At 39.7% G+C, this 72,089-nt stretch overlaps 1 protein-coding gene across 1 annotated transcript; it reads left to right on the forward strand.

Moving 5' to 3' along the window:
• The first annotated feature begins 16,402 nt into the window (after window positions 1-16,402).
• On the forward strand, window positions 16,403-28,646 carry coq7 (coenzyme Q7 homolog, ubiquinone (yeast)). Its single transcript, XM_063057453.1, has 5 exons — window positions 16,403-16,714; window positions 17,771-17,885; window positions 18,308-18,447; window positions 19,934-20,002; window positions 27,638-28,646. Exons 1-5 carry the CDS (start codon window positions 16,466-16,468, stop codon window positions 27,713-27,715), a joined length of 651 nt encoding a protein of 216 aa, XP_062913523.1. The 5' UTR covers window positions 16,403-16,465; the 3' UTR covers window positions 27,716-28,646.
• Window positions 28,647-72,089: the final 43,443 nt, after the last annotated feature.

A 72,089-nucleotide genomic window follows, 5' to 3' on the forward strand; every position in this document is an offset into this window, starting at 1 on the left:
GGAGATGTGTAATGAAGGAACGGGGGAGAGAGAGCTGTCTGGAGCGGCTCCCCCCTTTGAACCCTGAACTGTTTGAAGTGATGGACAGGCGATACCCCAGCAGGGGGATAAAAAGGGACAGGTTCGCTAAGACAGGGACACACGCCACCCGAGGTAACGAGAGCCTGGAAGCGATGCGCCTCTCACGAGTGGGTGAGAAGCACCAGACAACGACAAGGGTGGAAAGGTACGATCAGCGGGAACCCGGTGTGTGTCCGCCCTTGCCTGGGTGCCGGGTTCACTGCAGAGGATCGACCGCATCTGGAGGAGGGGTCACAGTCGGTGACCTCAGGTGACATCACCAAGGACCCGCCCAAAAGCTGTTTGTGAGCCATCTCGCTGGTCTGTGAGCCATCCCGCTGGTCTGTGAGTGAAGCAGTGTTCTGAATGATCAATTGTTCCTATTCTATCTCTCTCTCCCCCCACGTTGTCCCTCGCCATGGCAACGATTACTGCGAACTGAACTGGACTGAACTTTGAGTCATTTTGAAATTTGGTCATTTACCCCTAGACAACGATGGAGCTTGATTGATGCTGTTATCTTAATTCTGTGCACATGTGCGTTTATCATCGCTGAACTGTTGCATTTATTATCCTTTCGATTACTGTGTTGCTCGTTTCTTTAATAAAACTTTCTTAGTTCTAGTACTCCAGACTCCAACTGAGTGATCCATTTCTGCTGGTTTGGCAACCCAGTTACGGGGTACGTAACAGAAGCAATCTATCACTCTGACATATTTTCTGTTGCCACTTGCATTGAGAAAGAAATGAACCATAAATTACATTGTATCATGCATGTTTAGACTTGCTGAGAAAACAATGAAGTTTGTAAGAACAAATTTAAAAAGGTAAAGTTAATGATTTACCTTCCCTAATCAGAACATTTCAAGTCCTACAAAGCTAAATAACGTTACAGCACATTACTAAACTATGCAATCACTTGTTGATCTAATGGTAATATATCTATTTCTGTCTGTATATGGGTCCTGGTGCCACTCTAGTTTTACTTTCCAGAACATTTTGTTGCATGTAATTAAACTGCTTTTCATTTCCGTAGTTATATTTTTGAGACCAAAAGAGTTTAATTCCACAAACATTTAACAAATATTATCACATTATTTGTCATTTTTTTTCTGTTAACTACTCTAAAAATAGATAGAATTCTATGTTTGGCTACTAGTACTGAATGAACATGATAGAATCCATTCTCTATTGAGCACCCATCCCAAAATTTTGTCCATTGACTTCAAGCAGATATATTGGGAGATGTTAATTTTCGCATAGATTCGGAGAGGCAGATCAGGTTAAATAGTCTCAAATGTGGTTGGGACTATTCTATGGAACAATGTGCCAAAACTTTCAGCCAGCCCAAAGCCATGCATTACCTGTGACTGGAATACTGTATGTATTGAGCAGAAACTCCTTCTGGCTCAGCCAGTGTTATACTTTTGCTGTGCAAAAACCATCCTGATCCAACCTTATGATTATATAGTAATAGAAAATGATCAACAGAGAGATGATTCATCTTATTATGCCTATGGTAGCCTAATTCCATCTTCCAGCATATTGTCCATAAACTATCATGTCTTGGCTGATCAATTAAAAATCCAAGTATTTTTTTACATCTAGTGAGGGTTTCTAACTATACCATACTTTCAGGTAGTGAGCTCAAGATTCCTGAAAACATTTTTCCTCATTCCTTCCAATTATTATCAATAATTTTGGTTCATGATTCTCCTGATTTCTGGCCCCATGGCTTTGGAAAAGAGGCCTTTCCTACTTACTCCCTCATGATTTTACAAATCTCATTTGTTTCCCATCAGCCTTCTAGGTTCTAAAGAAAACAATCATAGTGAATTCAATCTTTCCTCATAGCCATTTTGGACTTGAACATTTGCACAAGGATCCCAAAACTGGTAGCACTAATGCTGAGAAACACCATCAACTCCAGAAAGCTTCAGCACAATAGGTTTCGAAACAACAAAACTGGTCATATTTGACACAGTTATGAGGAAGAAGCCAACACCATCGTGGACACCATATGGCCTATCACGTCATAAAGTTCATGCGCTTTCAAACCAGAGTTGGTAGCAGTATGAATGGTAGGTGAGGGAAGGGGGGATATTTAGGAAAAAGTGGGCATAAAATAATTGGATTTGTTGCCAAGTTTGAAAGGGAGAAGGGAATATTACAAACTGAGTTTTAAAGTTGAGATTGATGGGATGAGAAGCAGTTTGATCACAATAAATTAAGTGAAATAGTTAATATTTAAATCAACAAAAAACAATGGAAGGTATTGGAAAATGCAAATGCACACATTGTGTTTTCTATAGTATTACAGTATTTACTCAAATGCACACATTGTATTTTCTACAATATTTACTATGTAACCATTGTCAGCCATTAGAAGGTATTCACTATGTAGCCATGACTTTTGACCTGTTCACTATTAGTTCATGAAGAGAACTAGAATGAAATCAAGTAGCAAGATAACGGTGGCGGGTAAGATGATGAAATATGTGGCAGTATGTCGACGCAAGGCTAATTAAGAAATAACTGTGGTTAGGGATGAGAAGACATATGGTCCAAAATGTAAACTAGGACATAATTAAATTGGGGAGTAAAACAATAGTGGAAAGTCAAGAGCGGATATATTGATGATATGTAATCACAGGCCGATTGGATATGATAATGTAGCTAAGATAGGAGAATTGCTATAAAAAATGCTATGTACAAGGTTTGACGGGCAGTCAGCAACTAGCTTTCCGATTGTCTCAGCTTTGATTTGCAAATTAAAGTTTAAAATTACTTGAAAGATTCTCTGCGTCTCCTTGTCGTTTGTGAGAAACCACGACAAAGGATACAAGCAAATATTTGAAATGAAAGAAAACTATTGTTATGCACCACTACAAGATAAAGCTTCCACTTCTGTTGTTAGGCAACCATGGTCAATTGATGAGGTTAGTGCAGTGTTTAAAAAGAGGCTTAAATAAATAACTGAAGACACAAAGCAGCACTTGTGGGCGTAGAAACAGTATTAATGCTTCAATGTCCTTAACCTATCATTTCATCAAATGTCATCAACCTGAGAAGTTAAATATGTTTTTTCTCTCAACATTATTGTCATAATTTTCAGTTCCTATTACAGATCAGTTTTTGCTTTTTAAAGGTTAAGCAAATGCAAGGTAATATAAAATGCTACTCCACCAAACAAAAGTTAGGACACATTAAAGAGCAAGAAAGGTATAAAGAAGCAGTAAAGTGTAAAAGGAGACATCAAGGATCACTTTAAACTGCCAGCAGCAGAATTTGATGAAAGCCAAAAGACTTTCGCTTTTGGGAATTGTTGCAGGGAACTAGTCAGACAAACTGATAATTGGTAGGGAAGCAGAGGCTTAATATTGATAGGGATAATGATCAGCGATTATGAAAAGGAGAGTGCAAATACTTGCAATCAGAGATTTTAGATTTTCTTGGTGGGAGCAGTTCTCACCTCCCTTTCACTGCCAAGTTTTCTGACCCCTGGGAGAAACAGATGACAATATGCCAGCTGACGCAGTAGTTGTTGTCGTCAATTAGCAATATTTAACTTCTTAATACTTGGTGAATTTCTGCCTATTAAGAGGGGTTATCTTTGTAATGATGTCTGCTGTCAGAGTTCCACGTTTCAGAAACATATAGAAGGGCTGGGAACATTGCTTCCTGGTAGATCATAAATTTAAAGCTAAGGTGTGAATTTTATACACTTTCATTCAATTGACCCTTTTACCCAATCAGCTGTGCAGATGTATTGAAGACAATGATCAATTTCATCATTGCTGCCCAACTTTATTGAGAGATGGCTTCCAAGGTATGGTCCATGTTTTCCAGGGTCCTGCCTTAAACCTTGATTGCTAGAAGATTTTATGGTATAGTGGGTAAGTGGTAGAGAACCATTGTCTTGCTGATATTGAGTCGAGGCCCATGCTCTTCTCTACTTCAGCGAATGAGTTGGAAATAATATGGAATGAGTGGGGGTCGTCACGTGATGACGTGGGATTGAGACGTATGAATCCAGCTCTCCCGTAAAAAAATCAGCAAAGTACCATTTAAACAAAGCAAAATTAATAAATACTTTCCGAAAACTACTTATAAACTTCTCAGGACTATTTTACAATATGCCTCGTAAATCGCAACAAAAGAAGTCTGTTGTTGTGAAGTCGCCGCGAGATGGGAAGAAAAAAAGGCCTACTGCAGCGATGGAACCTCGGACTCAGGTTGGATCTCCTTCGGAGGAGACATGTTTTATCTCTGGCGTAGAAGAACAGGGAGCAATGGCGGCGGTAGCGGTCCCTGGGAAGAAGATGCCTGAATTGCACATGTGCAAAGAAGTTGGCATGCGCAAGTCGATACAACTTAAACTGCAAGAACCGACGGCCACTGCAAGCAAAAGTGACTCAGAGTCAGAATCGGATTCCGCAGAGAACACAGATGAAGAAGAGGAGGAAGAACTGAAAGAGACTAAAAGTAAAGGATATGATGGAGACATAAAAGAGGCTTTATTGCAAGTAATGACTGAATTAAAAGGAGTAAAAATAGAGATTAGAAACATGAAGCTGAGCTATGATAAAGCAATGAGAAGACAGGAGAAAATGGATAAGGAGCATCAAAAAGTTGGAAATAACAATGGAGCATATTAACGACAGAGTGGAAAAAACAGAAAGTGATATGCTTGTTTGGAAAACGGAAAGAAATCGACTGTTGGAAAAAGTGGGCCTGCTGGAAAATTTTAGTAGACGAAATAATATTAAGATTGTTGGTCTTAAAGAAGGTATAGAGGGATACAATCCAATAGAATTTTTTCAAAGATGGATCCCGGAAACTTTGCAAATGAAAGAGGAAGACCAATCAATTGAAATTGAATGGGCACATAGAGCTCTAAGACCAAAACCACAAGATGACCAATATCCACGATCAATTTTAATAAAATATTTAAGATTTCAAGACAAAGAAAGGATGTTACAGGCGGCTGCCCAAGCTGCCAAGAAGAGAAAAGGGCCATTGGTGATAGAAGGGAAGAAAATTTTTTTCTACTCTGACATAAGTTATGAACTTTTGAAGAGAAGGAAGAAATTTAATCCAGTGAAAAAAGTCCTTTGGGATCATGGTTATCAATTTATACTGCGCTATCCTGCAACCTTGAAGATTTTTTTGGTTGCCGGAGAAAAAAGATTTTTTGACGACTACCAGAAAGCGGAGGAGTTTGTGCGAGATTCTTTGAAGATACAAGAACAAACCCAGGGGAGTGAGATGGATTAAAGATGAAGATTTTGTCAAGGAATAGACGTGGTGGATTTTTAAAGGCGAAAGAATATGTAAATATATTATTAATTATACGATAGAGGGGAAGAAAGCTTAAAGTTTGAAGAATATTAGTTGGGAATAGTGACATTAATTTTTCTATATATATACAAATTTTTTGTTACGAGGGAGTTGGAAGAAACGCTGATCAATCGCTACGGAATTCATGTGTGCAAGCGTGGCTATAGCCACGACCCGCAAAATGGAGAGGGGTAGTGTTGTGCTTTTTTTCATTCACAACGTTAGTAGGGGGGTATTTTGTTGTTTTTCTTTTTGTATCTTATCTATCTTTTATTTCTTTCTTTTTGCCTGGATGATTGGGAGGGAAACATAGCAACATGGTGAAGTTTAAAGAGATTCCCCAAGGAACCATGAGAGTTAAGATGTTAAGTAACGTTTTAGATTAGAGTAACTTTGTTAAGAATAATGAGTAATTTATTGAATTTTTTGAGTTTTAATGTTAATGGGCTTAATGGACCGGCGAAAAGAAAAAGAATCTTAACACATATTAAGAAAATGAAGGTAGATTTAGCCTTCTTGCAGGAAACACATCTAACAGAAATTAAAGAGAGATTGGGTGGGTACTGTTGTTGCAGCTTCATTTAATTCAAAAGCGAGGAGAGTAGCAATTTTGATCAATAAAACATTACTAATTAGAATACAAAATGTAATAATCGATTCTGCGGGGAGATATGTGATTATACACTGTCAACTTTTTTCCGAATTATGGACTCTCATGAATATTTATGCACCAAATGAAAATGATGCAAAATTTATATAAGAAGCTTTTTTGAATTTGGCTGATGCACATGAAAAAATATTAATAGGAGGAGATTTTAATTTTTGCCTAGACCCAGTCTTAGATAGATCAACTAAGGCTGTTACAAAATCGAAGGTAGTAAAACTAACTTTATCATTGATGAAAGATTTAAATTTGATTGATATATGGAGAAGAATCAATCCCAAAGAAAGAGATTATTCGTTCTATTCTAACAGACACAAAACTTACTCAAGGATAGATTTTTTCCTATTATCGATCAATACTCAACACAGAGTGAAAAATATGGAATATAAAACAAGAATATTGTCAGATCACTCTCCTTTATTAATGACAATAATAATGATTGATAAGGAAGAAGTGACTTACAGATGGAGATTTAATTCAATATTATTAAAACGTCAAGATTTTTGTGATTTTATGAAAAAACAGATCCAATTTTTTTTGGATACAAACTCTCATTCAGTGGATGATAAATTTATACTTTGGGATGCGATGAAAGCATATTTGAGGGGTCAGATAATAAGTTATACGTCTAAAGTTAAGAAAGAATATATGACAGAACTAGATTAATTGGAAAAAGAAATTACAGAATTAGAAAAAGAATCTCAAAGACATACGACAGAAGAAAAACAAAGACAACCTGTCAATAAGAAGTTACAATATAATACGCTTCAGACATATAGAATGGAAAAAGCAATCATGAGAACTAAGCAAAGGTATTATGAGTTAGGTGAGAGAGCACACAAAATTCTTGTTTGGCAGTTGAAAACGGAACAGGCTTCCAAAACGATAAATGCAATTAGAACAAGTGCAAATAAAATTACTTATAAACCTTTAGAAATTAATGAAACCTTCAAAAGTTTCTATTCTGAATTATATCAATCGGAATCACAAAATGATGTTAATGAGATAGAAAGGTTTTTATCACAAGTAACTCTTCCAAAATTGAATTTGGAAGAACAGAAGGGATTAAATATGCCTTTTACATTAAAAGAGGTTGAAGAAGCTTTAGAATCACTTCAAAGTAATAAATCTCCAGGAGAGGATGGTTTTCCACCTGAATTTTATAAAAAGTTTAAAGACTTATTATTTCCTCCTTTTATGGAGTGAATACGTCAAGTGGAAAAAAACACAAACTCCTAGCATCTTTCTCAACAGCAATGGTAATAGTATTGCCAAAAAAAGATAGAGATCCTTTAAAACCAGCATCATATAGGCCTATTTCTTTGTTGAACACAGATTATAAAATAATAGCAAAAATTTTATCGAATAGATTATCTAAATATTTACCAAAATTAATACATATGGATCAAACAGGATTTATTAAAAATAGACAACTGGCAGATAATGTAACTCGGCTACTCAGTATAATTCATTTGGCACAAAAAAGGGAGGAGAAGAGTATAGTAGTAGCCTTGGATGCAGAAAAAGCATTTGATAGATTGGAATGGGATTTTTTATTTAAAGTATTAGTAAAATATGGGTTAGGAACACCTTTTATAAACTGGATTAAAACGTTAAGTACTAACCCTAATGCTAAAGTAGTGACAAATAGTCAAATTTCAACACCGTTCCAGTTTAAAAGGTCAACTAGAGAAGGTTGTCCATTATCACCTGCTTTATTTGTATTGGCAATAGAACCATTAGCAGAACTAATCAGAATTGATTCAGATATTGAGGGTTTTAGAGTTAATCAGGAGGAATATAAAATTAATCTATTTGCCTATGATGTTTTGATTTATTTAACAAACCCACAGCATTTGTTATGTAAATTATCTTCTAGATTGGATGAATATGGGAAAGTATCAGGGTATAAAATAAATTGGGATAAAAGTGAAATTTTACCTCTTACTAAAGGAGATTATAGCCAATGTCGATTAGTAACCCAATTTAGATGGCCGGTAAATGGTATTAAGTATTTAGGTATAAGACTTGATAATGATGTTAAGGATTTATATAAATTTAATTATTTACCACTATTGAAAAAAAATTCAAGAAGATCTTGACAAATGGATGATATTACCAATAACATTAGTGGGTAGAGTCAATGTTGTAAAAATGAACATATTTCCTAGATTACAGTATTTGTTTCAAACATTACCAATACAAGTGCCACAGAAATTTTTTTAAGAGTTAAATAAATGTGTGAGAAAATTTCTTTGGAAAGGTAAGATGTCAAGAATATCATTGGAAAAATTGACATGGAAAATTGAGTTAGGAGGGTTACAACTTCCAAACTTTAATTATTATAAAGCAAATCAACTTAGATTTATTGACAAACAAAAACCGGCATGGATTAGAATAGAATTAGATAAGAGAGGAGAAAATACACCCGAAGATTTTATATATAAATGGGAATCTAAATGGATACGGGAAAAGAAAGAATCTCCTATATTAAAACATTTGATTGATCTATGGAATAAGATAAACGTTGATAATGAAATAAAGAAATCTTTATTAGCAAGGAGACCTTTGATTCAAAACAGATTTATTCCTTTTACAATGGATAATCAACTTTTATATAATTGGTACTTAAAAGGGATTAGATCTATAGGAGACTATTATAAACGAGGTATATTGATGTCATTTGAACAATTAATGAATAATTATAAAATATCAAATAACACTTTCTTTTGTTACCTTCAATTAAGGGCTTATTTAAAAGACAAACTGGGGTCAAACAATGTTTTTGCCAAAATCCAATGAAATTGAAATTTTAATTCAAAAAGGAAAAATTAAAAAAATTATTTCTTTTATGTATAATTTGATTCAAAAACAGACAATTAAACAGGGAATCCGCAAGTCAAAACAAAAGTGGGAAACAGATCTGAATATTAATATTGATGAAACAAATTGGTCAAGACTGTGTCTTGACAGTATGACAAATACAATAAACGTACGACTTAGATTAGTACAATATAATTTTTTACACCAAATATATACTACACCGCAAAAAATAAATAGATTAAATTCAAACTTATCTGATCAGTGCTTTCCATGTAATCAAGAAATTGGTACTTTCTTACATTCTATTTGGTCTTGTTCCAAAATTCAACCTTTTTGGATAAATTTAAGAGTTTTATTGGAACAAATTACTGGAACTCAACTTCCACATAACCGTATATTATTTCTATTAGGTGATATTGAAGGGATAAAACCGAAACTTAAACTGAATAAATATCAGAAAGAATTTATAAAAATTGCATCGGCAGTAGCCAAGAAGGCTATAGCAGTTACTTGGAAATCGGATTCCTATTTAAGTATGGATCGTTGAAATAATGAAATTTCTAGTTGTATTCCACTCGAAAAAATTACTTTTAATTTAAGAGATAAATATGATACATTTTTGAATACCTGGCGCCCATATTTACAAAAGATAGTATGGCATATTTAGTTGCTCCAATGATAAAGATGTTGGTCCCTTGGGGAAAGTAATAAATAAATATACTAAATTTATTTTGAATCCCATGGAGCATGTGGAAACTTTCCAATATCCTGGCAGTTCTTCTTTCTTCTTCTTTTCTTTTCTTTTTTTTCCAGATAGGGGTATATATCGGGGGGAAGGGTTAAGGGGAGGGGGGAGGGTAGATATTATCTTTCTATGTAATCTTTTCGAAAACTCAATAAAAATTATATTTAAAAAATGGAACGAGTATGGCTTCCAGGAATACACAAACATTGTGATGTGCACTCTGTGGATCAGTTACTTAGTTTTGAATGGCCTTGATTCTTTACTAGAGTCACCGTAGTTTCACGCAAGTTCTGAAATTTACCTCTCTTCCTATGAAAACTTTATTGAAGGTGAGGTGCCACATTGCAGTGAGAAAGATTGAGTAAGGTGGTGGGTAATGAAACAGCACTGTTTGTCACTTGTCTTCACTGAGATCGTCTCTATTGCAAACCTGTCGGTTAGGGCAATGGTTTGTACACCATTGTGAAGCAAATGCAAAATGAGGATGAATTACTGTGGGAGTGGAATTTGAGGAAGGTGCTTCACAGCCCTATCTGAATGATCAAAGGCTTTAGCAAGGTTGAAAAAGGCCATATAAAATGGTTGATGCTGTTCCATTTTTTTTTGGTCCTCGGAGTTGCCTCAAATGGAAGGTCATGTCCATGTCCATTATGGCCCCAAATGGTTGGGACCTAAAGATAATTATACTCTTACGCAGGACTCCTTTTTCATCTTAACTGAATAATGACCTCAGCAATGGCTAAACTAAAATAGCTTGTCATCTGGGAGGAAGAACAGAGATTAATTCAGTTGCAAAGGACTTAAGCATATAAAAGAAATCAGGTCTGGGCTTTTAGCCTTATAGCATTCAATTATTCAGTTGGTCCTCAACATCATTGACGTTCATGGTATTGACAGTTCAGTAGCTTCATCCATTAGTGCTTTTAAACAAAAAGGTTTGAGGCACTTTATTTTTCACTTAAACTCATGTTCCAGGGTCTCCTATGGAAGAGGATTGTATCTGTGATGAAATATTTTTCTTTTTTAGTTAACTTATTATCCACCACCACTTTTGAAAGCATATGATAGGAGTATAGAGTTTTCTGTTGACCACATAATTCTACCAAAAGCCTGCTGTTTTCTCCTTCATCAATAAGAAAGCACCAAGTTGAGGCTATACTAAGTTTTTGCCTAATTCTGAGATTTGGCTGGTGCTGTAACTTGCATTGTCTTCTAGATTTCCAGCTGAATTATAGTTCATCTCCTAGCTTAAGGGTGTTGGGAATGTGAGAGTTGTATTAGCCATGGTCATATGGCTGCTGGTAGCAACTAGTATATTCTAGTTGTTTAATTTTTAGCTACTTAGATGTGTCATTACTCTGGCCGATAATACATGACACCATAATACAAGGTATTCCCAATGAAAAGACTAAAAAAAAAGTCCAATGTCTGTGTGGAGATCAATCACATTAGTTGCATAATAAAGGCAGATTGGACAAGGTTAAATCAGTTACTCTCTTATGTCAAGTTTAATCAAGCCCATCCAGTACGCTATGTTTTTCGCAAGTTGACAATCTAAGAGATGGACAGTAAAGTCTTTCTTCCAGAGGACAAATGTTTTCTCTGTAGGAAATCTGCAGTTTCAAAGTTTGCAGGAAGACCAGAACAGAAAGATAGCAGTTTGCTCCTCTTACAGATCGGAGCACCTTGTATTCTTGGCACTAGCATATATACATTATAATAGAAACACATCTACCTAGATTTTAAATAAAACAGATTCTGTAGATGCTGGAAATTCAGAGCAACACATACAAAATGCTGGAGGAATTCAGCAGGTCAAGCAGTATATATGGAGAGGAATAAACAGCCCCAAGAAGGGTCTTGGTTTGTAACATCAACTGGTTATTCCTCTCTATAGGTGTTGCCTGATCAGCTGAGTTCCTCCAGCATTTTGTGTGTGTTTACCTAGATTTTTCTGCAAATATCTTGGACAGGTGTAATCCATTTGAATGGTATTATGAGAATTGTAATGCTAGCTCATGAACTGTTGCTGTCTTAGACACAATACTATCTTGTTATGTTTCTTTTCTTTCATTCATTTCTTCCTCTGTTGCACAACTGACATTATCTTTTGTATAATTCCAAAAGTTATAATAGTTATTACTCCTTTCTCATGCAACTCTGATATTACCTAATAAATGCCACACATCTTTAACAGTATTTTGGATTTCAAATTAGGCTAAGCTAGATACACTTCTCTTAAATATACTGTACGAATTTTAAGTCAAGATAATCTTCAAATACATCTTCGGTACTAAACTTCAGATTTCAGTCATAAGTTTTATTTATATTACGTTCTTCATGTAAATGGAATATTTCAAATGGCTTTACACTGAGCAAGAGGCAGAAGAATGCAGATGGGATAGGAAGATCCAAATGCAAGATGGAAGGGATATTTTGGGAAATTATTGAAGCAGAAAATAAGGTAGCAAATTTAATGGGTTTACAAAACATTTTCAAAGGATTGTATTAGGTAAAATAAATTGTAAAAGAGTAGCACAATTTTTTTTCTTCTCTCTAACTGTCCTTATTGATGAAATTACTTTCTAAACAGCATGTTGTTGTTGTTCGTCCATCGTACGTCGATGAGGACCTCGACACCATTATTGATGGTGTTGAGACTAGTGCGTGATTTGGATTTAAGTGAGGGAGAGTTGCGCAGCGTCAGCCTCACTCTCTCTTCCCAATTCCCATCTGGATCCAGTGGCAAGACAGAGTCGAGACGGCTGGAGATGGGACTAGGCGCAGTGGATGACCAGGACGTCTTCTGTGTCTTGTCCTGCTCTACATGTTCCACGATGCTTGCAGAGACCGCCTTCTTGATCGTTGGACCTTCCATTGGTCTCGTCCGCTCAATCCGCCGGAGTCTGTCTTCACATGCTGGGATAGACAACTCCCTATCTCACCGAGGGTTTGAGACCCGTTGGCTACCCTCACCTGGTTTAGCCGGCTTGTCGAAGCCGTTGCCCGGGTTGTGGCCGCTGTCGCATGCAAACAGCTACGGGGAGCCACAGGTGAGAGCTGAGTGCCAGGTGGGGACCAAAGGTGGACTAACCGCCTTGAAAAGGACGCGACATGTTACCCCACCAGAGGTGCTACCCCTCCCTGACACCCCATACACTAAACAGCATAACACCGCAGCAACACAGGCCTCACTCTATCAGATGGTCTCTTTGTTCATCCATGCCTCTCCCATGCTATCTGCAACTTAAAACCAACTTTTTCTAATAACTAGAAGAAATAACTCTGTTTTGCTTTCCACAGACACTACTTAATCTGCAGATTGTTTCCAATACATTTTTTATTAGGAATGAAATTGATCTTTGCATCAAACCAACTTAATGTTAAGTGTTCACTAGGAGTAAAGAGAAGATGGTGGCGCGACGGCAGTGCACGTGGCCACTTCGGTGGTGATGTCTGTTACCTGTCAAGTAGGGGACCGTGCACAATTCTGATTTGATGGAGACGGACGTGAGAGTATAGAGGAACATCTGGAAAACTTCTGAAATGCCCGCTTCGCTGCCACTGTGTGGTAACCGGAATCTCCGGAGCAAAAGGCCCCGAAATCCTCAGTTTTGCGTGTTTCAGCGGCCGAGGTGAGGTCGAAGGCGCTCGGCAGAGGATGGCGCTCGGGAAGCTGTATCGGAGAGGCTGGTCGGAAACTCAAAGTTTTCGGACGGATGGACTCAGTGTCGGCTGTGGTCGGCTGCTTCCAAGGCATCAGCAAGTTGACGGTGCTTGGAGGTTTATGGCAGGAAGTTTCTCCCTTTTGCCGCCGCTATCAGGGACTCGGGAGTCGATCGACTTGGGGACTTTTGAGACTTTATTTACCGTGCCCATGGTTTGTTCTTCATCAAATTATGGTATTGCTTTCCACTGCTGTAACTATATGTTATAATTATGTGGTTCTGTCAGTGTGCGTCTTTGGTTTTTCCTGTTTTCTGTGATAACACTCCGGAGAAACATTGTATCATTTCTTAATGCATGTATGCATTCCTAAATGACAATAAAAGAGGACTGAGTGTTCTCATAATCTAATTAAAATATTACCAAGAGAGCAACCCACATAGGGCAAGATGTATGTAGATCCTTGCATTAAACAAATTACTTCACAATACTTACAGGTTTACGATTAGAGCAGCGAAAATGAGATGCACCAATTCCAGACAAGTCAAAACCATCTTCTTTTCGTTGGATGTCAATGTAATATTTTCTGTATGTAATAAATTTAAAAGATGGTAGTTTGGTACTCTATTTATTGAACCCTTTAAATAGCCATAAACTTTTTTAAAAAATCAGTTTTTCATTGAATTTATAATCTTGTTCATGCATTACAAAAAATACAATATTCTGAATATGGACTCTGTTCTTGTTTATTATTGCTTTTATAAATAGTGGCAAATGGATCATGTCATTTAATTATATTTCCAATCTGACTCAAAGCTGCTTCTTAGTTTGAGATACAACTTCCTGTGCATTTGCACCAGAAGCATGCATAACAGAAAATACTTGGTCTAAAAGAATGATCAATCTTGGCCTTATGCCAAAATGCTTTAATTGCTTTCATCTTTTATGCTTACATACAATTTCTTACACTGAACAGAACTTGATTCCGTAAATTGATTCTTAATAGTAGGCAGGTTGTACAGCCATGAAATGATACTGTACAAAGTGAAGCTTTGTACATATATAATCCCAGGACTGAAATAGCTAACACGAGAGGGCACAGTTTTAAGTTGCTTGGAAGTAGGTACAGAGGAGATGTCAGGGGTAAGTTTTTTTTTTACACAGAGAGTGGTGAGTGCGTGGAATGGGCTGCCGGCGACAGTGGTGGAGGCGGATACAATAGGGTCTTTTAAGAGACTCCTGGATAGGTACATGGAGCTTTGAAAAATAGGGGGCTATGGGTAACCCTAGGTAATTACTAAAGTAAGTACATGTTCGGCACGGCATCGTATGTGCTGTAGATTTTCTATGTTACTAATATCAAATATACATGTAACAGCACTCAAAATACTTCAACTGGTACTTTGTGCCTTAAAATGAATCTGCAAAATTCTCTCCATCCCTGCCCATCCTCTATGATCAAAAACATGTTTGATTTCTAATGCATCCTAATTTTGATGAACATTAAATATTACTTTTTGTTTCAAATTGCTATTTCCAGGATTTTTAATTCTTATTTTAATTGTAATTCAGAAATTAGGAATAGGATTACAGTCAGGATTTTGATTGTAAGCTAGGTGTGTTTTCACTGGGACCAAAGGAGATGGAGGGGAGACCGAACTGAGATGCAAAAATTATTAGGGACCCAGAAAGTTAAATGAAAAGGACATTTTACTCTAAGCAAAGAATTTAAAAAAGAGCCACAGAAGTAAGTCAGATAGTAGGAGGATCACAGAGATGAACAATATTTTTTTTTTGTCAGCCAATGAGTTGGAGGTAGAGTGGAGTGTGTGACTCATGGAAAACAACTGTACGGCTATACATGGAAAACAGTCTGGTTAAAGAATGGAACTGCCAAGAAAAGCATGGCAATTATTAATTCCTCAAAGAAGCCAGTAGATAATAATTGACCACAATAAAATTAATTTCAGTTACTTACAGCAGTGTAGCCTCCAAATTTGTGGGATAAAGATATTATCTGCTCTCCAGTCAGCTATAACATTTTTGTTATTTGCAGCCCCATGAATAAAACAAGTCTCTTCCTTTCTATGATACAGTCCTAGACAATCAAGTGAATGGCAGTTTTATGAGGAAAGAAAAATACTTCAAATGTTGGGAATTTAAAATAAAAACCAAAAATGCTGGAAATATCAGGCAAAGTTTGAGAAAAGATGGTACTGTATTATGTATTACAGCAGTCTCCTAGAACTTAAGTTTGATCCTGACTTCTGGTGCTCCTGTAGAGAGGCAGCTTATTGTCCCTGAGACGCTGTGGGTTTCACCTCAGTGTTCTGGCTTCCTCTCGCATCACAAGGCTGTGCTGGTTTACAGTCTACTGATGGCGACCCTAATAGGTTGCACTGAAATAACTGGGAAACCAGATTATTGGGATTTGCTCTGAGAGCCAACATTGACTCAGCTGAGTGGTCTGCCCAATGCAATAAAATATGAAGGATGCTATCTGAACTTGTTTATAGTTTGATCTGTTCTGCTTTATGTCCGTTTGCACACTATACTGCTGCCCAATGACAGTAACAAGCAAACGTTTCAGCTTTTTTCACAAATAAAAAATCTCAGATCTCAAAGTCAAATCTCAGAAATTATCATTAGTGTGTAAATTAAAGTGACTTACAAATTTTTGGCAACTGAATTGATAACATCCTTCGAAGAGACGAACATTTTTCAGACAATGCACTGGCAGCTTGTTCAGTTCAGGGAGAACCTCTGTTGCACCGCAGTGCCAAACATCTTCAGTGATGGGCGTCCGGTCTCCATGGCAAACTGGAGAGGCGGGCAAGAGGCAGCGAATTGATTGACAGTCACAGCATCCCATAAACAGGCAGCTTTGGGGCCGCTAGTCACCAATAGAAAGGGTGGAGGCCGGGTCTTTCAGTGGAGACGAGGGTGTTCGAATTAGTTTTTATCCCCAAAAGAGAAATAAGTGTCTATTCTTATAGTACGAAATAAAATGCAACTTGTAACTACTCGCGTTCTTGCAAGTTGATCACTTGTAGTAGGTGTCACGACCGATCTTTGCACTTTGGTGGAGGCACATGTTAGGTAACCAGTGAATAAAGGACCCAGTGAGATTGGGCCTGGGGGGTGTGTAGAGCCGGGAGTTTGCGTTCATGGAGAGAGTGGCTACTTCTGCTCTGCTGCTGGTCAGAAATGGCAGGCCCGGCTTGCTGCTGCAGCGGCAGTGCGCGGGGTTTTACTGGAAGGGAATGCGGAGAGCTCGCGGTCTGAGCAGCCAGGCTGAAAGGCAAATGCTGGGGAGGATCATACGAGTGGATCATGCGGGGGAATACGGGGCGAATCGTATTTATGCGGGCCAGATGGCGGTGTTAGGCAAAACTTCGGTGGGGCCAGTGATCCAGGTTGGTATAGAACAGTGCAGCACGAACGAGCCCTTCGGCCCGTGATGCGGAACCAAACTAAACTAATTATTTCGTCTTACACAGAGGTCTTAACAGTCCATTCTCTGCACATTAAGCTCTAATGCGAGAGTTATCTAAGAGTTTAAATACCTCTGCCTTCACTACCACTCAGCAGTACATTCCAGGCGCCCATCTCCTTTCAATTAAGCAATTGTACTCCTGGGATTGTATCAAGAATGTCAGGTCCTTTTTTAATCTAATCATTCAATCAAAGAGCGTAGTTAATTTCCACGTTGATTGCACTTGTCAGGTGAGGTGAGTCGGACCGTTTGGATTGTTTACTCCAGTTGTTGCACTAAACCACACATCAATCTCAGCAGCATTTTTGCTACATTTTGTCAAGATTTGGTGAATTTAAATTGCAGTTTTGAAATCGAGTTTGTACTTCTGTCGTAGTTGTCGCCTAACTTATCCTTTGACATTTAGCTGTTTAAAATCATTTATGAATAATGCAGTAGATAGTGAAAACAAAAGAAATAGAAACAAGCTCTTCACAGCTATTAACTATTTTATATATTTTGCTGCTGTAACCCCTATCCAAACATCTATATGTCCTGCCTAGGTTACGAATGTCTGAAATGTATTGATATTCTGTACATATGAATATGCTGTCATCAATTTTTATTACTTTAAAAACAGAACCAGTCTTGTGTGAGGAAGAATGGTGTGAGCCCTGTTTATATGTTATCATTCTGCAGTAATTGACACCATTATCTCTTAAAAACACAGATCTCAGGTTTTTCAACAGGAGGCCACTTAAAATGAGCTGCTCTGGAAAATTGATAAGCAATTGCTTCAATTGATACTTGTACAACAATGCTCTCTTAAACAGTGCAGCTGTATTAATATTTCAAGCCAATCAAAAGTAGCCATTGAGCTTTGGTAACCCACAAAGGAACTGAGCATGTCAAACAAAAATATGTATAAACCACACTAGGTTTAGATTAGGAGCCTATATCCTTTGTAAGTTAACTGAAATCAACACTCATTTTACAGCAAATGTGGGATCAAGAAAAGGAGCATCTGGAGAAATTCAATGAAATGATGGTTGATCACAGAGTTCGACCAACCCTGCTTATACCTATCTGGAATATTGCAGGGTTCATGTTGGGTAAATATTTGTATTTTTCAAAGTCACTTACACATTCAATCAATTTAAATGTTACAATGAAAACTCACAAGTAGCTGCAGGATAACTCCAGTGGGTCTTTTCAATGCTGTAACTGGTGTTCTGTAAAAATAACTGCATTTTTCACTTAGGTAATATATGACTGTACAATTTGACTAATTGATTTCAGTTGCTCAGATAGCTATGCTTTATCATCTGCAGCCTTTTCTCAACAAAACTGATTATTCCCTATCCCATTGTTTGAACATCCTGGTGGTTCAGCATTTACTTCACTTATAATAAAACAGTAATTTTTCTTGATTCACTGCAACCAATGTATGTATTTCATTTGTGGTTGTTGATGTTGAAACGATGTGTGGTTGCTGAGCTGATCATATTTTTTTTAATGTCTTTTTTTTTAACAGGAGCTGGAACAGCTCTTTTAGGAAAGGAGGGTGCCATGGCCTGTACTGTAGCAGTAGAAGAGAGTATATCAAATCATTATAACAATCAGATTAGGACATTAATGGAAGATGATCCAGAAAGACACAAAGAATTACTTGAAGTGAGCATTCTTTTTATTTAAGCAAGATAATTACATCTTTGAGTTATGTGATGGTCAGAAATATTTAAACGCACTAACACAGAGCAATAACTTATGAATAATAGTTACCATTAATACGTCATGATCTGAGCCATCTATGAAACACTGCGTTGTAAATTTCAATCTTTCTGGCATTGTTTACCAGTGAATTTTTCCTGGAGTCCCCGTGAAATAAATTGAGGAATACCTGCCATCCCTTGCCTTATTGCAAGTTAAAAGAGCAAATACATTGAATAAAATTAAGTTGAGTAAGTAGTACGATGAGTGCCCATTAATTCAAATCTCAAATGGATACATAAGATAAAAGAACATAAGTCTCATCATAAATTGAAATGAAAAATTGCAAGTGCAATATGGTTTGTTCTTAATGAGACAGGAGTGAAGACATTTATTAAATACAGTACATCTGTGTGAGTACTGTGCTACATCTATGATTGTTTCCTGGTTTAATTGAGTCACAAATATAATATTCATTCCTTAACATCTTCTCTAACTACCTACTAGGTACGTTCACAATCTCTATTAAAAACGTAGTATGTTGCATGCATCCAACCAGCACCATGCTGTTCAGTGTTAATACATAATTATTCTTTTCATGATTATTTTCCTCATGGTGTTTAATGTTATTGAAATAATACAGTCAAACTTAAATATAGCTGCAGCTAATATTAAGCTTAGAAGCAGTATAGTTCTGTGGATGTTTCTGCAGAATTGCTCAATGGGGGCAACAAATTTTTACTATGTCAATCTCAGCATAACCTGTGTTAAAGAAATTTTTATTCTCATAAGGTCCTTTGAACTGTTCAGGAGCCACTAAAATGTTTCTTTGTGTAGATGTTGCCCAAGACCTAGGGGGAAGCAGCAATGTAGTACTTTCTGTTTGCAGGTTTAATGCCCCTGGCTTCATTGCACTCAATCGGATAATGGGATACATTGAAAAGATATTTTATTGACAAATTGACGAAGGGTCTCGGCCTGAAACGTCGACTGCACCTCTTCCTAGAGATGCTGCCTGGCCTGCTGCGTTCACCAGCAACTTTGATGTGTGTTGATGTAACAGTGCTGTTGTTTAACTTAAGCTTTATAATGTATCTCTTCTATAGCAGGCAGCAAAATTCAATATGGTTCTGTGTAGTTATTATTTTATGAATTACACATGTTTAGAATGTGAAAAATTAGTAGAGATCATGCTTTCATTTTTCCAAAAGTACTTAATTTTACATCAGAGAATCAAGAGGATGTACTGTATATGTAATGCAGTCAAATTCAAATGTTCTTGTTCCAGACTTGAGCACAAACTTAATAAACCACTGGTAAAGAAGTTGTAATAGTAAAAATATTTAATTTGGCTCATTTGTGGCTTTAAGTTATTCAATAAAATGATATTTAGTCTCAAAATATATTATCTTTATACCATTATCAAAGGTTACCCCTACTTTTGTTTCAGGTTTTAAAGAAGTTCAGAGATGAAGAACTGGAACATCATGACACTGGATTAGCCCATGACGCAGAATTGGTAGGCTGTTAGCTGATGTAAATTTATTGCCCGTTGGGTGACCCCATTATGACAAATTATGGTGCAGTAGTTTATTTCTCATAGTCTCAGCATATGATTTGACTCCAGATAAATAAACTTGAGAGGGGGCAATATCAAAGAACAAATACTCCCCTGCAGTGACTGAAAGAAATACGATTTGGTACCTGGGGTAATGGTCCAACACATTTTGGTGATTAGTTGAAAAGCTATATTTCTATCTTTGGTGCACTGGTACCCACTGTGATGCTGGGTGACCTAAGTGTGGGGAATGAAAAGAGTCAATCACTGTAGTAAAATGTCTTTCTTTTTGAAACTCATTATCTTGAAACCAATATCCACTGGTCTTCATTGCTGACTTTAATGGTGACTGGAGCTCAGTCTACTGGAGGCAGTAGACTACAACAGCCTGATGCTGATAGCAATTGGATATGGAAAACAAAGGTGCTGCTTTTAGGGATCTAGAGTCAGACCACGTAGAGCTTCTGACATCAAATGGAAGCAGTGACAATACTGGTACCTCTGGAAGCCTTTCAGATCATAGAATAACATCGGTGGTATTTTTTAAAATTTAGACATCATCTTGATAGCATCATTTTTATTCATAGTTGAAAATATATTTTAAAGTAAGAATAAGGAAGAGTTATTTTCTTTAGTTCGCCTAATGCAAAGTAACCACTACTTCACAAGTTTAATCACTGGATCCATCTGAGGATCTGGTGCAGGGGGCAGGGTTTCAGATTTCTGGATCATTGGGATCTCTTCTGGGGAGGGTATGTATGACCTGTACAAAAAGGACAGGTTGCACCTGAACCTGAGGTTGCAAAAAAAAAACTACCCTTGCAGGCAGCTTTGCTGGAGCTGTTGGGGAGGACTTAAACTAAGTTGGCAGGGGGATGAGAACTGGATGAGGGCTGAGAATAGAAATTTGCAGTCAGTGGAATGAGTTGCAGTATAACATGGGGGCAAAACAGAAAAGGGTGATGTTCTATTTGAGTGCATTCAATATATGGAATAAATTAGATGATCTTTAGCCCAGGTATGACATAGTGGGCATCACTAAGTCATGGCTGAAAGATGATCATAGTTGGGAGTTTAACATCCAAGGATACACATTGTATTGAGAGGACAGGCAGGTAAGCAGAGGTGGTGATGTGGCTTTGTTGCTAAAAAATGAAATCAAATAAACAGGTGACATAGGATTGGAAGATGTAGAATCCTTGTGGCTAGAGTTAAGAAACTGTAATGGTAAAAAGACCCTGAAGGGAGATGTATAGAGGCCTCTGAACAGTAGTCAGGATATGGGATATAAATTACAATGAGAGAGATAAAAGATATATAAAAAGAATTTCAATATGCAGGTGGATTGGCAAAATTGGGTTGATGATGGATCCCAAGAGAGGGAATTTTTAGAATGCCGATGAAATGACTTACAAAATGACTTTTGAACTTGAAAGTTCAATGTAAATTTATTATCAAAGTACATATATGTTGCCTTATACAGCCCTGAGATTAATTTTTTTGCGGCAATTACAGTAAATACAAGAAATACCGTAGAATCAATGTAAGACCAACCAATATGCAAAAAAAACCAAAGTCCAAATAGAAAAAGAAATAGAAAAAAGAAACAGTAATAAAAATAATAATAATAAATAATTAAACAATAAACTTGAGGACATGAAATGAAGTGTCCTTGAAAGTGAGTACACAGGTTGTGGGAGCAGCTCAGTAATGGGGAAAATGAAGTTGAGTGAAGTTATCCTCTCTGGTTCAAGAGCCTGATGGTTGAGGGGTAAAAACTGTTCCTGAGCCCGGTGTTGCAGGTCCTGAGTCTACGGTACCTTTTTCCTGATTGTAGCAGTGAGAAGAGAGCACTAGATGGTGGGGATCCTTGATGGTAGATGATGCTTTCCTGCAACAGCACTCTGTGCAGATGTGCTCAATGGTTGGCAGGTTCTTATCTGTGATGGACTAGCTCATATCCATTTGTAAACTTTTTCATCCAAAGGTGTTTCTATACCAGGCCATGATGCAACCAGTCAATATCCTCTCCACTGTGAAGTTTGTCAAGGTTTTAAAATGACATGCCAAATCTTTGCAAACCTCTAAGAAAGTAGAGGCATTACCATGCTTTTCTCGTAATGGCACTTACCTGCTGAACTGAGGACAGATCCTCTGAAATGATAGCGCCAAGGAATTTAAAGTTGCTGATCCTCTCCACCTCTGATCCTCTGTTGAGGACTGGCTCATGGACCTCCGGTTTTCTCCTCCTGAAGCCAATAATCATCTCCTTGGTCTTGCTGACATTGACTGAAAGGTTCTTGTGGTACCACTCATCCAGATTTTCAATCTAGCCTCTTAGCTGATTCGCCACCACCTTTGATTTGGCCAATGACAGTGGTGTCATCAGGAAACTTCAGTATGACATTGGAGCTGTACTTGGCCTCACAGTCATAAGTATAAAGCAAATAGAGCAGAGGACTAAGCACCCAGCCTTGTGTTGCATCTGTGTTGATGGAGATTGTGGAGGAGATATTGTTGCCAATCTGAACTGACTGAGGTTTGCAAGCAAGGAGGTTTTGAGGCCGAGGTCTTGAGTGATTAGTTTTGAGGGGCTGATGGTATTGAATGCTGAGCTGTAATCAATGAAGAACATCCTGATGTATGCATTTCGCTGTCCAAGTGTTCCAGGATTGAGTGAAGAGCCAATACAATGGTATCTGCTGATGACCTGTTTTGACAGTAGGCAGCTTGGAGCGGATCCAATTTGCTTTTTGGGCAGGAGTTGATGTATTTTGTCAGCAACCTCTCAGAGCACTTCATCACAGTAGATGTAAGTGATATTGGATGATAGTCATTATGGCAGGTTACCATGTTCTTCTTAGGCACCTTATAATTGAAGCCGGTTTTGAAGCAAATATGTACCTCAGACTGTCGCAGTGTGAGGTTAAAGATATTGTTGATCAGCACAGGTCTTCGATGCCCAGCCAGGTACCCTGTCTGTGCTTATGCTTTCTGTGGGTTCTCCCTCCTAAAGGACGCTCTGATGTCAGCCTCGGATCGAAATCACGGTCAACAGGAGCTGTGGGAGTTCGTGAAGGTACCTCCATGTTTTGATGGTCAAAGCGAGCATAAAAGGCATTGAGCTCTGGGGGCAAAGGCTTGTTGTGGCCTATGTCACTTGGTTTCACTTGTAGGAGATGATGGTATTCAAGTCCTGCCACAGCTGTCAAGCCTCCTTCAGTGATTCATATTTGTTTCAAAATTGGCACTTCACATGTGAGGTGGCTTTCTGAGATTGTACCTGGACCCTTTGTATTTAACTTGGTCACCAGGCCTGAATACCACTTCAGTCTTCTGGTTAGGGAAGACTGAATGATCTTGTGGGGACACACTCATCTACGACTGTCTTTATAAAGTTCTCGACAACCGTGATGTTTTCGTTCAGATCCTCTGAGTCCTGAGTCCAAGGCACAGTTCATCGAGAAGCAATCCCATAGCCGCTCCTGTACCTCTCACAACCAACTCTTTGTTACCTTTATCTCTGTAGCCTCTGCTTGCATGCAGGTAGGAGAAGATCAGCTAAGTGATCAGATTTTCAGAAATGTGGTCTAAGCATGGAATGGTAGGCATTTCTAATCATACCTTAATAGTGGTTGAAAGTGTTGGGATCCCAGGTGCTGCAGTTGATGTGTTGATGATAATTGTGCAGAGATTTCTTCAAACAAGCCTGATTGAAGCCCCTGACAATGGCATCAGGCTAGGCTGTTCCTTGTTTCCTGATGGTGACACTCAATATCTCAAGTGCCTGCTTAACATCAGCCTTGGGTGATAAGTAAACTGCGATCAGAATCACAGAGAACTCTCTTGGTAAGTAGAACGGTCAGCATAAAATCATTAGATGTTTCAGGTTGAGGGAACAAGAGTGTGACAAGACCACTGTGTCTGGGCAACACAAAAATTTTATCAGGAAACACAGATTTCAGGATATATATGAAATATCATAGGCAAAATCAGCAGTCCGGGTATGGAGAAACCCTAAGGTCTTAACAACGTATCCAGCGTGTGCTGAATGAGCTATGTCTCCGTGAAGCACAAAACACAGCAATTTCTCATTTCCCTCTGATGTAACAATCTTGCCCTTAAGTCCTCAATCTTCTCCAGTGACTACATTTGCTAACAAGATGGTGGGTAGAGGACGTTTCATTCCCTGGTGTTCTGGTCTGACTTGGAATCATCCTGTCCTTTCACTGTTCAGTGTACCTTCATCTGCTTAAAGGTGGGTTAAGTCCACCGAGTCCTTCAGAAGATTGATCATGAAATTGCTAGTTCATTATGGCGGTTCAAAATTACATTACTTAAAGGGAAATTGCAGTCTGTAGGTTGCGGTGGGAGTAGTTTAAAAGAAGTATAATTTGAAGTTTTGTGAGCTGCCTGCATACCATCACCGTGGTTCACCAGTACCATCTTGCAAAGGATTATGTTTGTATTTGAGTCCACTAGGTTAAAGGCAATTCTGGATTGGGTGGTGTATAATGAAACAGATTTGATTAGGGAGCTGAGGTAAAGGAACCCTTGGGCAGTGATCATAATATGATAGAATTCACCCTGCAGTTGGATAGAAGATAAAGTCAGATGTACCAGTATTACAGTAGGGTGAAGGGAATTACAGAAGTATGAGAGAGGAGCTGGCCAAAGTTGATTGAATGGGGTCACTAGCAGGGATGACGGCAGAATGGCAGGGGCTGAAGATTCAGGGAGCAGTTCAGAAGGTGCAGTATAGATACATCCCAAAGATACTGAAGTATTCTAAAGGGAGGATGAGGCAACCGTGACTGACAAGGGAAAGCAAAGACAGCATAAAGGCAAAGAGAGGACTTAGAGCAAAAATTAGTGGGAATTTAGAAGATTAGGAAGCTTTCAAAAACCAGCAGAAGACATCTAAAAAAGCCATAAAGCGAGGAAAAAGATGAGATATGAAGGTAAGCTACTCAATATAAGAGAGGATACCAAAAGATTTTTCAGATATATAAAATGTAAAAGAGAGGCGAGAGTGGATATTGGCCGCTGGATAAGTAGTAATGGTGCTCACGGCAGTGGCAGGCGACCTTTGTGTCAGTTTTCACTGTAGAGGTCACTAGCCACCAGAAATCCAAGTGTGTCAGGGTACATTATTTGGGATTACTGTGGAGAAGGTGCTTGAAAAACTGGAAGGTTTGAAGGTAGATAAATTATCTCGACCAGATGGACTGTACTCCAGAGTTCTGAAAGAGGTAGCTGAAGAAGATTGTGGACGCATTAGTAATGATCTTTCAAGAATCACTAGGTTCTGAAATGGTTCCGGAGGACTGGAAAATTACATATGTCACAATCAGAAGAGATTCCGCAGATGCTGCAAATCCAGAACAACAAACACAATGCTGGTGGAACTCCGCAGGTCAAGCAGCATCTATAGAAATGAATAGACAATCAACATTTTGGCCCAAGACACTTCTTCAGGACTGGAAAAGAAGGGGAAAGATACCAGAATAAAAAGGCAGGGGAAGGGGAAGGAAGACTGGCTGGAAGATGATGGGTGAATCCAGGTGGGTGGGAAAGGTAAAGGCCTGCTTTAGAAGGAATCTCATAGGAGAGGAGACTGGACCATGGGAGGAAGAAGGAGGGGCATCAAGGGGAGGTTATAGGCAGCTGAAGAGAAGAGGTAAGAAGGTCAGAGTGGGGAATGAAGGAAGGGGGAAGGGAAAGAAGAATTACCAGAAGGAGAAACTGATATTCATACCATAGGGTTGGAGGTTATCCAGATGGAGTATGAGGTGTTGCTCTTCAATCTTGAAGCTCAAACTTGATAGGTTCTTGATTAGTCTGGGCACCAAAGGTTACAGAGAGAAGACAGAAGAATGGGGTTGGAAGGGACAATAAATGAACCATGTTGGAATGGCGAAGCAACTTGGGTCAAATGACCTAATTCTGTCTTCCATGGTTTATGCTGTTGTGTTGCAATCCATAAGATCATTAAACCATATTTTTCTCAGTTTGTCGTCAAATGGATTTGTGCTCATAGGATAAGTTTGAAAGCTCCTGAGCTTCTGAATTGAGCAAGTCTCAGAGTGAGGTTTAATATCACTGGCATATGTTGTGAAATTTGTTGTCTTTGCAGCAGCAGTACAATACAATACATAATGGCAAAAAAGCTGAATTACAGTGTGTGTATGTGTATATTTAAATAGTACTGCAAGATAGGAATAAAAAAAAAAGTGACACAGTGTTAATTGGTTCAATGTCCATTCAGAAATCTGATGGCAAAGGGAAAGAAGTGGTTCCTGAATCGTTGAGTGTGTGCCTTCGGGTTTCTGTACCCCCTTCCTGATAGTAGCAATGAGAACAAGCCATGACATAGTGATGGGTGTCTTTAATGATGGATGCTCCCTTTTTTTTTGAGGCATCACTCCTTGAAGACGTCCTCGATACTGTGGAGGCTAGTGCCCATGAGGGGACTGGCTAAGTTTACAAATCTCTGCAGCTTATTTTGATCTTGTGCAGTAGCAACCCCCCCCCCCCCAATACCAGACAGTGATACAGCCAGATAGAATGGAAGTTTGCAAGTGTTTTTGATTGTATACCAAATCTCCTCAAACTTCTAATGAAATATAGCTGCCTTTGTGCCTACTTTGTAGCTGCATCGATATGTTGGATCCAGAGTAGATCCTCGGAGCTATTGACACCCAGGAACTTGGAATTGCTCACTCTTTCCACTTCTGATTCCTCTGAGGCCTGGTGTGTGTTCTCTCAACTTACCCTTTCTGAAGTCCACAATCGGTTCTTTGGTCTTCTGCTGCAACACCGCTGATTTATCTCGCTCCTGTACACCATCTGAAATTATGCTAACAATAGATGTATTGTCAGAAAATTTATTTATGGTATTTGAGCTGTGCCTAGCCTCACAGTCATGGGTGTAGAGAGAGATTAGCAATGGGTTAAGCACACATCACTAAGGTGCACATTCTGTCATTGTCATCAAAGCAGAACGTTATTGCTTATAAATCTTAACAGTAGTTGACCATGACAAATTGGCCTCATCTACTGACAATAATGGTCAACTACTGACAATACTTTTTGTAGTTAAGTCTCCTATTTTTTGAACTACTTCAACATTATCCTTCCATTTCTATGGACAATGCAACGTGAAGAAGTAAGGTTACTTTGATCCACTGGATAGAGCTCTTTGAGTCTGAATCTTATGGGATCCTGTCAGAACAATGTGACCTCTCGATGATTCTGGGGTATGTTAAAAATGTGGTAAGAAATGAGTGACTTGTTAATTTCAATTGAAAGGCAAAACATACTGGGCACCTTGACAAGTTAGGGTGCTGCAAACATTTGAGCAATTAGAGACTGTTTGGCAGCCATACCCACAATATCAGAAACACATTTTTACGTGTGTCCTCAGCCTATGGTGTACCTGTGCTTATGAACATAAGGGAGTACCACAGAACATACATATATACATAAAGATGAAGACTGACAAAGTAGGTGAACTGATAAAATGATGTACAGTAGATCTGTAGAATTTGTATATATGCCCATTTTGACTCATCTTCAAAATTCTCTTTTTTTTAGGCACCAGCTTATTCATTATTGAAGAATGTAATACAAGTTGGATGCAAGGCTGCAATCTATATATCTGAACGGATTTAAACACTTCCTCCGTAAAATTAGTGCTTCTCTGTACAGTCCACGATATAAATTATCAATACATAAATAGCTACTTTTTTCAATATCAATAATTCTGCATTCTTTTGCATCATAGAGGTAAATGTCTCTATGCAGGTTTTTCCCTTAGTGGTTATTTTCCTGCATTCACTGCCACCTCATGATTAATTGGGCTTGTGAGAAATGCCTCTTGTTGCCTTAGTATTGTGGAAGTAACTGATCATTTCACCAGAGCTCCACAAAATTGTAAAACGGAACTAAAGCTCTGGTGAGATATGTATGTGCTCCCACTGAATCAGCTATAGTTTTCCTCCATGGTTATCCATAAATAGTTCAGAGGTAAGGGTTTTGTCCTGTGTGAGACTTGGCCCAAACTGGGCGGTGGGTTAGGCAATTATGTTTTTTAAAAAAAAAAGTTGTTAAAAAATCGTCAAAAACTTTTATACCACTTATTTAGTAATCCCTGGTCATGATTTCTACTACTGGCTGTCTTTCCATGGTAATGATTCTTGGGGGAAGGATTGGAGGACACCTTGAAGCCCTGCCTGTTTTTAAAAAAATATATATCATTTCGACATCAGTAGAATTTATTAAAGAGAATAAAACATTATACATTTAATTTTCATTTGTTAATGAGTCTGTGAAACTTAACAATTAAGATTTGTAAAAGATTGAATTTTTTGAGACCTGGATTTAAATGTTTAATCCTTAAGCAGTTATTTAATATTTTATTGTGTCTTTAAGAAAATGTATATTTGAGAATATATTAAAAATGCTTCCTGATAACTTTCGTCTAATTTTAAAATCTGTGCATGCATTTCCATGCCTTATCTGCTGGGGTCAGTATGCAACAAATTAAACGGAAAGGTTCCTATTTGGTCTGTATTTGAATACTGTAACCTTACCATTATATTCTCATTTAACAACATCCCTCTTACAGCTATTTACTTATTTCTGTTCCCACCGGTAGCTATATTTAACAGCAGCCCAAATTATATATAAATTATTTAAAAATGTATTCGTATGACTGAGTTGAAATCAAATTATCTATGTTTACTGATGATACAAAACTATGTGTCATTGTGGGTTCTGACTAGGATGCAGAGAGGCAATTATACAGGTTCTCAGCTAAACTGGCATACTCAGAACTTTGGTGTTGGACTATTAGCTGTTATTCCTATTCATACTCCAAAACACCCTGAATTCAATTTCTTCTTTTAGATGAAACTCCATAGAATAATAAATTTTCCAGAGACCTCAATAAGTTTAAAGGGAATTCAGCAAACAAAAGTCTGGTAAATTTCGAGAGTATCAGGAACAGAATTTGGTAAATTTAAGGGACTATAGGAACCAAATAATGAACCATCTTTATTTCCGGACAGTGGATCAGAATTTTACTGAAGTCAAGTGGATATGACACTGAAAGCAATAAAAGGAACACTTTGGAAAGTTGTTTGCTCTGCTTCCCAATAGAATTGTCTTCCATTTTTCCAGTGCTTCATCACTTGTTTTACGTATTTTGATGACCCTCCCTTCAATTGATTTAATTAAGAGAAAGGGACAAGGCAAATCCTGATGTGATTGCAAATTCATTGATGCATAATAAGATATTGAGAGATGCTTTGGAACTATGGACAAAGATAAAGATTGTAAATTCATTAAAAGGAGGAGTGTTCAAGGTGAACTGGTTGCAACAGCAATTTTGGTAAACCACACAAAACAAAGAAACTGCAGCTGCTTAGCCACTGTCATACATCATCCTTTAAAGAGCGATGCAACTTAATGGGGTCCACCTCAGCTTTCGATGGGAAATTAAAGAGATGCTAAGTAATGCTGTTGTGACGGCATAATAAATGTTTCAATTTACAATTGAAAGTGCTGAAGGACTGGAAAGTGATACTGATTTATCGAAAACCAGGCTCAGCAAACTTAATTACAGCCCAGTTATTTTTATAATCTGAGGTCCAAAGTGTTACTGAATCCTTAAATTAAGAAGTTACTAATATAATTCAAAACAGTTGACATGAATTTCAGAAAGCAAGATTATACTGGACAAAACCTCACAGATACAATTATAATGTCAAAGAGCCAGCTAGAGAGGTACTTAGAAAAAGAATAGAGGGATATGGGCTTAATGCACGCAAATGGAATTAACTTGGAAAGGTATTGCAGTTGACATGAATGAAATGGGCCGGGGGCCCATTTCTGTGCTGTACAGTCTATTCTTCTATGACGGAGACTACACAAAAGACTTGGAGAACATTAAAGACTATGGAATTTAAAGAAGTTAGAAAAATAAAAACTCTTTTCAAAGGACAAAAATGGGAGGAATGAATGGCAATTTTCAAGAAGAATTTGGAATATTTGGTGGTATCCCACAGAGTTCTCAGAAGACTTTTTTAAAGAATAGGATTAAAATAGAGGGGAAAAAACTGATTTACAGTAGATATACATATATATTAATTAAATAGTGCAAAAATAAATAAGTAAGTAGTATTCATGGGTTCAAAGTCCATTCAGTAATCGATGGCAGAGAGGAGGAAGCTTTTGCCGATTGGTTGAATGTATGCATTCAGGCTCCTGTACCTCCTTGAAGGTAGCAATGAGAAATCCTTAATGATGAATACTGCCTTTTTGAGACATCACTCCTTGAAGATATCCTGGATACTATTATCTGCTTGGCAGTAAAATATCAGTCATAATGGTCCAGATCTCATGTTCAATACATTCGATTCATGTATTTACTACATTATTGCCATATTCAGATAGGCTACAAATTGTGGGACAAGGGAGGTAGTAATGAAGAAAAGTTTCGATGAGATTGGGTCTGGAGTCAGGGTCTTGAAGGCTTCATTGGTCAGGACTGTTAATTGTGAAGGAGTGAGAGTTAGGGTTATGAGACAAGCAATCAGACCAGGCTCCTGTGGAGGTAGGGAAGGCCATTTTGTTCCAGCACATGGTTAGTGGAGGATCTGCCGAGAAGGGTACTGCTGGAACATTTCTGTACAGGCTTTGGACATTCGCAGTGAGGCAAGGAAAATACAGAACTTTAAGGATGTCTCAGACTCCTTGACAATCAGGTAAGATGGCTGTCAAACTAAAGCTGAAATAAATCACGTTTACAATTAAAACTTGTTTCATTATGGGCAAGTACTTCTTTGCACAACTAACATCAAAGTATGCATTAATTTCTAATACCTAATACCATGGCCTAATAACAATTGAGAAGGCAAGATCTAGATTTACTAGGAAGTGGCTAAAGGGAGTAAAAATGCTTCAAAAGTTAGTTTTACATTGGACTCTGTTTCCTAAAATTAATGGACAGAATAATTAATGGTAGACTTTAGTCAAAGATTACTCAGTAGAATTTGTCAGTTGTGAAATTTTTAACTAAGATGTATTTTTGCAAAAAGATGAATAATACCTCATAAAATAGTTGAGATTATTTTTATTGGAGAAGGTGCAGAGGGGGTTCACACGAAATTTCCCAGTAATGAAAGGGTTAATGTTTGGTGGCTCTGGGCCTGCACTCACCGTAGTTTAGAAGAATGATGGTGATCTCATTGAAATGTATTCAATATTAAAAGGCCTAGATAGAGTGGATGTGAGATGCTTCCTATCGTGGCAGAGTTTAGCTTCAGAATACAAGGTGTCCCTTTAGAATAGAAGTAAGACATTTCTTTAACCATAGGTGGTGAATTTGGAATTCATTGCCTCAGACAGCTATGGAGCTGAAGTCATTGGATATACTTAAAGCAGAGGTTGGTAGATTGTTGATTAGTAAGGGCATCAAAGGTTATGGGGACAAGGCAGGAGAATAGAGTTAAGAGGGATAATAAATCAGCCATGATGTAATGGCGGAGCAGAATAAATGGGCCAAATGGCTTAATTCTGCTCCTAAGTTTTATGGTCTTAGTAAAAAAGCAAAGCAAACTTTGGCAGGAGACTGATATTCAACACCTGAAAGCATGGCAGAAAGGAGTACAATGGGGAACTGGACGTACTTAAAATGGAAAGAATATAAACAGTATCTAATTTGTTAAGTCTTAGCAAGATGCAATGGCCCTCTGCATTTTCTGAAATAAAGCGTTGAAAGTAATTGGAGATTAAATTTTAAAGTTTTTTTTTAAAGCAGCTCACAAATTTGCACAGAATGAATAATTACTGTTCCACTTTTAAAAAGTGTTGATGTCCTTGCAGATTATCTATTGCACAGTTTATATTATTTGATAGCACTTAAATCACTCCAAATTGAAAAAGGATTAGCCACTGTGAATTTTCTCTTCAATTTTTAACACCATAAATATTAAATAGAAACATGATTGTGAGAATTTAAAGTAAAAACTTAGTGAATTCATAATGACATAGTGACTGTCATTATGTACTCTGTGAACAAAGTGAAGGGAAAACGTCATATAGTGGCGAACACCTCTGGCACTGATTCTGGCCCTATGGCTCAGAAAAGTAGGGAACTGAAGAAGATGCAGCAGAAATAGTGGACTCTACAGTTGGAGGGACAGATAGATGACCCTGTTGATGTGAAAAATAACATGGATGGTAGTTTGCCTCCCAGGTGCTGGGGTCGACGATGTGTCTGAACTTGTCCACAATATCCTGCAAAGGGAGGGTGAGCAGCCTGAAGTGGTGGTAAATATTGGTACCAATGACATAGGTAGAAAAAGGGAGGAGGTCCTGAAAACAGAATACAGGGAGTTAGAAAGAAAGTTGAGAAGCAGGGCCTCAAAGGTAGTAATCTCAGGATTGTGCCACATGACAGTGAGGATAGGAATAGAATGAGGTGGCAGATAAATACGTGGCTGAAGAATTGGAGTGGGGGCAAGGATTCAGATTTCTGAATAATTGGGACCTCTTTTGGGGCAGGTGTGACCTGTACAAAAGGGATGGGTTGCACTTGAATCTGTGGGGGGGCCAATATCCTTGCAGGCACCTTTGCTAAAGCCGCTGAGAGTGATTTATGGTGGGGGGGGGATGGAAACCTGTATGATAGAGCTGAGGATGAGCCAGCAGGTTTACAAGTAGATGGTGGCTGTAATAGGAACGTAAGGAAGGACAGCCAAAGACTGGGTACAAATGCAGACAGAGCAAAGAGTTAAATTGTACCACAGAGGCAAAATTTAAAAGGGCGAAGAATGCAGGACTGAAGGTGCTGTATTTAAATGCACGTAGCGTTCAGAATAAGGTTGATGAACTCGTGGCACAATTAGAGATATGTTGGTATGATGTTGTGGGCATCACTGAGTCGTGGCTGAAAGAAGATCATAGCCGGGAGCTTAATATTAAAGGATTTACTTTGTATCGAAAGGACAGGCAGGAAGGCATAAGCGGAGGTGTGGCTCTGTTGGTAAGAGATGGAATTACATATTTAGAAAGAGGTGACATAGAGGCAGGGAATGTCGATTCTTAGTGGGTGGAGTTAAGAAACTACAAGGGTAAAAGAAACTCCATTATGGGAATCGTGTATAGCCTCCTCAAATAGTAGCCAAGATGTGAGGTTGAGATTGCAAAGGGAGCTGGAAAGGGCATGTAATAAGGGTAATGTCACAATTGTAATGGGGAACTTCAATATGCAAGGGGATTGGGAAAATCAGATCGCAAGAGAGGGAATGTATTGAATGTCTGAGATGGCTTTTCAGAGCACCTTCTGCTTGAGCCCATTTAGGGAAAGGCTATCTTAGATTGGCTTTGAATGACCAGAAGACATAAGAACAGAATTAGGCCATTCCGCCCATTGAGTTAATAGTTAAATTAAGTAGTGCAAAGAAATAAAAAAAAATATTGAGGTCGTGTTCACAGGTTCATTGTTCATTCCAAAATCTGATGGAGAGGAAGAAGCTGTTCTTGAAACATTGAACGTGCATCTTCAAACTCCTGTACCTCCACCTTGATGCCAGTATTGAGAAGAGGGCGCGTCTTGGGTGATGGGGGTCCTGAATGATGAATGGCGCCTTCTTGAGGAATTGCCTTTTGGAAGAGTCCTCGATACTGGGGAAGCTAGTTCTCATGTTGGAGCTAGCTGAGACTACAACTTTCTGCAGATTTTTTCAGTCCTGTGCAGTGGCACTTCCATAGCAGATGGTGATGCAACTAGTTAGAATGCTCTCCACAGTACATCTGTAGAAATTAGTGTGAATCTTTGGTGACATTCAACTTTCAACTTTCCAACTTTCATCCTGCCCTCAAGTTTACCTGGTCCATTTCCGACACCTCCCTCCCCTTTCTAGATCTTTCTGTCTCTGTCTCTGGAGACAGCTTATCCACTGATGTCTACTATAAGCCTACTGACTCTCACAGCTATCTGGACTATTCCTCTTCTCACCCTGTCTCTTGCAAAAATGCCATCCCCTTCTCGCAATTCCTCCGTCTCCGCCGCATCTGCTCTCAGGATGAGGCTTTTCATTCTAGGACGAGGGAGATGTCTTCCTTTTTTAAAGAAAGGGGCTTCCCTTCCTCCACTATCAACTCTGCTCTTAAACACATCTCCCCCATTTCACGTACATCTGCTCTCACTCCATCCTCCCACCACCCCACTAGGAATAGGGTTCCCCTGGTCCTCACCTACCACCCCACCAGCCTCCGGGTCCAACATATTATTCTCCGTAACTTCCGCCACCTCCAACGGGATCCCACCACTAAGCATATCTTTCCCTCCCCGCCTCTCTCTGCATTCCGCAGGGATCGCTCCCTACACAACTCCCTTGTCCATTCGTCCCCCCCATCCCTCCCCACTGATCTCCCTCCTGGCACTTATCCGTGTAAGCGGAACAAATGCTACACATGCCCTTACACTTCCTCCCTTACCACCATTCAGGGCCCCAAACAGTCCTTCCAGGTGAGGCATCACTTCACCTGTGAGTCGACTGGGGTGATATACTGCGTCCGGTGCTCCCGATGTGGCCTTTTATATATTGGTGAGACCCGACGCAGACTGGGAGACCGCTTTGCTGAACATCTACGCTCTGTCCGCCAGAGAAAGCAGGATCTCCCAGTGGCCACACATTTTAATTCCACATCCCATTCCCATTCTGACATGTCTATCCACGGCCTCCTCTACTGTAAAGATGAAGCCACACTCAGGTTGGAGGAACAACACCTTATATTCCGTATGGGTAGCCTCCAACCTGATGGCATGAACATTGACTTCTCTAACTTCCGCTAGGCCCCACCTCCCCCTCGTACCCCATCTGTTACTCTTTTTAATGCACACATTCTTTCTCTCACTCTCCTTTTTCTCCCTCTGTCCCTCTGAATATACCTCTTGCCCATCCTCTGGGTCACCCCCCCCCCCGTCTTTCTTCCCGGACCTCCTGTCCCATGATCCTCTCGTATCCCCTTCTGCCTATCACCTGTCCAGCTCTCGGCTCCATCCCTCCCCCTCCTGTCTTCTCCTATCATTTTGCATCTCCCCCTCCCCCTCCAGCTTTCAAATCCCTTACTCACTCTTCCTTCAGTTAGTCCTGACGAAGGGTCTCGGCCTGAAACGTCGACTGCACCTCTTCCTACAGATGCTGCCTGGCCTGCTGCGTTCACCAGCAACTTTTATGTGTGTTGCTTGAATTTCCAGCATCTGCAGAATTCCTGTTGTTTTTGTTACCTGCAGAATTCCTGTTGTTTGCACTGTGGTCAAACTGGCAAAGGAAAACGAGAAGCCTGAAGCTCTCTACTTATTCCAATTTGTATTGTTCAAATGAAGGAAAAAGCAGCCAGGAATTAGTAATATGTTGAGCATACTTTTGTTTTCAGAATTTTCTGAATGCAAATATGTTCTATTTTCCCCCTGGAGCCATATCACTGAGTTCTGCCGCATTGCCGACCTCCTCTCCAATAGCTGTTAATTAAAGATCTCTTGCTGAGACATGATGCTTAAAATGTCCTGTTGTGTTTGCAGGCATGCATTGCTGCTCAGCTGTTAATATCATGTTGCTTTCTGGTGTAATCTGTATTCTAAACACAGCTGCCTATTCAGCAGAATATTTGTATGAGGTCACCAACAACTAACAGTGAGTTAAATGCTGTAGCTTATGGATGGGAACTTGAGAGGTGATGACATGTTTATCTTATCATGAATACAATGTTTGCAATGACCATAGGCCCTCACTGTGCAAGAACCTATTCAAGGTGACCCGGTTAGAGTGCCGTCTAAAGGCACCATCCGAAGTTTGTGTCACCCACAGCAAAACAATAAGCATGATTACCTACCATGAAACAGATGGCTAAAGTGTGGCACTAAACACTGGGGCTCAGGGAATAATTCATAAACTAGGTGGTGTATTAAATACAGGGTAGATAATTCCGTCAGCAAACTGCATCCGTTATTTAGAGCTGAAAGTAAAATTTATTACCAGAGTACAAACATGTTACCACATACAACCCTGAGATTCCTTTTTCTACTGGCGTACTTAACAAATCTATAGAAAAGTAGCTGTAAATGGTAAACATCAGGAACCTTAAACTGTAAACAAACTGTGCAAATGCAGATAATAAATAAATAGCAATAAATAACGAGCATGAAATAAACAAGGTAAAAATGTCCTTAAATGAGTATAGTTATCCCCTTTTGTTCAGGGATCATAGCTGTTCTTAACCTGGTGGTGTGAGTCCTGAGTAGGGTTGCAAACTGTCCCGTATTAGCCGGGACATCCCGTATATTGCGCTAAATTGGTTTGTCCCATACGGGACTGCCCTTGTCCCGTATTTGACTGCTACTACTCTGTAATCACCAGAGGGCACGCTTACAGACAGTCCTACATTTGATACAACAGCGTGTGTGCGTGTTGCATGTGCCGTTGATGCTACGCACGAGTGATTCACCTGTCATTCAATCACAGGCCCCCTTATGTGCATCAGTTGTGTGCTATATTTTGCCAATTCCTGCCAAAACAAAAAGTGTCAGTAACGTCTGGTGTTGTTCGGTTGGTTTAGCATGTGCCAATATGAATAAACCTCCAAAAAAGAAAAGACTGTGCAGCTGTAACAAGCAATGGGAAGCAAAAAAGACGTGGGTTAGGCCCGTCAGCGGTGACTTGACGTCGAAAAAGGCCTTCTGTATTTTTTGCCGTCAGGAATTCTCAATTGGCCATGGAGGTGAGAATGACCTAACTCGGCATGTTTCCACAGAGGTGCACAAGAAGGCCACACTAGCTAAAGGTGCAAGCAATATTGGGGTGCATTCTTCATGAAATCTACTGCGGAAAATGACAAAATTGCGGCAAGTGAAGCCTTGTTAAACACAGTTAAACACGGACTCAGCTACAACAGCACCGATTGTCTTGCTAAGCTCAACAGTGCTTTGTTTAGTGACTCAAATGTTGTGAAGAAGATGCACTATGGAAGAACGAAAGCTGAAATGATGAATGTTTTAGGACCAAAGACTGTGTGGGATATTATGGATTATCTGTCCCCGACTGAAGAAGGTGAGCCCGCGTTTTTCTCAGTTGCCACCAATGCCTCAGACAAGGGAGATAGAAAAATGTTTCCAGTGTGCGTGAGATATTTCTTTGTGTCTGATGGAGTGCAGTGTAAGTTACTTGACTTTTATGAAGACAGTGATGAAACTGCAAATGGCGTACATCAAGCTCTGATGAGCTGTCTGGAAAAATATGAACGGGATATTAGACACATCACAGCCTATGCAGCAGAAAATGCCAATGTAAACTTTGGAAAACACCACTCAGTTTACCAGTTATTGAGCAGTGCCAACAATCGCATTCTGAAAGCTAATTGCCCAGCTCACATAGCTCATAATGCCTTCAAGCACGCCTGTGATCAGCTCTCAGTGGATATTGAGAAAATTGTTCTAAAGGTCTACAACCACTTCTCAATATCTGCTCCCTGAAGAGAGGAACTGCGTTCATTTTTTGCCTTTGTTGACATTGAGTGGCATGAAATTCTGCGTCATGTTTGCACATGATGGCTCTCTTTTCATCCAGCTGTCAAACGTCTCCTGCAAAGCTGGCCAGCTCTTCTGTCATACTTCAGGTTCCTTGAGACCTGTCCTGTGGCACTGAAGAGGATTTTTGAGGATGAAGAAAAAACTGGAGCTACTGAAATTTATCTGTGCTTTCTCCACAACGTGGGGTGTGTTTTTGCCCAACTCGTAAAAAAGCTGGAGGAAACAAAACTCTGCATCACAGATGTTAACAAGGAAGTCTGAAAGTTCAAAATGAAGATGCTTCAGCGGAAACAGGACTACATTGACAAGTGGTTTGATCTCTCACCAGAAAATGTAACGATGAAACTGAAACCGATCGGCCTCTATGAGGAGCCTTCCTTCAGTGACCTGGAGCAGGTGGTGGCTGCCCTCAAAATGACAGAGACAGTCAATATGGACCAACTCTATGAAGAGTTTTGTGCTAGCCGGGAGGAAATACAGAAAGCCAGACAGGATACCACAAAATCCACCAGTGAGAAGTGGGTGGCAGTTTTCCAAAACATAGGGAAATCCAACTTGATCAACATGTTCAGGATTTTCTCATTTGTCCTCAGTGTGCCAGGCTCAAATGCCTTTGTAGAGAGGGTCTTCTCTCTGATGACCATAAAATGGTCAGACTCAAGAAAAAGATGCAGCACAGAGCTGATCAAAAATGAACTTCAAATATCTGTGAACTGTGACTTGTTGTGTAAGGACTTCTCTCTGACTGTGCAACAGGACAAAGGACTGCTTGAATCAGGCAAGAGCAGCAAGAAATATCCATGGAAAAAGTAGACTTGGTGAGTCCCCCCCTCTTTTCCTCTTTTGCAATGATTGTATGTCTCCTCTATAGGCACATACAGATAGGGTTATTTGGTGTTATTTCATGTCTGACTGGTAGTCAGATTATGCTCTGTTATAATTTGGTGTTACATTTCATCTGTAACACTGAAGATATGTGTATATGGTTCATATATTGGATTTGTTTACGTATTCAGGGTTGTTGTTTTTTCACTCTCTCTCTTTTGAAAAAGGTCCCTGTTACCATCTGCCAGCTGCCAGCCCCCTCAGTCACTTCATCCCGGGCCTGCATCATACGAACACCACCGCGGCACGCCACCTTTTGTCCCTTATTTGGGTGTGAGAAAGTTGGTAACCCTAGTCCTGAGGCACTTGTACCTTCTACCTGAGGGCAGCAGTGAGAAAAGAGCACGACCAGGGTGGTGAGGATCTTTGATGAATGCTGCTTTTCTACAGCAATGTTTCATGTAGATACGCTCAATGGTTGGGAGGGTTTTACCTTTGATGTACTGGGCCAAGTCCACTGCCTTTTCAACACACACAAAATGCTGGAGGAACTCAGCAGGCCAGGCAGAATCAATGGAAAAAAGTACAGTCGACGTTTCGGTGTTAAGTGAGTAGACTGTCCCACCGAACTTGTATCTGCCTACCTGGACTCCAAAATGGTCTCTCATAGTTCAGTCTCTCCCCACCTACATCAGGGATACATCCCATGCCCTCCGCCTCTTCAGTAACTTCCAGTTCCCTGGTCCCAACCGCTTCATTTTCACTATGGATGTCCAATCCCTATACACCTCAATTCCCCATGAAGAAGGCCTCAAAGCCCTCCGCTACTTTCTGGATAATAGACCTCACCAGTTCCCCAACACCACTACCCTCGTCCGGTTGGTGGAACTGGTTCTCACACTCAATAACTTGTCTTTTGGCTCTTCCCACTTTCTTCAGACCAAGGGTGTAGCTATGGGAACTCGCATGAGCCCTAGCTATGCCTGCCTCTTCGTTGGTTATGTGGAACAGTCTGTGCTCCAAACCTATTCTGGTACTGCTCCCCAACTTTTTCTTCGGTACATTGACAACTACATTGGTGCTGCTTCCTGCACCCATGCTGAGCTCATCAATTTCATCGACTTTACTTCTAACTTCCACCCAGCCCTCAAATTCACTTGGTCTATCTCAGGCACTTCTCTCCCCTTTCTTGATCTCTCGGCCTCCATCTCTGGAGACAGACTGTCCACTGACATCTTCTACAAGCTCACTACTCTCCTAACTACCTCAACTATACCTCTTCCCACCCCGCCACATGCAAAAATGCCATTCCCTATTCGCAGTTCCTCCGTCTCCGCCACATCTGTTCCGAGGATGAGGTTTTCCGTTCCAGGACATCTCAAATGTCCTCTTCCTTTAAGGATCGTGGTTTCACTTCTGCTGTCATCAATGATGCCCTCACCCGCATCTCTTCCATTTCCCGCACCTCGGCTCTCACCCCATCCTCCCGCCACCACAACAAGGACAGAGTTCTCCTTGTCCTCACCTACCACCCCACTAGCTTCCGGATCCAACACATTATCCACCGCAACTTCTGTCACCTTCAACAGGACCCCACAACTAAGCACATCTTTCCCTCTCCACCCCTCTCTGCCTTCCGCAGGGATCAGTCCCTCCGCGACTTCCTGGTCCACACGTCCCTCCCCACAGATCTCCCAGCTGGCACTTATCCCTGTAAGCTCAAGTGCTACACCTGTCCCTACACCTCCCCTCTTGCCACCATTCAGGGCCCCAAATAGTACTTCCAAGTGAGGCAACACTTCACTTGTGAGTCTGTTGGGGTCATCTATTGCATCCGGTGCTCCCGGTGCGGCCTCCTCTACATTGGTGAAACCTGACGCAGATTGGGGGACCGCTTCGTCGAGCACCTCTGCTCCGTCCGCCAAAACAGACAGGATCTCCCAGTAGCCACCCACTTCCACTCGGCTTCCCACTCCCATTCAGATATGTCCACACATGGCCTCCTCTACTGCCATGATGAGGCTACACTCAGGTTGGAGGAGCAAAACTTCATATACCGTCTAGGTAGTCTCCAGCCCCTTGGTATGAACATAGAATTCTCCAACTTCCGGTAATTCCCTCCCCCTCCCTTCCCCTATCCCTATGTCACTCTGCCCCCTCACCCAGCTGCTTATCACCTCCCTCATGGTTCCGCCTCCTTCTACTACCCATTGTGTTTTCCCCTATTCCTTCTTCACCTTTCCTGCCTATCACCTCCCTGCCTCCTTCCCCCACCCCTTTATCTTTCCCCTTACTGGTTTTTCACCTGGAAGCTACCAGCCTTCTCCTTCCCACCCTCCTCCCACCTTCTTTATAGGGCCTCTGCCCCTTCCCTCTACAGTCCTGACGAAGGGTTCCGGCCCAAAATGTCAACCGATCTTTTCCACGGATGCTGCCCGACCTGCTGAGTTCTCCAGCGTGATGAGATTGTTATTCCAGCAGTTTAGGATCAAGCAATGTTCAATTTTATTAATTTAATACTTTAATTCTGGTTTCTAAGAAGCTTGATCATTTTTATGGCATGAAAATATAAATTATTTATAATTAATATTAATGATCATACTTCGCCATTGAAGAAATGTGGCCTACATCTAAGTAAGACAAAGGATAGATGCTTCAAGGAACTCTTATTTGCAAGTGTTTTTGAAATTAGTTTACCAACTAATGATGTTGTGATATCTATTGTTAAACAAGTAATGACTATTATTCAAATAATAGTATTGAAACAATTTTTCAGGAAGGAATACCATAGCTATTATTTTACATATAATTGGTTTGTGCACATTTATATAGCCTGAGAGATGTAAATTCAAAATATTCCTAGAATTTATTATTTTCACTTTATAATTGTTTATCTTGTTCGTGTTAAGTGCTGTAATTATCTCTGCTTGATTATCCCTTGTGGTACAGCATTATATGCTTTAAGAGGATTGGCAATTCCAATTTAGCATCTAGTTTTACATGGCAACATGATCCTGAGGTTGATGTGGGCTTAAAAAACAAGCAGCATCGAGTAAGCTGGAACACTAATTTTCTTTTCAGAATAAAATGGAGCATCTTAATTTGTTTCCCATCCTAATGCAAAATTCATTCATTTTGTACTTTCTATTGCTTCCAAAGTTAAATATCTCCATGATTTCAGTTAGAAAATAACACAATTTAAAATGTAATGTTTCTGACAAGTTCAGCACGTATTCTACAAACCCCCTTCCCACTATCCCCAAATTGATTTTATGAAGATAATATCTGCCACTTCCTCTCCACCCCACTCCCGAACTCACAGATACAGTCCCATCCTGCACTGGTCACTTTTTGTACTTTATTACTGCTGTTTTACACATTTATATGACTGCTTGTTTTATTAAAATAGTGCTAGTAACATTTTACTGTCTTACATAAACATGCACATCATATTTTATGTCAGTCTGTCAATCTTCAAGCCATGCCACTCTGGGACTCGTGCTAATTTTAGTACTTGTTTGACTGTAACTAGAGTGAGCAACACACACAAAATGCTGGAGGAACTCAGCAGGCCAGGCAACATCTACAGAAAAAAGCACAGTCAACATTTCGGGCCGAAACTCTTCGGCAGGACAGGAGAAAAAAAAGCAGAGGAGTAGATGGGTGGCAACTTGTGCTGGAGGTCAGAGCGTAGGTGCTTGGTGAAGCGATCTCCCAATCTATGTCGGGTCTCACCAGTATACAGGAGGCCACACCGGGAGCACCGAACATAGTATATAACCGCAACAGAATCAGGCGAAGTGTCACCTCACCTGCTTTAGGGCCCTGAATAGTGGTGAGGGAGATGGTGTAGGGGCAGGTGTAGTACTTGTTCTGCTTGTGAAGATAAATGCCAGGAGGGAAATCAATGGGGAGGGACAAATGGATAAGGGAGTCGCATAGGGAGCGATCCCTGCGGAAAGTAGAAAGTGGGGGGGAGGGAAAGATGTGTTTGGTGGTGTATATTGGTGAGAACCAACGTACTGTATATCAGTGTGACCCGATGTAGATTGGGAGACCGCTTTGCCAAGCATCTACGCTGCATCTGCCAGAACAAACAGGATCTCCTAGTGGCCACCCATTTTAATTCTATTTCCTATTCCTATTCTGATACATCCATCCATGGCCTTCTCCATTGTTGTGATAAGGCCACACTTAGGGTGGTGGAACAGCACCTTATATTCCATCTGGGTAGCCTCCAACCTAACGGCATGAACATCGATTTCTTAAACTTCCAGTATTGCCTCTACCCCCGCCCCCAACCCCGCTTCACTATTTCCCATCCTCTTTTCCTTCTCTCATGTTATCTCCTTGCCCGCCTATCGCATCCCTCTGGTGCTCCTCCCACCCCCCCCCGACCCACTGGTGTTTCTCTCTCCCCTCCCCCCATCTACTCCTCAGCTTTTTTCCTCCAGTCCTGCCGAAGGGTTTTGGCCCAAAACGTCGACTGTGCTTTTTATCATTGATGCTGCCTGGCCTGCTGAGTTCCTCCAGCGTTTTACCTGTGTTGCTCAGATTTCCAGCATCTGCAAATGTTCAGAAACAGAATCAGAATCAGGTTTATTATCACCAGTATGTGTCCTGAAATCTGTTAACTTAGCAGCAGCAGTTCAATGCAATACATAATATAGACGAAAGAAGAATAAGCAAACAAACAAATAAATAAATAAATTACAGTATACCTATATCGAATAGATAAAAAATCATGCAAAAAACAGAAAAAATATGTATTAAAAAAGTGACGTAGTGTTCAAGAGTTCAATGTCCATTTAGGAATCAGATGGCAGAGGGGAAGAAGCTGTTCCTGAATCACTGAGTATGTGACTTCAGGCTTCTGTACCTCCTACCTGGTGGTAACAGTGAGAAAAGGGCATGCCCTGGGTGCTGGAGGTCCTTAATAATGGACGCTGCCTTTCTGAGACACCGGTCCCTGAAAATGTCCTGGGTACGTTGTAGGCTAGTACCCAAGATGGAGCTGACTAGAGTTACAACCCTCTGCAGCTTCTTTTGGTCCTGTGCAGTAGCCCCCCACACCCATATACCAGACAGTGATGCAGCCTGTCAGAATACTCTCCATGGTACATCTATAGAAGCTTTTGAGTGTATTTGTTGACATACCAAATCTCTTCAAACTCCTAATGAAGTATAGTCGCTGTCTTGCCTTCTTTGTAACTGCATTGATATGTTGGGACCAGATTAGGTCCTTGGAGATCTTGACACCCAGGAATCTAAAACTGTTCACTCTCTCCACTTCTGATCCCCCTATGACGATTGGTATGTGTTCCTTTGTCTTACCCTTCCTGAAGTCCACAATCAGCTCTTTCATCTTACTGACTTTCGTCTTTCGTTTTCTCTTGTTTTGAACTAGACTTTTTGTGCTGTGTGTGCCTAGCCACTCAGTCACCACCTTATTAGGGACACCTCTTACTCAATAATGCAAATATCTAATCAGCAAATGAAGTGGCAGCAACTCAATACATAAAAGCATGCAGACATGGTCAAGAGGTTCAGCTGTTGTTAAGACCAAACATTAGAATGAGGAAAGAATGGAACCTAATTGACTTTGCTGGTGGATTGATTATTCATGCCAGATGGGTTTGTTTGAGTACAGTATCTCAATATCTGGGATTTATATGCACAACAGTCTCTAGAGTTTACAGAGACAGGTACAAAAAACAAAAAACAAAAAATCCAGTATGCAACAGTTCTGGGAGCAAAAAATATCTTGTTAATGAGAGAGGTCAGAGGAGAATGGCCATGCTGGTTCAAGCTGATAGATAGGTGACAGTAACTCAAATAACTATGTGTTACAAAAATAGTGTGCAGAAGAGCTTCTCTGAACACACAGCATTGAACACTGAAGTTGATTGGATACAGCAGCAGAAGGCCACAAATATACACTCGGTGGCCACTTTATCAGATACAGGAGGTACCCAGTGGAACAATATTTCATTGAGCTGTATACATGTTTACAGCTGAATGACAATAAATTTGAACTTAATTTAATGTTTAATTTTTTAATTTTATTGAGGTACAGTGAGGAGAATAGGCCCTTTTGGCCCTTTGAGGCACACCACCCAGCAATCCCCTAATGTATTCCTAGTCTAATCATGGGACAATTTGCAATGACCAATTAACCTATCAATCGATACGTCTTTGGGCTGTGGCATGAAATTGGAACGTCTGGAGAAAACCCAAGCGGTCATAGGAAGAACTTACAAACTCCTTACAGGCAGTGGTGCTTTCTTGAAGCACAAAACACCTCCTGTATGCGTACCTATGGAACTTAAGGATTTAGATGCAGTGATGATGATGGAACAGCAATATACTTCTAAGCCAGTCCGGCTTGCAAATTGAGGGGAATCTGAAAGTGGTGGAGTTCCTTTTCATTTGTCACCCTAGTTCTTCTAGGTGGTGGAGGAGCTGGGCTTGGGAATTGTAGTTGAAATAACCTTAGCAAGGAACTGCAATACTTTTTATAGATAGTAGGCACTACTGCCATGGCCCACCAATGGTAGAAGGAATAAATGTTCAAGAGGTCAGATAGGATGTCAGTTAAATGCATTGGTTTGTTTTCAGATGTCAAAGTCAAAATTGAGTTTATTACTATATGCAAAAGGTACATGTGCCTGCACAGATTCAATAAAACATTTAGTTGTAGCAGCATCATTGGCACATAGCATCATATAAATGCACTCAGAAAAAAGCACAAATTAAGCATAAATAAAACACAATTTTTACAAGAAAGAACACAATTAGGACAATAAAATTCCATTTTAGTGCAAAGTAATCATAGTATTGCCCAACTCTAGTGATTAGCGTTCTGCTGTTTGGTTCAAGAACATATGTTGAATGGAAATAGATGTTGTTGATCGTGGTAGTGTGGGACTTCAAGGTTCTGAACCTCCTGTTTGATGGTAACTGCAAGAAGATGGAATAATCTCAATGATGGTAATGTTTGATGATTGATGTTGGTTTCTTGAGGCAATACAGCCTGTTGATATTACTGATGGTGGGGAGAGATGTGCCTGTGATGTATTGACCAGAGTCTACTACTCTTTACAGTGCATTGGATGTATTAAACTGCTTGAGTGTTGTTGGAGCTGACAGGAAAACAGTGTTCCATCACATTTTTGACACAATTCATTGAAGATAGAATGACATGGGAAGTGAGAGGATGCTCAATCTTTGACCTAGCTTTTATAGCTGCTATATTTATGTAGTTAGTCCATTTACGTTTATGGCCAATGGACATCCATTAGGATGTTAATAACAGCATTACTGTTGAATGTCAAGGGTAGGTGGTCAGATTCTTAAGTTGAATATTATTATCGATGGGCGCTTGTGTGCATGAATGTTATGCCACATATGAGGCACTGCTTGAATGACTCAAGGTCTTACTATTTTCAGGCAGGTGCTGCTTCATTTTTCTACAGGGTTGCATGTAGAACTGAACAGTCAATAGTCAAACATGATGAAAAGAGGATTATTGATAGACCAACTGTAGATGATTTGTCCATGTACACTGCTTTGTGATGAAGTCCTTAGCGGAGATCACTGATCTCCATAAAGGACCACCACTTTCTTCTGTGTGAGGTGTAACTCAGCTGAAAGGGGGTTTTAATCTTGTAGTTTTATATGAAGTCCTCCTTTCTACACTTGGTCAAATCTTGCTCTAATGCCAATGGGTGTCACTTCAAATATATTAAAGTTTACCTCATACTTCACTAAATTCATTTTTCTTCAGTGCACTAAAAAGTCATTATTGCCAGCTGTGTGAAAAAAATGTCCTCAGGTCCCCTTTAAGTCTTTCCCTTCTAATCTAAAACCAATGCCCTCTAGTTTTTTGACTCACCTGACTTGAGGAAAAGATGGTGATTATCCACCTTATCTATGACCTTCATGATTTTATAACCTTGTACAAGGTCACCCCTCAGACGCCTTGCCAGCCTATCCAGTCTGTTACTATAACTGAAGCCCACCAGTCCCCGGGACGAGTCGCCAAAGGAAGTGGTAGAGGTGGGTGCTATTACAATGTTTAAGAGATGTTTAGATAGGCTCATGGACAGGAAGGGCTTAGAGGAATAGGGACCAATTATAGTCAAATCAAAATACCTCAGGAAGGCTGGGATGGATGCGTTAGGCTGAGGGGCCTGCTTCTATGCTGACACAGACAATAGAGAATTTTATTATGCTCATAAGTCTAACTTATATTGAGTAAAACTAACTCATTTGGCATTTCTGAGAAGCATTGCATTCCATGTGGGTTGAAAACATATGTGGAATAAATTGAAGCTATAAATCATCGATTCTTTCGGGTCAGTTTTTGCTGTTTAAAGTTGAACATAATATTCTACAACAAAGAATTCAATCAGATAGTTAGCCTGATTTGTTCAGTTTGTAGTATATTTTGTAAAGTCTATTTTTGTATAAAGTAGTCAGGAAACTATTCTTTGGTTATTCTGCAGCTGCTATAGTCCATTAATCTTACATTCTATAAAACAGACATTCAGCAGTGTTTTGAAACAAAATCCTAGTAAAAATCCACTATAGCTAAGTGTTGCTGTTCATATATAACTGGGGGTATCTCTACTTCTAATAAAATTCATTTAATAAGTCATAAAACTCCAAGACTCTGAAATTAAGACTGTACTGAAATACGCTGTACGTCTGGCATCGTAGATGTTTACGCACATAGACACAGCACCCTCACTCTGTGCATTATTCACAGTCAGAGTTAGTGAAAAGGGAGGGTCACCACAACACAGGCTGTTGGTGACTGGAATCCTGCACTTTCGTGTTGACATCTGCATTTGGTAGGCAACATAATAGAATTTCCCTCTTGCTTTTCTTACATATTGTCCTATACATCCATGCATCTTTTTATCCAGGAAAAAAAGATAATTTCAAGATAAAAATGAAAATTCTAATTAAATTTATTATCAAAGTTTGTATTTTTTGCAGGCATTCCCAGAACACAATCAATGAAAAGAGTACATAGAAACAAAAACTGATAATCAATGTGCAAAAGAAGACTAATTGTGCAAATACAAAAACAAATCATAATAAGAAGTATAAGTAGAAAAGTAAATTGATAATATTGAGAACATGAGTTGTAGAGTCCTCAAACATGAGTCCATAGATTGTGGAATCAGTTCAGTTTTGAAGTGAGTGAAGTTATCTACGCTGGTTCAAGAGTCTGATGGTTGAAGGGTAATACTTGTTCCTGAACATTTTGGTGCGAGTCCTAAGGCTCCTGTTCCTCTTTCTGTTAAACGCAATTATGAAAACACGATATACTTATAAAAACGAGTAAACAATGTAGTTCTAGATCTATCGGTTTGCCCTAATTTCACTTTGAATGCTTTGATTATCTTCATCTGGATTTATTACTTGTTTCTCTAGTAATCTTTCAATCCATATTTGCAAGCTGACTCATGTTCTTATTGCATTTGACTGCAAATGAAAGTTAACTGGGCTATAAATCAGGAAACATGTTGCAATGTATGTAGCAATCATCCTTACAGAAAGTAAAATACACAGCTGTTCAATGAGCTACATTGTTCCAGGGTGATATCAGACACTGGCTTCTGCCCAGCTCCTTGCTGGCAGTGTCCTCAGGGAGATGAACGAAAGGGCTATTGTACTAATGAATTCATTTCATTTATTTCTACTAAGGATTATCTGTTTAGAGAGTGATTTTTTTAAAGAATGATTTTTATTTGCAAATTCTGGTGAATCCAGTGATTTATGTTCTACCTAATTTTTATTCACTATCTCAGTGTATAACCAATATCTATACAAATGAATCATTATGGAAAATTATTGGTAAATATAATAAAATGATTAATTATTACACAGTGGATATCTGGTCCTGAGATTTTACATTACATATTCAGCAACATTTATATAAAATATTCATCAATATCCAAACCATCATTACTTCCTCAACTTTTCATTAGTAGAAGGTAGGATCTTGGCTCAAAACATTGACTTTTTATTCACTTCCATAGACGCTGCCTGATTTGCTGAGTCCCTAGTACAGGGTTCCCCAATTAGTTTTCCACAAGGGCCAAATTATGTCAAGCATGCCAAGCCAAGGGCCAAAACGTCCAGGGTTTTTTTTTCATTGCCAGTAAGTTGTTTTATGGGCAGACGTTGTCGTTGCTGCTATTACCATTATTATTATTATTATTATTAGTAGTAGTAGTAGTAGCACTGGTAATAGTAATAATTAGAAATAATTTAGGCCTGGGATTCTCAAAGCCTGTGATGTGGGTCACACAAGAAAAAAAAATGCACTCTTGAAACAAAATAAGTCCAAAACCAACCATTTAATTATGACTCTAGCTATCACAACTGTCAGCTGTCACATTGAGAACTCATCTGGGACTTAGAACACATACATACACACACACACACACACACACACACACACACACACACACACACAGTAAACATGGTAGTCTTCACTACTTCTCTTCCACACAAAGAACACTTCTCTTGCACACAGAGTTTTAGTAGTACTGCCTTTTCCACTGTTTCTGTTCTCTCATTTAATTTATTTGTTCTTTTTAATTAAGCTATGTAGCATTTGAAGTATGAAGTGTAGCTATAAATAAAATTATCAGTATTATTGTTGTTGTAATATTATTATACCACAATGAGATTCACAAATGGACAAAAATAAATTGATTCACTCACCAACCAGTGAGAGAAGTGACAGCGACGGGATGAGGCAACCCTTCTGATGTCGGGCCTGTATTCTGCAGTGGCAATCCTGAGGCACTGGGACCGTTAGCCGACAATGGCACCATCTTTAATAGCTCCACAACCGTTTTCTCGGTTTTCTCATCATGACTTAAAACTTCGCCAACCATATCAATTGCACACGTTTTAATCAACTCGGCCTCAGCGAAAGGCTTCTTAGCTTTGGCAAGAATTCATGACACATGCAGTGATGCAGCTGTTGCACTCTCTTGTGCAGATGTTGACTTACGGATGGTAGAAACGAAGTGTTTGTATGATGTTATCATATTTGCAATTTTTTGTTTGTGTTGATCTGATTTTGCAGGGTAGTTGGCATTAAAACTGGCAGCATGTATAGTGTTGAAGTGCCGCTTTAGATTTTCTGATTTGCAGACAGCTATGGACTGCATGCATATTAAGCATGTCGGTTTAGCATTGGCATGGTCCGGTAAAATAAAATAAAACTGATCAGTCCAGTCAGATTTGAACTAACGGTTTTCCTAGTTGACTTTGCGCTTTTCGCGCAGGCCATGTTTGATCTTGGTTTAGGGTCCGTGATTTACTGCTAGTAACAATTTGCTCAGATGACAGATTGGCTTTTAGATGACAGATTCGCTTCTTAGATGACAGACGGGTAGCTGGTGCATGCTGCTGTCTAGTCGAGGACCGTAGAGAGGGCACAGTAGGTCGCGCGCTCTACGGGGGCGTAGGTCAAGTGTACGGTGTGGGATGAGGTTAAAATTAATTAGAGCAGCGCGCGCTTTATTTTGCATGTTATGACAGGTGCGTTCACGTAAGTGCCAATGGGTCGGCGCGGTCCAGACATCTGGTTCTCGCGGTCTGGACCTGGCCTGCAGTCCGCCTATTGGGGTTGTCTGTCCTCATATCTTGTGTGTATTGCTCAACATTTTCAGCATCTGCAAAATCTCTTGTGTTTAAGAGGGAAATGTTATTCTCTTTACTAAATGTGAAGTATGTGTCTATAGTGTGATGCTATTGCAGCTCGGAGCGTTGGATTTCAGAGTTCCATTCCAATGCTGTCTATACGTTCCAAACCGTGGACAAGTGTGTTTCCTCCAGGTGCTTTAGTTGCCTCTCACAGTCCAAAGACGTACCAGTTAGTAGGTTAATTAGTCATTGTAAATTGTCCTTTGATTAGGCTGGGTTAAATGGGTGGGTTTCTGGGCTGGAAGGAAGTGTTTCACGCTGTATCTTCAAATTAAAAATTAAAAAATAACTTTCTAATAACAGGAAACTAAGACTAAGGTGGCTGCTGTTTTTAAAACCTTGTTCTAACAGTGCTGCCAATAATAAAATATATAAAATAGAGCTCACAAGTAAAGTCACCAACAGTAATAATCACTTTTAAACTCTTTAGCTTAAGACAAAGACAATTTATCCAGAGCAAAGCTTTACTTTTTCATTGTCTGTAAAATATCCTGACAGAGAAGTTACAAGCACTAGTCCACCACTTTGGTGTACTGAATATCCTGGACGTAAGTAACTAAATGTCCTGCTTTGGAACAATGATTGTACACAGAACATTAATCTGAGGGATCCAAACTAATATCTGGTGACTTTTGCCATACAGCAGTTGTTTTAATATTCTTTACTTTAAAGTGTTAAATAGACAAAGGATGGATTACAAACTCTTGGGATATCGAAAATATGGAATTAACTTCATTAGCCTTGAAAGAGTCACTGTGGATAAAGATTAGGTGTTAATTTGTATTGCTGTCAGTACCTAAATGCCATAGGGGCCTATCAAGGAATGGCAAACCCCTTGGACCCTTTTATAGAATATGCAATTATATTAACATCTTGTTCTTCTAACAAATAAGTCTGAGTACATTTTTAAACAGTTCAATCTGCAATTACAAAAGCAACTTATTTTGACTAAGAATTCTATCTTTGCACAATTGATACAACTTCAAATTCTGATAAAAGATTCTCTAGCCTGCATTGCATGACAAGATGTCAAAAGTATTGTTATGTGTAAAGTCTCCAAACTCGTGAAAGGCTTTATACAAATGAAAGCCTTGCTTCTCTCCCACCACGTCTATGTTCACGTGTGAAGTCTTTTTTTTCCAGAATGATTTGCAGCAACGCTATCCTTTCTGAAATAATTACATATCTGTGGCTTTTTAATGAAGTCCCTTTGTATTCTCAATTGTGCTAAATGTAGCTGAGGACCTAAAACATCTGGAAATTTCTGTGCCACCTGAAACAAATGGCAGATGCAATATGTGAGAGAAACAGATAAAAGTGCAAAAATATTTGTTTCTTTCCACTTTTTGCATCTTCTTCAAGTAAACATCTACTGAATTATCACTGAAACAACATCTGTTAGTAGTTTAGGCAGAAGCAGAAAGTTGTTTGGGACACTGAAGGATTAAGTGTTTCTGGAATACTGTGGAACATGGAGTTCAACTTGGGATAGTGTGAGGTCATTCACTTCTGAAGTAAGAAAGAAAGTTCAATTTTTTTTTCAAACAGTGGGAAGGCAGTAATTCTGAAAGAGCAGATAAAGTTGGAAGCTTGAAGACTGAAACCAATTAAGAAAATCTGTACAAAAGTGGGGAAAAAAAGGTGAAAGAGTGTTTTAGTCTTTATCTCAAGGGTACTGGACTGAGGAAAATGGAGGTTATACTACAGTTGTACATACAAAACTGGATACTCTCTGGAGTGCAGTGTTCCTACATGTACTTAACCTGAAAATTGGCTGTGCTAATTCAGCAGAACATTATTGGCTAATAAGGTTAAAATATCAGGAAAGAGTGTGTAAGTTTTATTTACTGAATATTGAAAGTGAGGGGGTTGTTTATGTTGAATCAATTATTTAGACAGAAGCCTATTCAGGATGTGCAGAACAAGAGTGGATAATCATAAAATGAGAGAAAGGACATCAGACAGCAGTCATTCACATGAAGATTTTCTGCAGACTTTGGCTATCTTGCTTGCTTCTGTCTCTCCAGCTTATCCCAGGTAGCCTTGATGATATTGAGATCAGGGCTCTGTGGAGGCCATATAATTTTTTGCAGAACTCCTTGCTCTGTTTGGTGAAGATTGTTCTTTATGACCTTGGTCATGTGTTTGGGGTCATTATCCTGCTGCAGAATGAAACTGGGACAAATCAGACATCTCCCTGATGATATTGCGTGATGGATGAGAATCTGCCTGTACTTCTTAGCACTGAGGATTCTATTAATTCTGACCAGCTCACCAACTCCATTTGCAGAAATTCAGCCCCAAACCTGCAGGGAACCTGTGCTGTGCTTCACTTTTGGCTGCAGACACTCATCCATGTAGCACTCTCCAGCTCCTCTATGGACAAACTGCCTCCTGTTCGAGCCAAAATTCAAAATTTTGACTTGCCACTGCTTTCTGTCATTGTTCAGCGCCCTAGTCCTTGCATTTTTATGAATAGACGAGTCTCTTGGCTTTCCACTTTGGAGGAATGGCTCTTTGGCAGCAACTCTTCCATGAAGACCACTTTTGACAAGACTTCTTTGGACTGTACTTAGTTTTCAGTGGTTTCTGAGAGTTCGCAGCTGATGGCAGTGCTAGACTTCAGGGATATCAGTTTGATGCAACTCTTGTCTATTGCACTCAGTTTCCATGGCTGATCACTGCGTTTTTGGTCCTCAACCTTGCCTGTTTCTTTGTGCTTCTTCAGAAGAGCTTGGAAGCCACATGTTGAAATTCCTGTCCACAGTGAACTTTCTGTTTGATGATGCAGGATGGCCACCTTGTGTCTTATTGCCATACTCACTCTTGCCATGGTGTAAGAATGAATGGTTTGAAGTTTAAACTGTTACATCTGCCACACCCTCACCTTTTAGTTTGGTTGTCCTTCACCCAGTATGATTCATTCTTCCCCCGTTTCTGGTTCAGTTAATCAGGTTAGTTCACTCAACTCAATATATCTTTGACAGTTAGCATCCTGTTGTTATCTTTGTTTTATATATACCTACAAATGAATCAAGCTTTTATTTTAAAAGTGGATCATTACTTAATATGGTTCTTTAATGAAATACACAAATTATCTGAAAAATTTGGAAAATGAATGTTTGGACATCTAAAATTGCTCTTTTCTACTGACACACTAAAGCAAAAGACAATAAAATAAACATCTAAAACAAAGTTTTTGTAGAAAATCTAGGGTGCTTAAGACTTTTGCACAGTATGTATAAAATCTGATTTTTTACATTTTTACATCCTCTTTTACAAGAAAGCTTGAATCACAAATTGTGGCTTCTTGTTGGCTTACTGTGCCAGTGTTGCCTCCATCATTTTAATGACAGAATGAAATAAGAAAGAAATCAGAGATTTGGCATCTTTTATTTTCACAAGAGACCGTTGCATAATTCTATGACCAGTTTGCATTGATCCTCGTTATGCACTTCACTGTCATCACTCTCGTCCTTCTTTTGAGGCAATCAAGGAGGATTTGCAAGAAAGGAGGATTTTTTAAATGGCTTCACTGGATGTAGACATTGTGGGCAAGGGGAAGCATTTATTCTGAACATTGTTTGCTTTGAAGGAGTTGACAATGTAGCTTTAAATTCCTTGGCATTATCATATCACAAGATTTGTCTTGGGACCAGCACTTGATTGTCATCACAAAGAAGGCATGGCAGCACCTTTGCTTACTTTGTATGGATTTGGCGTGTTACCAAAAACTTTGGCACAGCTCTATAGATGCACAGTGGAGAGGATCTTAACTGGTTGCGTCTTGGCCTGGTATGGAAATATCAATGATCAGGAATGATAAAAGCTACAGAAGGATATGGATACAGTCCTCCCCACCAGTGAGTTCATTTACGTGGAGCGCTGCCACAAGAAAGCAGCATCCAACATATCATCGCGATGTGAGGAGACAAGAGCACCTGGAGGAAACTATGTTATCGCAGCGAGAATATGTAATCTCTGTATGGAGACCACCAAGGTTCATCAATCCCTTAATCAAGGAGCTGTGAGCCACAAATACAAACTGCTCTACTACCACACTGTCCTAACCGGAAGACTACAACCTGCGCGGAGTGGTAGTAACATCTCCACCTCGCTGACAATCAGCACTTGGGGGTGTGTGTGCTTAGCCGACCACTCTACTCTCTCTACACTCATGACTGTGTGGCTGGGGAGAGCTCAAATGGCATCTGTAAATTTGCTGATGATGCAACCATTGCTGGTAGAATCTCAGATGGTGAAGAGGGGCAGATAGGAACGAGGTAGACCAGCTAGTTGAGTGGTGTTGCACCAACAATTGCTATATAGAAGGCAAAACAGTGGTTATATTTTATTAGGAGCTTGAGGAGATTTGGTTTGTCAAATAAAACACCTAAAAACTTCTACAGATCTACTGTGGAGAGCATTCTGACTGACTGCATCACCATCTGGTATGGGGGGGTGTTACTATTGCACAAGATTGAAGTAATTCTGCAGAAAGTTATAAAATCAGTCATCTCCATCATTGGTACCAGCCTCCATAATATCCAAGACATCTTCAAGGAGCAGTGTCTCAGAAAGGCAGCCTCCATCATTAAGGATCCCCACCACCCAGGACATGCCCTCTTCTCATTGTTACCATCAGAGAGGAGGTACGGGAGCCTGAAGATACACACCCAGTGATTCAGGAACAAGTTCTTCCCCTCTGCTATCCAATTTCTAAATGTACATTGAACCCATGAACACGACATCACTACTTCTTTTTATTTCCGTTTTTGCACTAATTTTAATTTAACTACTTAATATATATACGTATACTTACAGTAATTGAGTTTTTTTCCATATTTATCATGTATTACTGTACTGCTACTGCAAAATTAACAAATTTCATGACAAATATGGGTGATATTAAACCTAATTTTGATTCCAATTCCTTTCACATTCCCTCTTAATTAGGCTTTCTAGCAGGAAGTGAAACATACTTCCTAATCATTACTTCGTGCCCATAGTTTTCTATGTACATTAGACCATAAAACATTCAGTAGGAGCAGAATTAGGCCATTCAGCCCATCAAGTCTGCTCTGCCTTTCTATCATGGCTGATTTATTATCCCACTCAACCCTGTTCTCCTGCTTTCTCCCTATAATCTTTGGCATCCTTACTAATCAAGAACCTATCAAACTCTACTTTAAATATGCCCACTAATTTGGCCTCCATAGCTATCTGTGGCAATGAATTCCATAGATTTAATACCTTCTGGCTAAAGAAATTTCTCCTCATCTGCATTCTAAATGGACATCTCGCTTTCCTACGGCTGTGCCTTCTGGCCTTAGACTCCCCCACTATGGGAAACATCTTCTCCACATCCACTCTATCTAGGCATTTCAATATTTGCTAGGTTTCAATGAGATCCATTCTTCTGAACTCCTGAATACAGGCTCAGAACTATTAAACTCCCCTCATATTTTAATCCTTTCATTCTCAGAATCATTCCTGTGAACCTCTGCTGGACCCTCTCTAATGGCAGCACATTTTTTTTAGATAAGGGGCCTAAAACAGCTCACAATACTCAAAGTGCAGTCTGACCAATGCCTTATAACGCCTCAACATTACATCCTTGCTTTTATATTCTAGTCTTCTCAAAATGAATGCTAACATTGCATTTGCCTTCCTTACTTCTGACCCAACCTGCAAGTTAACCTTTAGGGAGTCCTGCACGGGACTCCCAAGTCCTTTTGCACCTCTGATTTTTGTATTTTCTCCCCATTTAGAAAATAGTCTATACCTTTATTCCTTCTACCAAAGTGCATGATCATGCACTTGCCTACGCTATATTCCACCTGCCACTATACTGTCAGAGAAACCGGTAGTGAGCTGCTCAGTTTCTAGTATGAGAGTAAATAATCTGACAAAACATGTTTACACTACATTTTCATTAAATTATTCAACTGGAAATCTGTTTATATTCCCTTTGCCGAAGCATTTTATAGATTAAATCATAACTGATTTACCAAATGAAAACAAAAAATTACAGCAAAAATATACAGTTTATTGTTTTTGGAAAAGTAATTAGAACTGCAGGTCCAACATGATAATTTTACTCATTTCCCTGTTGATAGAGAATTCTTAAACCATTGATGTTACCTGTAAAAAGAAGCTGAATTCAAAATATCTTGGAATTTAGATTACATGAATTCATTACAAATGAGGTTAATGGAAATATGCATTTAGTTATTTGTTTTTTCAAACTCAAAATGAAAGTGTGTGTAAATAATACTTACATCTTCTTTTACATGGCACTGATTTAATTTAAAATTCATTTGCCTTTAGTGTTGTAGCTATCTTTATTTCAATATTTTATGGTGTTTACTGTAATCTAATCACTTGTTATTATTTAGTGGTGCTGGCTGATTTAAAAGGATCAAAATATTCTTCTTCCAAGTATAAAATCCTCTGCATTCCAAAGAATTTTAACATGACCAGTTTAAACAGCCCTGTGCCATTAATCTCTTAATGGCTGCCAAGATGCTTGATTCATTTAGACAGTTTGCACTGGCTCATTTTCAAGAGGCAAATAACACACCTGTGTCTTTTAGATCTGAGACAACACTAATAATTTTAACATTTTTAGCTAAAAGAATAGGTCATGACACATTCAGTCAGTTTTCTACACTAAATTCAAATTTTATGTTAGTTGTCAACAAATAATTTTATTTTGTCTTTTACCATTCCAACCATTTTATTTTGTCTTTTACCATGGTCTGTTTCTCAAGCCTTTTGTCGGGTAAGTTATAATTTGTTTCTGATTCTGGTAATAAAAGTTCAATGTTTTTAAAGTTATGAAGTGCATTGAATTATATTTTTGTTGTTTAAATGTCACTCCTGGTATCAGCTGTATGAAGTTACATAGTCTGATAATAAATCACATTATATTGCTGTACTGTATAGCCTACATTATGATAAGGGACTACTTTATGTTGTAGTAACACATCGTTGCATGCGCCATTAGGAGCATATGGATCTGTATGTGTGTGAGTAAAAGTTTGGACTCTATCAGTAAAGAACCATGAAACTTAGCTCCCGTCTCCCGTATTTTTATTAATAACATTGTTGTGTAAACAGGCCACATACACAACAAATTGTAGACGAGGATGTTTCAAGAAACTAGAAGACTCATAACTTCAGAAGGGGTGCTCGCGCACTTTGACCCCTCCTTACCAATCTGACTGGCTTGTGATGCCTCACCCCATGGGATAGGAAGGCAGCAAGGTTACATCTGAGAGACTGTCACAAATACTTGCTGACTCTGAGGAAGTGTTCATGAAGGGAATAGGAACATTTCAGCACATGAAGGCAAAGATTGAGATTGGGGAAAATGCATGTCCAAAATTTCACAAAGCCAGGCCAGTGCCATATGCAATCTGTCCTACAGTAGAGGCAGAGCTGAAAAATCTGGAGCAGACTGGGGTCCTGTCAAAGGTGGATTGGAGTGAATGGGCCACGCCTATTGTTCCAGTGATGAAGAAAACCTCCAGCACTAAACCAGGAAAACCAAGCAAGGTGCGCATATGTGGAGACGTTAAAGCGACTGTTAACCCAGTGCTCCGCACAGTACAGTATCCTCTACCTCATATGGAGGACATCTTTGCTTCCCCGTCAGGAGGGAAACATTTCACAAAAATTGATTTGGCCCAGGCTTATCTCCAAATGGAAATCGATGAAGCATCCAAGAAATACCTGACAATAAATACACGCAAAGGACTTTACCAGTACTACAGGTTGGTGTTTGGGATAGCATCAGCTCCTGCAATCTGGCAAAGGGCAATGGACCAGGTTCTGCAAGAGATTCCAGGGACTCAGTGTTACCTGGATGACATCATTGTCACCGGCAAAGATGACGACGAACATCTTTCCAATGTTGAACAAGTGCTCACCAGGTTACAAGAATATAGGCTCAGAACTAATCGACAGGAATGTGAGTTGTTCCAAAAGGAAATCTCGTACTGTGGGTATGTCTCAAGACAAGATAGAAGCAGTGCTTAAGGCACCACCACCTGAAAATGTGTCTCAGCTGAGAGCATATCTTGGACTAGTGAACTATTACCACAAGTTCTTGCCTCACCTATCCAGAGTCCTACACCCACTAAATGCACAATTATAGACAGGGACACAATGGAAGTGGACTGAGAGCTGTGAGAGAGTGTTTCAAGAAACTAAAAGACTCATAACTTCAGAAGTGGTGTATGCGCACTTTGACCCCTCCTTACCTATCCGACTGGCTTATGATGCCTCACCCCATGGGATAGGAACTGTGTTATCACACAAGTTTCCAGATGGCTCAGAAAGACCAATAGCCTTTGCCTCAAGAACACTAACTTCAGCTGAACACAACTACGCACAGATTGACAGAGAGGCCCTAAGCCTCGGGTGGAGAGTCAAGAAATTCAGTCACTATCTGTGTGGCCAAAAGTTTACCCTGTTGACTGACCATCAGCCTCTCGTGTCAATCTTCAACCCAAGAAAAGGCGTTCCAGTGATGACAGCACAAAGGCTGCAGCGATGGTCTCTTTTCTTAGGAGGTCACATGTATGACATTGTACACAAAGGGACCAAGCAACACGGCAACGCAGATGGTTTGTCACGTTTACCACTGCTGACTTCTGAGATAACTACACAGATGGATTCGGCAGAGGTCTTTCACACAACAATAGCTGAACAATTACCAGTGACAAACAGCCTCATTGAAAGGGAAACACATAATGACCCTATGTTGTCAAAAGTGTATGACATCATGGTAAAGGGATGGCCAGCGCGGGGTAACACACTGTTTCTAGCCTTCTCAGTGAGGAAGGAGCAGTTGTCAGTGTGTCAGGGAACACTAATGTGTGGCTCACGAGTTGTGATTCCTCCCAAGCTACGCACCAGAGTGCTGGAGGAACTGCACGAGGGGCACCTGGGTACCGTGAAGATGAAAAGTTTTGCCCGTGCCTCTGTGTGGTGGCTAGGAAGCGATAAACAAATTGAGGACTTGACCAAGAACTGCTCTGGATGTCAAAAGATCCAGAACACACCACCACAAGCCCCTCTCCATCCATGGGAGTGGCCCTCATCACCATGGCAATGAGTGCACATTGACTTTGCTGGACCATTCATGCACTCTATCTTTTTAAATCACTGTTGGTGCATTCCAAATGGCCAGATGTCATCAAAATGAAGACAACCACATCGGAAAAGACCATTACAGTTCTGAGAACCATGTTTGCCAGGAATGGCATGCCAGAGTAAATCTGCACAGACAATGGATGACTATTTGTCTCTGAAGAATTCTGAAGTTTTGTGAAGAACCATGGAATCAGGCACTTTACATCTGCCGCTTACCATCCATCCACAAATGGCTTGGCAGAAAGATTTGTGCAGACATTCAAGAAAGCCATCAAGGCAATGGACAACAAAAATTGACCACTGCAACACAAGATTGACAACTTCCTCCTTGCCTATCGTAATGCAGTACATGCAACCACTAATCAGACTCCAACGATGATGTTTCTGAACAGGAACCTGAGGTCCCGCATGGATCTTCTCAAACCAGACGTACGGCGTGATGTGGAGAACAGACAGTTCAAACACTTGAATACTAAGTCAACACCGGAGCCTCAGTGTGGGACAGTCAGTTCTTGCACGTGATTACTGGACTGAAAAGTGGCAGCCGGGTACAATTTCCGCCATAGACGGGCCATGGACGTATACAGTGGAGGTGGGAGAAAACGTGTGGAGACGTCATATGGACCAAATCCTGGATGCTCAGGTGAGAAACACAACAACGCCTTGCTTGGATGCCCCTGACATAGAAGCAAACACTCCTGATGTGACCACATCAGCCGCATCTGTAGATAAGCCTGTCATTAGTGCTGAGGACCCATCTGATGTACCTGTGGAGACTTATTCCCCAAAGCAAACGTTTCAGGACAGACATTACCCGGAGAGGCAGAGAAGACCTCCCCAGACACTTGAGTTATAATTTGATATTATTAAGTTACTTTGTTATAATTTGAAAACAAATGGTAGACTTTTGTATGTCAAGGGTAAGCATATTTGTTTAGCATTGTGCTCCAGTAAAAAAAACAGTTGATACACTTTTAAAATAAAAGGGGAGGAGTGTACCGTATAACGTACATTAAAATAAGGGACTACTTTATGTTGTAGTAACACATTGTTGCATGCGCTATTAAGCGTGCATGGATCTGTATGTGTGTGAGTAAAAGTTTGGACTCTACCAGTAAAGAACCATGAAATTTAGCCCCCGTCTCCCGCGTTTTTATTAATAACATATTTGTGTAAACAGGCCACATACACAACAATTGCATTACATTTTACTAATTTGGTTATAAAACATAACATTTCCAATACAAAAACATTGTATTCTGGTGATTTAATCAAAGCTGATGAACACACCCTGTCTCACATGGATATTTTGTCAAGAATTTCCAGTTACAAAATGAGGTATTCATACCATAAACTATTTTGCTCAATAACAAACAACTTGAGTAAAATGAAAGTCAATGAAACTAATCTTTAATGGGGAATAGTGTAAAAGAAGCAGCGTTGAATCAGCAACATAATCCAAAGTTTTACTGTTATTATAGAAACAAACATTTGAAGAGATGTATAATGGGTAAATGAATCAATCATATCCAATTTTACCATAATCACTCAAAGGCAGAGTCATCCAGAAGTTCTAAACTGAGGTACTGGTTATATATGTCAACTTAAAGCCTACAGATGCCCACAACTATCTCGATATTATGTTGTCCAAACTTACCTCATGGAATGAGGCTCCATTCCATTCTCCCAGTTCCTCGCTTTTCATCTCATTCACTCCAATGATGAGACAATTGTACAGGTTCCTCTGAAATGTCGTCTTCCTAAACCCTGCATTCCCTTCTTCCATTGTGGATAGAACACTTGACCCCACCTCATCTATTTACTGTACCTCTGCTCCCACCACGTCTGGGCAAAATAATTGTTTCTATAGCACTCTCCTTCCCCATTCAAAAGATGATCCTTTGCAAACACTGTCAAGATTCCACCATCAGACACAAATCTCTTTCCCACTTAGAAACATAGAAACATGAGGGGAGGAGAAGATGGCGACGCGACGCAGCGCACGTGGCCACTCCGAATTGATATTGTATTTGTTAAATAGGGGCCGTGCACAATCCTGATTTGATGGAGACAGACGTGAGAAACACAGAGGAACGTCTGGAGAAACTTCTGAAATGCCTGCTTCGCTGCCGCTGCTACTGTGAGATCGAGAATCTCCGGAAGGGAAGGCCTCAAATCCTCGGCTTTGCCTATTGCCTGTTGCCGGGACTGGGGTCGAAGTGCTTGGCAGAGATGGTGCTCGGTGCTCGGTGTCGGAGAGCTGGTCAGAAGCTCGAAGTTCGGACGGACTCAGAATCGGACTGTGGTCGGGTGCTTCCAGGATGCTGCATCAGCAAGTTTGCAGCGCTGGAAACTCATGGCAGGGAGAGTTTCTCCCTTCAACCATCTGCGTGAGATGATGGGACTTTCGAGAGACTTTGAGACTTTTATTTTACCATGCCCATGGTCTGTTCTTCATCAAATTACGGTATTGCTTTGCACTGTTGTAACTATATGTTATAATTATGTGGGTTTTGTCATTTTTTTTTAGTCTTGGTTTGTCTTGTGTTTCTGTGACATCATTCTGGAGGAACAAATCGTATCATTTCTTAATGCATGCATTACTAAATGACAATAAAAGAGGACTGTGTGTCCTCATAATCTAATCTAATCTAACATAGAAAACCTGGAGCACAATACAGGCCCTTCAGCCCACAAAGCTGTGCTGAACATGCCCTTACTTTAGAAATTACCTAGGGTTTCCCTTAGCCCTCTATTTTTCTGAGCTCCATGTACCTATCCAGGAGTCCCTTAAAAGACCCTATCATTTCTGCCTCCACCACCATCGCTGGCAACCCATTCCATGCACTCACCACTCTCTGCATAAAAAATGTACCCTTGACATCTCCTTTGTACCTGCCTCCAAGCACCTTAAAACTGTGCCCTCTTGTGCTAACCATTTCAGCCCTGGGAAAAAGCTTCTGACTATCCACACGATCAATGCCTCTCATCATCTTGTACACCTCTATTAGGTCACCTCTCACCCTCTGTCGCTCCAAGGAGAAAAAGCCAAGTTCACTCAACCTATTCTCATAAGACATGCTCCCAATCCAGGCAACATCCTCGTAAACAACACACGTAAAAATTGCTGGTGAATGCAGCAGGCCAGGTAGCATCTATAGGAAGAGGTACAGTCGACATTTCGGGCTGAGACCCTTCATCAGGACTAACTGAAAGAAGAGATAGTAAGAGAATGTAACATCCTTGTAAATCTCCTCTGCACCCTTTCTACGGTTTCCATATCCTTCCTGTAGTGAGGCAACCAGAACTGAGCACAGTACTCCAAGTGGGATCTGGCCAGGGTCTTGTAAAGCTGCAACATTACCTCTTGGTTCTTAAAACTCAATCCCATGATTGATGAAGGCCAATGCACCGTATGCCTTCTTAACCACAGAGTCAACCTGCGCAGCAGCTTTGAGTGTCCTATGGACTCAGATCCCAAGATCCCTCTGATCCTCCACACAGCCAAGACTCTTACGATTAATACTATATTCTGCCATCATATTTGACCTACCAAAATGAACCACCTCATACTTATCTGGGTTGAACTGCATCTGCCACTTCTCCGCCCAATTTTGTATCCTATCAATGTCCCGCTGTAACCTCTGACAGCCCTCCACACTATCCACAACACCCCCAACCTTTGTGTCATCAACAAATTTACTAACACATCCCTCCACTTCCTTATTCAGGAAATTTATAAAAATCACGAAGAGCAGGGGTCCCAGAATAGATCCCTGAGGCACACCACTGGTCACTGACCTCCATGCAGAATGTGACTCGTCTACAACCACTCTTTGCCTTCTGTGGGCAAGCCAGTTCTGGATCCACAAAGCAATATCACCTTGGATCCCATGCCTCCTTACTTTCTCAATAGGCCTTGCATGGGGTACCTTATCAAATGCATTGCTAAAATCCATATACACTACATCTACTGCTCTACCTTCTTCAAAGTGTTTAGTCACATCCTCAAAAACTTCAATCAGGCTCGTAAGGCACAACATGCCTTTGACAAAGCCATGCTGACTATTCCTAACCATATTATGCCTTTCCAAATGTACATAAATCCTGCCTCTCAGGATCTTCTCCATCAACTTACCAACCACTGAAGTAAGACTTACTGGTCTGTAATTTCCTGGGCTATCTCTACGTCCTTTCTTGAATAAAGGAACAACGTCCGCAACCCTTCAATCCTCCAGAACCTCTCCCTGCGCCATTGATAATGCAAAGATCATTGCCAGAGGCTCAGCAATCTCCTTCCTCGCTTCCCACAATAGCCCAAGGTACATCTGGTCCAGTCCTGGTGACTTATCCAACTTGATGCTTTCCAGAAGCTCCAGCACATCCTCTTTCTTAATATCTACATGCTCAAGGTTTTCAGTCCACTGTAAGTCATCCCTACAATCTCCAAGATCCTTTTCCGTAATGAATACTGAAGCAAAGTACTCATTAAGTACCTCTGCTATCTCCTCCGTTCCATACACACATTTCCACTGTCTCACTTGATTGGTCCTATTCTCTCATGTCTTATCCTCTTGCTCTCCACATACTTGTAGAATGCCTTGAGGTTTTCCTTAATCCTGTCTGCCAAAGCCTTCTCATGACTCCTTCTGGCTCTCCTAATTTTATTCTTAAGTTCTTTCCTGCTAGCCTTATAATCTTCTAGATCTCTATCATTACCTAGTTTTTTCAATCTTTCGTAAGCTCTTCTTTTCTTCTTGACTAGATTACCAACAGCCTTTGTACACCACGGTTCTTGTACCCTACCATCCTTTCCCTGTCTCATTGGAATGTACCTATGCAGAACCCCACCCAAATATCCCCTGAACATTTGCCACATTTCTTCCGAACGTTTCCTTGAGAACATCTGTTTCCAATTTATGCTTCCAAGTTCCTGCCTGATAGTCTCATATTTCCCCTTACTCCATTTAAACGTTTCCCTAACTCGTCTGTTTCTATCCTTCTCCAATGCTAAGGTAAAGGAGGTAGACTTGTGATCACTATCTCCAAAATGCTCTCCCACTGAGAGATCTGACACCTGACCAGGTTCATTTTCCAATACTAGATCAAGTACAAACTCAAACATGAAGGGTCTCGGCCTGAAACATTGACTGTACTTCTTCCAATAGATGCTGCCTGGCCTGTTGCGTTCCACCAGCATTTTGTGTGTGTTGCTCCAAGTACAGCCTCTCTTCTTGTAGGCGTATCTACATATTGTGTCAAGAAACCTTCCTGAACACACATAACAAACTCCACCCCATCTAAATCCCTCACTCTAGGAAGATGCCAATCGATATTTGGGGAAATTAAAATCTCCCATCACAACAACCCTGTTATTATTACACCTTTCCAGAATCTGTCTCCCTATCTGCTCCTCGATGTCCTTGTTACTATTGGGTGGTCTATAAAAAACACCCAGTAGAGTTATTAACCCCTTCCTGTTCCTAACTTCCATGCACAGAGACTCCGTAGGCAATCCCTCCATAACTTCCGCCTTTTCTGCAGCCGTGACACTACCTCTGATCAACAGTACCACGCCCCCACCTCTCTTGCCTCCCTCCCTGTCCTTTCTGAAACATTTAAAGCCTGGCACTTGAAGTAACCATTCCTGCCCCTGAACCATCCAAGTCTCCGTAATGGCCACAACATCATAGCTCCAAGTACTGATCCACACTCTAAGCCCAACCGCTTTGTTCATAATACTCCTTGCATTAAAATAGACACATTGCAAATCATCGGTCTGAGCACGTCCCTTTTCTATCACCTGCCTATCCTCCCTCTCACACTGTCTCCAAGCTTTCTCTATTTGTGAGCCAAACACCTCTTCCTCTGTCACTTCAGTTCGGTTCCAACTTCTTTCAGCATTTTAAGGAGAATACTTTCTTCATGTCTCGTTTGTCCACTCTTCTGTCCCCACTAATTACTTCCCATCCTATAGCACTTTTCCATATGACACCTTTTCCCTTCCCAGCCTCAAGGGACGTAAATAGTATTTTGTAGTAAATAATACTATGCAGAGCATCTGTGCTTAGATCACAGGAAAGACACTGAGCTTCTGGTTGCCTGCCTCATTAATTCCCCATACCGCTGTCTCTCTGCTCTTTCCCTATGTTTCTGCATTATTGCAACGAGGCAGAGCAGAAGAATAAAAAACAACTCTTCATCTTCCAACTGGTCATGTTGCAAACTTCCAGTCTCAATATCAAATACTCCAATTTCAGATTCAGTTTTCTTTCTGTCACCATCAGAACTGGGTCTATTTCTGCTGGTTATCCCCCTGTTATTTTGGCACAGATTTTCTCTTTCTACCAGTACGACCTACTGGTCATGCCCATAGACTCACTATTGAAGCCCCCTGGTTTCTTTGGCTGCGTAAGTCTAGGGAAGACAACCTCTGGCCCTGCCCAACTCGTGAGATTGAGGTACTCTCCCGCCCTCAAACCCCTGTTTGTGTGGATGCTGGGTCATTCACTACCCTGTTTCAAAATAACAGACAGTACACCACATATGATTAAAAGGTTATCTTAATAATTCTTAATTTAACTAATTTAAGAACAACTGTTGAGTTTGGCATAATAATCTTTCCTTACTTTACTTACTTTACTGTATTGTTGCCAAACAATTGATACTAGAGTGTACAATCATCACAGCGATATTTGATTCTGTGCTTTGTGCTCCCTGGAGTACAAATCGATAGTAAATATTAAAAATTTAAATTATAAATCATAAATAGAAAATAGAAAAGGGAAAGTAAGGTAGTGCAAAAAAACCGAGAGGTAGGTCTGGATATTTGGAGGGTACGGCCCAGATCCAGGTCAGGATCTGTTCAGCAGTCTTGTACTTACATTTTCAAATAATCTATGAAAAATAGCCAAATCATTGAAAATGGAAATTATGCATTTCCAAACAAATCTTTGAATTTAAGGAAAGAAAATTTTTCTGCTTGCACTTTAAATGCACACGTTGGAGCTCACAGTTTCTCTGTAGTCACCGATCCTCAGTTGATCTCACCCCTGGCTTCGTCGAATCACAGTCCCGCTCCAGGTCGAATCCTACGACCTCTTCTCTCCTGCATCTTCCCTCTTCATCTCCTCTCGAACAAAAGTCCCAAGCCCAACCTTAGTGTCCCTCCTCAGAGAAACTTCCCCTTAGTTTGACCATCCTAATTGGATGACACACATTTCTCCTCAATTCTTATCTTCAACTATAACCCAGACAAGCTGAAAACAAGCTGCTCTTACAGAACTGCTAGATTGAAGTACATACAGCATAACAGTAAAAGTATGAACAGGGCATTACACTAAGAAGAACATGTAAGTCATCTAAAGAAGCCACCTTCATTCATCTGGTCTTGTTATTTGATATTCCATTTTTTTCTCCCCATCCGCTCCTCACTTTTTCTGCCATCCTAAACTTGTTCTCTCTTTCCCAGTTCTGATGAAGGGTTTCAGACTGAACATGACCTGCTTTCCTTTCCACAGATGTTACTTGACCTACTGAGTGTTTGCAGCATTTTCTAGTTTTATTTCAGACTTCCAGCATTCACAGTTTCTTTTTTTTAACTTTTATCTTTATTGTTCACTGGCTTATGTAGTAGTCATATCAACTAGTCATGGATGAATTGCTGGAAAGATATACTTTATAGCTGTAGGATTCATGGCATAACAGTTGCAAAGTAACCAATCTACTTGCGTTCAACACTCCAAAAGTTCCACCCATCTCAAACACTGCTAGAATATTGAGAAGAATAGAATAGAATTCCTCTGTGCCTTGCTGTTTCTTTAGCATTTTGGCAACCCAGCAGGGATGGAAAACATGCATGGAGCTGGCTGGAATTGAATCTGGGAACACTCACCTTGAAGTCCTGTGCTGATGCCACTACACCATCACCCGGCAACATATTGAACCCGGCAGCATAAGAAATCCAACATTATAGGTTAATATGCAAAAAAAACATGATTTTTACTAAATAAAAATTAAGAAATTACTTAGCAAAATGCCATGAAAACTCTCAAAAATTCAGGTGACTCACCTGAAGTTTATATACTAAACAGTTTGCAGCCTGCTAAATTATACGTCACAGATGGCTCTTCTGTTGCTCCGTGACTCAGTCTCATATACTTGATGTGTAGAAAATAATACATTATTTACTTACAAGGTTGGTGACATGGTTAATTTGAAACTTTATCTTCTTTCCTTGATTTATTGTGCGGAATATACCTTTGCTTGTCAGTGTTCACTAATGTCAGATTTACGATAATTTGTGACGAGACCATGAGAGATAGGAGCAGAATTAGGCCATTCATCCCATCGAATCTACTCTGCCATTCGATCATGGTTGATTTATTGATTCACTTTCCCTCTCGACCGCATTCTCCTGCCTTCTCCCCCTGATGTTTGTCACCCTTATTAATCAACGACTGTTTTAAATATACCCAATGATTTGGTCTCCACAGCCATCTGTGGCAATGAATTCCATAGGTTCATCACCCTCTGGTTAAAGAAATCCCTCCCCATTTCTGTTGAATAGAAGGGACATCCTTGCTCCCTGGTCCTAGACTCTCCAGTATTGAAAGCATTCTCTTCATGTCCACTCCATCCAGGCCTTTCAATTTCCAGATTAATCATCCTCAATGAATCTGGAAAAGTCTGCAACAATGTATGTGAAATAATAAATATGCAAAATAAATTTGGCCTACTGGGAAATTTATGCATAGCATTATATTAAGTGAATTTATATGACTTATTCAAAAGATTCCACTAATTTTCACATTGTATTAGAATGTTATGCTACATTATACCTCCTATTATCTATTCTATTCACCTATTACCTCGTCCTTGATAACCCACGTCGCTCTTAATTAAACAATACTTTAGTTTTAAACTTTTCCTCCTCATTTTTATATCCATCCTCTCCTATTTTTACAATCCCACAACCCTCCCCCAGCACCCACCCAGATCTACAACCCTCTGAAATGTTAATTTTGAGTCTGTCCCCTTGAACATGCCTGATTTCAATTGCTTAACCAGTGGCATGTAAATCCCTTCTGAAATCACATTGCTTCTGTACCCCTTTCCTTAAAACCATCTTTGATGAAGCTTTTAATTATCTACGCCAATATTTTGTCGTGTAACTTGATGTAAAATTTTGTTAGATAAACCATATGGTACTATTTGTAATTTTGCTAATAGTCCTAAATTAATCTAAGCTCTTTCTTTCAGTGTGTAACAGCTCCCATGGTTTAATGTTAATCATCAATATAATTCAGAGATAACAGCACTTGCTGATTATGATCCTACGTGAAATTATGGTAGCACATCAGCACATTAGATTCAGTTACATCACCCTATTGGAGAGATAGATAGATAAGTAGTTTATTGTTCCCAAAGGAAATTATAGTGTCTCAGTATCATTACAAGTTCAAATATCCCTATTGTGATTGCTTCATAATTACCATTTGTTATTAATTGAACAATTGTTCTTTTAAGCTTTGTGGCTATTCCCATTTTTTAAAAGTGCAAGCAGAAAAATTTTCTTTCCTTAAATTCAAAGATTTGTTTGGAAATGCATAATTTCCATTTTCAATGATTTGGCTATTTTTCATAGATTATTTGAAAATGTAAGTACAAGACTGCTGAACGGATCCTGACCTGGATCTGGGCTGTACCCTCCAAATATTCGGACCTGCCTCTTGATTTTTTTACACTACCTTACTTTCCCTTTTCTATTTTCTATTTATGATTTATAATTTAAATTTTTAATATTTACTATCAATTTGTACTCCAGGGAGCACGAAGCGCAGAATCAAATATCGCTGTGATGATTGTACGCTCTAGTATCAATTGTTTGGTGACAATAAAGTAAAGTAAGTAAAGTAAGGAAAGATTTTTATGCCAAACTCAACAGTTGTTCCAGTTACAGAACAAAACTCTCAATGAAATTTGAAGAAATATATTGCAAGACTTTTTTTAAAGTTTTCAGAGTTATAAAGAATCTGACTTCTTATTTCAGTAATGAACTAATAAGACTGAGAGCAATGTGTCATGAAGGCATAGCAATCATTTTCTGCATTAACACTTTTCAAAAAAAGCAACAGGATACCAGCAAACAACAGAAATTCTGCAGATGCTGGAAATTCAAGCAACATACATCAAAGTTGCTGGTGAACGCAGCAGGCCAAGCAGCATCTATAGGAAGAGGCGCAGTCGACGTTTCAGGCCGAGACCCTTCGTCAGGACTAACTGAAGGAAGAGTGAGTAAGGGATTTGAAAGCTGGAGGGGGAGGGGGAGATGCACCTCAATTGATTTTTACATACTTCATATATAAACGATCTGCTTTTTCCATTTGCATTCTATTTTTTTTGCCAGACCAATGTGGTTAACAAAATGGATATCAATGAATGGGATTTTCCTGGGAGAGGTCAGCAATTCTACATAGAATTGCTTGTACTTCCTTCCACAATACTCATCAAGTTTAGGATTTCATTTCATGTGTGCATGAGCATGAAAGTTCAAAGTTTCCTGAACTTTTTTTGACAAACAAGGAATTCGAATCTATATTCACATCATTGGAAAGCAGCTGCAGTGATGGAGCAAGATAAGTATCAGATAACTTACATTTTTTAATATTTAAATCAATTACTTTTTAAGTATTATTAATTTTCATTTCATGCTTTTAATAATCAAATTCTATTTTTTAAATGTTGCTATTTAAGTTGTTTTTAAATTATTTTGCAGCTTCAAAGATATTTAGAAATTAATTATAATGATAGATTTTTTAACAGGCTGAATTGAGGCTGTGACATAATCAGAGGTTGACACTTTTTTTCAGCCTTCCTTGTACGTACGTTTTGGCTGCATCACCTGATGGACATCCACCCAAAAGCTTGGGTGCAGAGCAATGGCACCTCAGTGCATTTTAGGAGAACTTTGTGAAGGAAGTTGTCACAGGAAAATTTGTACATGTTAAAGTCCTGTGCCAATTTTGACTCTGAGACATAGAAGGAAACCATAGAATGTCCAACCCACAGCTTGATCACAGCTTGATCAAAGTCAGAAAGAGAGAAGGGGAGGAATTCTGGGGAAAGAAATTCAAGGATTAAGGTTAAAGCAGTGGAAAATAAACAGCAGCAGTCATACTTTTCCATGTATTTTCAGTGGATTTTTGCAATGGATTGGCTTTATTTGTCACATGTGCATTGAAACATACAATGAAATGCATCAACCTCGTCAATGACAAATTCAGCCCGAAGATGTGCTGGAGGCAGCCCACAAGTGTTGCCATTCTTTCGGTGCCAACATAGTATGCCCACAATTTACTAATCCTAATTCTAATCTTTGGAATGTGGGAGGAAACTGGAGCACCCGGAGGAAACCCACATGATCCTGGAGAGAACGTACAACCTCCTATCAAACAGCGGGATCTGAATCCGGTCTGCTAGCACTTTAATAACGTTATGCTAACCGTTATGCCACCCTGCTTCCCCATTTGGGATCAGAGAACCAAAATGGCTCAGTATTCTCGGGAGAGGTTCTGGGATCTGTGTGACAAAAGAGTGGAATTGCATATCTCCTCATCAAATTAAGCTACTAAAATAGTAATGACCCATGCTGATTGAGTCTGAACCAGGAAAAGTAATATTTAATTTAATATTAAATCCAGTGCAGAAATTGGAATAATGAGATTGAAAGAAGAGCAAGATTAAGAGAAAGGTACAGAAAAGTTAGAATAAGTTAAAACTTTGATCTGGGGAAACAATATTCTGTTGCTATAAAGATTAATTTTCAATATCAGTGAGATAGCTTAGCATTTAGGAGGAGAGCCCACTGTTGAAAGATTATTTCTATTGAATTGAATCATCCCTAACTGTATTTGGTGCATATGTTAGATTGAAGTCCTTCAGGTTCATTCTGTTCCATGTCTTTCAATGCTGAATCTCTGAGTGAGATGTTATTATAATACAATCACAGGAGGAGTTGGACACTTCAGACAGCAGCTTCCTGATTTCCAGGTTCACCTGCAGGTGTGCAAATGCAGAATTGCCAGCACATTTACACACTGATAATCCTGAACTCAGATAGCCTCACAATTACTTGTACTGTAAAATCCAGGACACTGCTTCTTCAGAAGCCTTAGATTGATTGTTGATTTGTTCTGATGACTGCCATAGCTTTAGTCCTCTTGTGAGAAGGTCAAGCATGTGAAGTTTCTAATGATAAGTTACTGCACAGCATTTCCAGGAATTTGTCATCTTGTAATGGAAGTTGAAATCAGGCACTCTGACATTGCTTTTTAGTTATTGCCTTTAGAGAACTAGAGTCAGTAGTTTTATAACTTACAAATGTCTTGCAGTCTTAATGGATGAAAGCTTCCCCTGATATATATGTTGGTTTCCTTTTACCAAAGAGTGAGATAAGGCAGTGGACTGTGTATTCATCAACTAACTGGCCTATGACTCTTACATTCCCATGGTTATTAACAAAATGACTTTGACAATACGCTAGGAAAAGTTAGTATGGAATTACCTTGTTTATGAACAACATCTCAGTGATATAATAATAATAATAGTAATAATAATAATACATACTTTATTGATCCCAAGTGGGAATATAGAGCGAGAAGCACACTCCTAGGCAGGTAATAATAATTTGATGACTCACTTTAATATTCTTCCAAATTCTAATAT

This window comes from Mobula hypostoma, chromosome 9, assembly GCF_963921235.1.
Source record: "Mobula hypostoma chromosome 9, sMobHyp1.1, whole genome shotgun sequence".
Lineage (NCBI taxonomy): Eukaryota > Metazoa > Chordata > Chondrichthyes > Myliobatiformes > Myliobatidae > Mobula > Mobula hypostoma.

Coding starts and splice junctions, on each gene's coding strand:
- coq7 (XM_063057453.1), top strand. CDS start 16,466: ATGGAGAGAGTGGCTACTTCTGCTCTGCTGCTGGTCAGAAATGGCAGG. Junction 16,715..17,770: donor CGGTGGGGCCAGTGATCCAG/GTTGGTATAGAA, acceptor CTCATTTTACAG/CAAATGTGGGATCAAGAAAA. Junction 20,003..27,637: donor TAGCCCATGACGCAGAATTG/GTAGGCTGTTAG, acceptor TCTTTTTTTTAG/GCACCAGCTTATTCATTATT.